The sequence below is a fragment of the Lynx rufus genome, unplaced genomic scaffold, assembly GCF_022079265.1.
Source record: "Lynx rufus isolate CCGP_SWC_20201006 ecotype Redwood Valley unplaced genomic scaffold, mLynRuf1.p SCAF_3, whole genome shotgun sequence".
NCBI lineage: Eukaryota > Metazoa > Chordata > Mammalia > Carnivora > Felidae > Lynx > Lynx rufus.
The window spans coordinates 137689695-137761783 of NW_025814845.1; positions in this window are offsets into that span (position 1 = coordinate 137689695).

A 72089-nucleotide genomic window follows, 5' to 3' on the forward strand; every position below is an offset into this window, starting at 1 on the left:
TAAAGATTTTCCCTTAAAGAATAGCTCTTGTTACGTAGAATGCTCTCAGTGTTTTTCACAACGAATCGTCTTTCCTTCCCCTTTCAGAGCCAGGAGATTTTCCTCAGCTCTTCATCATGAGAACTGTTTTGAAAAAAATCTTAGACATTATTTCTTCAAATATTGCTGTTGTCCTGTTGTCTGTCTCCTCTCTGTCTCCAACTTTACACATGATAGACCATTTTACTATGTCACGTGTTTTTTGCACTTTTTAATGTATTTTCTATGTTTTTGTCTGTCATACTTCAGTTTGGACATTGTTTTCCTTACTTATAGTTCTGATTTATTTATTCTCTTTTGATTCTGTTATGTCTAGAGATTTTTCTTTTAATGTCAGACATTATTTGTGAAAAATTATAGGTAACTTGGATCTTTAGATGATATTTTCCGACAGAGAAAATTTACTCTTCTTTTACTAAGGTGCCAGAAATTTCAGGTCACCTTCATATAGTCAGAAATTGAAATGATTCTAATTTGAGCCTTATTTCTGGTTCACCCTTGATTCCTAGGATGGAGGCCTCCAGGGTCCTGCATAAAACCTGTAACATTTACAAGGCTTTCTCTTTCCTCCTAGTCCCTAAAGCCCAGGTTTTTAGGGGTTTTCTTGTTTTGTTTTGTTTTGTTTTGTTTTTTCTCACTGGAACTTCATGAGTCTGTCAAACCCTTTGCTTGGTTTTGCAGCCTCAGCAGTTACTCTGGAATTGACAGATCTTGGACTCACTTCTCTGAACTTCCATTCTCTCTGGGATCTTGTGCTCTCACAAATCTTTGCTATTTTGGCAGCTTTCCTATGCCTTCAAATAGATTTTATTTTGTTTTATTTTATTTTTGTCCAGAACTTCTAGTTCTTAGTTAGGATGAGAAAAACAGAAAATATTTTTTTTCTCACTAGGACCATAGAGAATAAAAACATTTATTTTGTCTCTGTATCTTGGTAATCTGAAATTTCAGTTCCATAACAAAGTTTTAAAAAGGTCTGGTCCAGAAATGGTAAATGTGCTTATTTCTTTGGCAGAATACTCAGATATAAAACAGCTATCTTTTATAACATATTCTTTAAAGTTTCACCAGAAATACCTAGTCAATGTAGTATGCACAAAGCTTCTTTTTGTAGTTTTCCTTGTAACACCAGTTCTGGCTAAGGCAACAAAATTTTATGGCACATACCAACTGCAAACTAGCCTGTGGAGTTAAATACAGCTTTCTGGGAATTCTGTGGTTAAGCAAGCTTTGTAGGTGACGATTTTCTCTTAAAAACTCTGTAGCTAGTTTGTTCCATTTGATGATTACACAGACTTTAATAATAGCCTTAATGATTTGACATATTTTAGCAGTCATCCAAAAGGGAAAAAAATCAAGCTTTCCAAAGTTGCCTTACATAGATTTTTAAACTCCTAAAAAGGATGTCTCCCCCACCATAGCTAGTTCCTTTCATACTTCCTGGACCATGTAAATGCCCAATAATTATTTGCTACATGTACGAGTGAATGAATGAATGAATGAATGAAAACAGAGGGAATCCTGTAGATTTTTCTATGTTCTCCTAAAAATGAGAAACCTCAAACTGAGCACAATATTCTATCTGTATTCTTCTCCCCAACATCAAGTGGGGAAAGGAATTACCTCTGAAATTCTGGGAAAGTTTAATTGGAAGGAGACATTAAAAATAATAATATTAAGAATACAAGTAATATAGTAACAGGTTAAAAAACAACTAGATTGGCTGAGGTTCAGGTAATTATTTGCTTTTAAGATTTAAAATGGCTTCCAAATTAAGTATATAATATTTTCATAATAATTTATTCTTTCTCTGAAGTAATGACAAGTTATTGCTGTTATTACCTTCATATACTGAGTATATGGGAAAACGCAATGATGCACTAAATATGCCTACAATGGGAAAAATTAAAATTTGGGAAGTATTTAATGACTTCTAACCATTTTTCTTCAACATGGTAAAGATATTCTTTAATTAGCATGGTATTATTTCTATACCAGTATGTTTTCTTTTCATTTATTGCATCCTTTGTGCTCTTCAAAGCTTTCTTAAAAGTAATGAAAATAATAATGGATAATTGATAATGTGCATCTTTGATAAATGATATTTAGAGTAGCTGATGGTTTCTGTTTATTTAAACTCTGTTGAGTTTATTTTAAAGCAGTTTTTCTTACTTTATTATATTCAGTAGCAATGAACTGTTGAACTAGCCCAGAAAAATGGGAAGTATTATAAATAGTTTTCTTTTTATTACAACAGATGATGGTTCTATCCCCAGAAAAGAAATCATCTAATTAGATATTCCCTGAACATACAGCACTTAATGTAAACAGTTACAGTTTTGCTTGAAAAGTATCATTAAAAGCACTGTATTTGGCATTGTTTATGTGAGTTCTTTTGGTGTCCTTTCCAGCCATTTTATATGTAGAAAAGAAACTTGTGTGAAATCAGTCTAATACATTTACAATTTAAAAACCTTGTTACTTTCTTAAGCATTTAAGTTTGCCTCATAATGTTACTATTCACTTGTAAGACTAGTCAATTTTAGTAACTACTTTTAAGAGATATTGGAATAATATTTAGAACTGCTTAAATAGTCAAACACCTTCAATGTTTCAAGTTGCATTTATAACTTTAAAACTTTAATGTCCTTTATTTTCTTCTCAAGAACTTTAATTGTCTTCAAATAGATCCTGTCTGATTATTTCAATAACTCTTATAAGTGTAATAAATAGCTAAATAAGATAAACCTAATGTTCTGTCAGATGTCCTAATATTATCCATACAAGTAGTAATATTTCAGCTTAAAAATTATCCTTCTAAATAAGTGATCAAATTTCACATAATCAATTGAAGTAATAAGACTTTCATTTAATAACCCAAATTCTTATTAAAATTACTAATATATAAGGCTTTAATGTTTACTTTCCTTCCAAACATAAAAAATATTAGTTACAGCACTCTACTTCTCCCAAATCTTTAAATTCTGAACGCATCAGATTCCTATGGTTAACATATGCATACCTATAAGAAAATAAAATCTAACCTAATTCACTCACTCATTCATTTATTCAACAGTTATTTGCTTCACACCTACCATGTGCCAGGCTCTGCTCTAGGGACTAGATACACCACTGTAAAAAAACTAAGAAAAAAAGCAAGTCTGCATTCTTGAAGCTTAACTTGTTAAGGTAAAGGAAAAATAATAAATAATATAAATTTATCCTATAACTTGTAGCATGTTGAAAGGTGATACAACACTCACTATGATGGTTGCCATTAAAAAAAACAACAGGGGCTCTTGGGCGGCTCAGTCAGTTAAGCTTCTGACTTCAGCTCAGGTCATGGTCTCAAGGTTTGGGAGTTCGAGCCCCTCACTGAGCTCTGGGCTGACCGCACGGGAGCCTGCTTCAGATCCTGTCTCACCCCCGTCCACCACCCCCACCTCAAAAATAAATAAACATTGAAAATAAAATTTAAAACTAAATAGAGGCATGTATTTGTGTGGCAGGAAGAATATTACCTTTCAGAGGCATTCCTCCCACCCCCTATTCCAAGATGTAAATTGCTCAAAGTTGCCAGAAGATAGAAGTTGCTGGTCCTGGAAAACCTTTTCCTAAGACTGGAGACAGGACAAAGGAATGTGTGTTTTGTGAATAACTCAAACAGGGAGGTGATGGGGCCTTGTGAGGAAATAGCTGTCTGGTGCTCTATCACATCGGTGCCCTCTGTCTTTCTCGAATGTGTCAGCCATGCTCCAGTCTAAAGGGCTGTGCCCTCACTCTGTCTGGAAAGTGCTTCCCTTGGTTTTTCAAATGTCGTGTCAATTTTTGTTCAAATGCAATGTTTTCAGTGCAACTTTTTGTGGCAGATTGTATTTTTTCCAAAATGACACAGCAATATTTCCAGTCCCACATGCTTTTCCAGAACTTTGTCACTTTCCAGCGAAGAGGCGGAATCTATTTCCCGCCGCCTTGAAACTGGGCATGCCTTTGTAACTATCTCAATAAATAGAAAGAATCAAAATTGGCACTGTGTGACTCTGAGACTGGGCTACAAAGGGTTTCTGCTTGGCTCTCTCTCTCTCTCTTTTGGGATTCAAGTCCTTGGAACCCAGCTACTATTTTATGAGGCAGCCCAAGCCATGAGGAGAGGCCTTATTATGTGTAAGAGTTTCAGCATCAACTGCCAGATATTTGAATGAACAAGTCTTTAGATGATTCTAGCCCTCAGCCTTCAAGTCTTCCAACTAAGCCTCAGACAGAGGCAAGCTATTCCTGTCATGCCCTATACAAATTTTTATGTTTAATTTTTTTTTTTTTTGAGAGAGAGAGAGAGAGAGAGAGAGCAGGGGAGGGAATGAGAGAGAAAAGGACAAGAGGATCCGAAGTGGCCTATTCGCTGATAGAATAGCCCCTAATGCGGGGCTCAAACTCACCAACCATGAGATCATGACCTGAGCCAAAGTTGGACCCTTAAAGGATTAAGCCACCCAGGCGCCCATCAAGGAGATTCAAAGTATGAGGATCTCCAGGCACTCCAGGCAGGAGCTCTGCTTGTCACTCTCTAAATGCAATATTGATAATCAAAACACCATCCCTAACCTTCCTTATTTAGAATTTCTCTCTCTACTCTTAGTCCTTCTTCTTTTTCTGGCTTTATTTTTCTACATAGCACTTAAAACCATTTGATACACAAGATATTCATCTTTTTTGAAAAAGTTTAATGTCTGTTTACCCCTTCTAACATGTGAGCTCCAAGAAAGTAGTCATTTTGCTTGTTTGTTTGTTCATCCTTGTCTCCCAGTCATGCCTGGAGCATGCATGGTACATATACAATAATAGCAGGTAGTGATACCTGTCAGAAAGAGAATAAGAAGGAGTAAGGGCATAGAGAAAAATTGGGATAGAGGGTTACTTTATATAGGGTGGTCAGGAAAGTTCTCTCTGATGATATGACTTTTGAGGAGAAGGCTGAGTGAAAAGAAGCAGAGACCTAAAGATGTTGGGGGAAGAGCATTCCAGGCAGAGGGAGTAAAACTGTAAAGACCCTGAATGGGAATGTTCTTGAGGTTTTTGAGGAATAGGTGAAGGTGTCTCTGATTAGAGAAATGGGGGACAGTGGAAGGGAATGAGGTTGTGAGATCATCATGATTCAGAAAATAAAGAGCTTTTAAAGCCAGTCTAAGAAATTTATATTTTAAAGTGATTGAGGGTGCCTGGGTGGTTCAGTTGGTTAAGTATCTGACTCTGGATTTTGGCTCAGGTCATGATCTCTCGGTTTGTGGGATCAAGCCCCATGATGGGCTCTGTGTTGACATTATAGAACCTGCTTGGGATTCTCTCTCTCCCTCTCTCTCTGCCCCTCCCCTGTTCACTCTCTTTCTCTCTCTTTCACAATAAATAAATAAACAAACATTAAAAAAAATAAACATTAAAAAAAATGAAGTGATTATAAGTCATTGGAGGGCTCTGAGCAAAAGGTAACATGATCAACGAAAAGTGAGAGAGCAGGCAATGAGAAGATGGGCCCATCTAGAAGTAAGAGGACTTTTTAGGGAGGATATAATGGAAGCACTAAATGTAGGCAAAACAGTTCAATTTAGGAATGGTTGGGCAAAAAAATCATTCAACAAGCATTTATCAATTACAGGGCATTTACTTACAGTAGGCTGGGCATTAGAGATATAAAAGATAATAAAACACAATCAGAGAATGCACATCCAGTGGAAGAAGAACAAAAATTAAATAATCATAAGACCTTGCAGTCTTGTAATAGTCATCACACATGATTGTAATTTCTTTGGCTATTTTTCCTACTGGACCCAGAGGAACCCTAGGTGAAGGACCTTGCTTACTTCATCTTTCTTTCTTGTCTTTCTTTCTTGTTATCTCCACCCCTGAGTACAATGACTATGACATAATAGACACTATATAAGTACTTTATAAATGAATGAATAGGGGCGCCTGGGTGGCTCAGTTGGTTAAGCGACTGACTTTGGCTTAGGTCATGATCTCCCAGTCTGTGGGTTCAAGCCCCACATCAGGTTCTGTGCTGGCAGCTCGGAGCCTGGAGCCTGCTTCCGTTCTGTGTTTCCCTCTCTCTCTCTGCCCCTCCCCTGCTTGCTCTCTCTCTGTCTCTCTCTCTCTCTCTCTCTCAAAAATAATAAACATTAAAAAAATTATAAATGAAGGAATAAATATAAAAGCAATGATGACGTTTTATGTATGAGTATATGAGAACCCAAGGGGAAGGGATGTCAGGTAGGATTTACTACAGATGGTGCTGAGCGAATAGGAAATAGATTTGCTATTCCAGGAAAATAGGGCTGCTTAGCAAATTCTGAGAACAAATAACTTGAGATATGGAGACCTAAATGAATAGGGTTTAAGAAATAAGCATTTGTCATATCAAGGATGCTTTTGTGAGCCACCTTAAGATTTATTCTATAGACAATGAGGAGACTGTTTTCAGAAAAAGAGTGGTATGCTTAGGCTGATATGGTATGACACTGATTTGGAGGAAGGATTTGATGTAGATCGCACCAGTTCTAAGGAAATCAGTCATTGTTTGCTTTGACAGAGAAGTGGTAAAATGTTCTGTTGTCTATTAATATGGAGTTTTGGAGTGGAGGCAAACTAGAAAGCTGACATAGTGACCTCTCTTTTTGCCTGCTCCTCCTTTTCCTTGTATACTTGTATTGGAGCCATTTGACTCCTACCTGCAGTCTTGCCCTTGCCCTGGGACTGGAGACAAAATCTGTCTACAGTCAGAGGTAATTAAGAAGGGAGATCCAAGAGCTCCAGGGCCTAAAATTCAGGTCAACCCTGCTGTTCCCCTCATTCTGATTTCAAGCCTTAAATTTAGTAATCTGGCTATTGCATTGTTTTAAAATCAAGATCAAAGATCTCCCATATGTCCACCAGGACTGGCACCATGTCTTGTTACTAACTGCCTTGATTGCAGAGCTCCCACCAGTCTGTGTAATGTTTCTGTATGAATTAGAAAAAGACATCTTCTCTGGGACAAAATAGCTAGAGCTTAAGACTTACAGGATGGGAAGCTAGTCTTATTGATCGCCTTGTAGGACACCTTTGTGCTGTTCACAAATTGCACAACTATACATGTTGGTCTCGCCTAAATCTTGTGTTTTATCGCTGAACCTCAGTCTCATGACCTGCATCTTGCTACCAAGCCTCTAAAACTATATTGACCACTTGCCTGGATTATTACCTATCATCTTCTCCCTAAAACCCAGATAAATAACTTCTGTCTGCTAAGACAATTTAGGATCTGAGGGGTACAAAATGGTTTTAATTCAGGTTTCATTTTGGAGGAATATTTTTAGTTTTTTTCAAGGCTTAGAAAGTATATATTAAGAGTTCAAATTACCATCTTTCTTTTGTAAAAAAGATAATTTCTTTTGTAAATTATTCACTCATGTTATTCAAAAATTAATATTTGTTTTTATCATATAGTTAATTTTCTTATCTATGATCAGACTGAATGTCTACTATTATATCTTATTTCTCAAGACTGCTGTCTATATTCTAAATGAGTATTTTTTTAAGGTTTATTTATTTTTAAGAGACATAGAGTTAGTGAGGGAGGGGCAGAGAGAGGGGGACAGAGGATCTGATGCAGGCTCTGTGCTGATAGCACAGAGGGGCTCAAACTCACGAACTGCAAGATCATGACTAGAGCCAATGTCAAATGGGTAACCAACTGAGCCATCCAGGCACTCTTATAAATCAGTATTCTTATGTGGTATGGATCTCTATTCTGTTCCATTGTCTATATGTGTATTGTATAGCAATACAACTTGTGTTAATTATTCTAGCTTTATAAGCTAGCTTTATAAGAATATACATATAATCATGTATATGTATATATATATATTTATTTATTATATTATTCTTTATTTGTGCTAATTTTTTTTTGCTGGAAAGTCCACGAGTTTGATTTTACTATAGCTACAAAATATTTCATTTAGTTAATTTTTACAAGGTACATTTTTTAATCCCTTTTTCCTTGATTTTTCAGTATCCATATATTTTATGTAAATCTCTTTTAGGTAGCATATAATTAGTTTTGTTATTGTCCAATATAATAATCTGTGTCTTTTAATTGGAGAAATTAGTTCATTTTTATTTACATTAATAATTGGTAATTTGGATTTAAGTCTATCACTTTGCTATTTGTTAAGACTTTATCTTGTTTACTTTGCATTCCCTTTGGTCTCATTTAGATTACTCAGTTGCTCAAAATATATATGACTTAAGTTACCTCAGTGAGATCCCTTCAGTAAGATACAAATATCCTCAGAAATAGAGAGTTTTTAACAAATATAAAGTCATACCCTGAATGAGGCAGGATATAAAATGAACAGTCAGGAGTCTGAGGAGGTCAGAATTGGACAAACAATGGGTGGGCAACTTTTATAGAGACATAGTAAGTCTATTGAATCCCAGTATTGGAGGGGCCTAAGTTATATAGAAAAGTGTCTAAGGATTAAGGGTGTGGTGAGTTGTTTCTGATTAATTCCTATAGTCATCAGGTGCCTGTATTAGTCACTCTTCACACATAAAACAATTTCACTGTTGCTATATCATATACCAATAAGTATTTATTCTCACATACGAGACCATATGGATCAGCTTCTATGACTCTGTTTCAGAGTCATTCAGTGGGAGTTCTTTCTGGGGCCCAGGAAGTAGGAGTAGTGGCTACTTTGGAGAGGTCAGAATTACTCACTGAATATGTGTAAATAGACAATGCCATTTAAGATCCAAATATGAACTTGTACATTCTCACTTCCACCCAATTCCATTGACCAAAACAAGCCACATGAAGAAGGCCAATATCAAAAGTACAGGGGAGTATCCTTCTAAGGAGGAAGGAGGAATGAGGTTAAGGAATAAATATTTGCTGAACCAAAGTTTAGTTGATCTTAGTGCCTAGCTAGAAAATGCTTTTAAACACCCATCATTCTTTTCTGTACTTTCTGCTCACGTAGCAAAAAATGTCATCCTTGGGGTGCCTGGGTAGCTGAGTTGATTGAGCATCTGACTTTGACTCAGGTCATGATCTCATGGTTCATTAGTTCAAGGCCCACATCGGGCTTGTTGCTGTCAGCCTGTTAGCACAGACCCCACTTCAGATCCTCTGTCCCCCTCTCTCTCTCCCTCCCCAGCTTGTGCTCTCCTCCCAAAAGTAAATATTAAAAAGAATGTCATCCTTGGGTTTCTTATTTTGGTCTTCATGAATTTTTAAATGATATCTGGAAAGCAATGAGGCCCTTTTTAAAATAAAATCAGCTTGCAGTAGCCTACCATATATTTTAGAACTTGAAAAACATTCATATAAGATATTTAACTTCTCTCCTCCTCCCACAACAGGGACTTCTGTAGTGCTCTTCAGAAGCAATAAACATCTATTTCAGTAGGCAGCTTCAGTTGGTTCCATCAAATATAGTAATCTGTTCTTGGGCGTTAGCATATTTGCAATTACAGTCTGAAATCATACTATTTTGAAATTGGTTCATATCTTAGTCACTAGCATAGTGGAAATACATAACAGATGTAAGAATAATACTTTAATCATTTTATTATTTTTAATATTAGATAAAAAAATAACAAATTCCCAATGTCCTAGAAATATTATATGGAGAATAAGATGAAGGCACTTCCAAGATTGCACTCACATAAATATGATGCCAAGTATAAATCTCACAAATATAAATTCTTCACCTACAAGAAATACCTAAATTAAAAGTTAATAACAGCAAGATGCATATCCAAAAAAGCATAAATGAGACAAATACCTCTAATCCATTGAATATATGTGGAAAAACCAAAAGTATAGGATAAGATGGCAGAATATGGAGCAGCTATTATTGGTGGTGGAAGTTTCATCATTACCTAATATTCAGATATTCTGAAGTTATTTGGATGAAGGGAATTCTTAGTAGACACTTCAAAAGAGATAAAAGAACTGCCAAAAGGGATTAATGACAATACTGAAAATGGCATTTAGAAGTTGTGAAAAGACAAAACAGTCTCAATGAGAGTTTTAATGGGTTTGGTTGACACAGAATGGCAAAGCAACATTGGTGTTGAAAAGTCATAAGCAGAAAAGACAGAGCACAATTGAACCACCTGGAAGATACAGTAAAAAAGAAACTGGGAGCCTGAGAAAAATAAAGAAGGAAAGAAAGAAAAAAGAAGGGATGGGAATAAGGAAGGAAGGAAGAAGGAAGGAAAAGGGAAGGGAAGGGAAGGGAAGGGAAGGGAAGGGAAGGGAAGGGAAGGGAAGGGAAGGGAAGGGAAGGGAAGGGAAGGGAAGGAAAGGAAAGGAAAGGAAAGGAAAGGAAAGGAAAGGAAAGGAAAGAAGAGAGAGAAAATCATTAAGGGCAATTGCCAGTTTTACTTATTTTTGTTTTTTGTTTTTTTAAGCTTTTACTTATTTATTTTAAGAGAGAGAGTGTGCAGAAGGGACAGAAAGAGAGAATCCCAAGCAGGTTCTGCACTGTTGGCACAGAGCCTAACGGAGGGCTTGAACTCATGACCTGAGCCAAAAAACAAGAGTTGGACACTTAACTGACTGAGCCACCCAGGTACCCTAGGGAAATTGCCAGCTTTAACTCTCAAGTGCTCCTATGCTTTGCTATTGTTTTTATTCTAAAGGAATTTTTCTTTTCTGCTTTAAAAAAATGCCCTAAAATATATATCTAAAACTTGTATGTGCTGTATTGGGAAGATTTCTCTGAACACTTAAACTCTTTATTGCCAGAAATAAGAGTCTCTCCTTAGGAAAATCTTTACCAAGTCTTAGGTAGAAATGAGGCTCTTACATTACCATACAGTTTCCCAAATCTTCCTGTTATTGCTGTTCTGAGTTGCTCAGTGTCTGTAAATCAAAGTCTTGTCTTTCAAGATAATTTACATACATAAATTTGTAAAATATAATGTATCACAAAACATTCCAGAAATTGCTTTTCTGTTCTCTGCTTCTATAGCAGCATCCATTTTTTGAATGTGTAAGATGCAATCCACAAGCAGCCTGGACCATGGGGATGGATGATCTACAGGGGGAAAAATACAACAGATTTGAGGAAGAAAGTTATTTCCTTATGATCCAAATTTTATCCCTCCTGTTTACTTTTGAATCCCAAATTTATGAAGGACAAACACTAAAAGTACAAAGCGTAGATCATTCTCACTGGCACCTTACCATCAGGATATGGGGGTCAGTGAGCTTTCTTCTCCCTGCTACCATCCTTCTTCAAAAACCATACTTCTTTGAAGCTTATCCATGTTGATATATCACCTGCCAACTTTCTTCATTTCTGTCATGCGCCATTTTTCTGGGTCATTCTCCAATTACAAGGAATTGAAATCTTCATCTTTCATATTGAACATTCTCAGGGTAAATGGATTGGCCTCTCAGTTCTTTGCTCTCATCCTTGATTTTCTTCCTACACCCTGATCTTTGCCAGTCATCCCATCATTCCGCCCCACCCTGTGCCTATCCTGACAAGTAGCTACCTGCACCATCACAGAAATTTCTATTTCAAGTATGCCACGCTCTGACCAGTTCCCCTAGTTCCGGTAGCTTTTACTAGTTCAATTACTTCAAAAATCTAATCTGCCCCAATTCTTTGCTCTTGGCCAATGTACCTTTTCAATATCACTACCCCCTCCTTTCTTCAAAAATTTCTTCTTTACTTATTGTCAAAGGTCATCATGCCACTTTCATGCAAACACCCCAAATCATTTGTATTCCCTCTGTTATGTACACCAGGGGAAAAAAAATCCCTTGTTGAATCCAGCTATCTACCTTCACTCATTACAGAAGAAAAAAATATTTACTCACGTACCTTGTGATTGAATATGCTCCAAAGATAAAGAATGAAGCCCTCAAACTAGCATTCAAAAGTGCCCAGATATCCTATTATGTTTGGCTAGAAAAGTTCACTTTCACCTTTTCTGCAATGACTACTTTATGCTTTTTCTCTTCAAATTTCTTATGCCTCTTTCTTCACTCCCTTTAGTGATGCTCCCATGTTTTACTTATTGTTAAAATAATCAAAATGAAACACAATCAATACATCAATAAAACCACATCCATCCATATTGATACTGTCTGTATCTTCCTTCTTGTCACAAAAAAAGAAGTGTTTCTTTTCCCCCAAAAAAGTCATTATGGTATGGTCAGCCCTACCGTAATGTTGTGTCCTTTCTCCTCTTCCTTCCCCTTTTTCTATTAAAGCAATTTCTTCCTACATATTAGATCCTTTGTATTCTCTCCAGCACATTTATGCTGCCTCAGGTTTACTTTCCCTGACTCTCCATCCTTTTGTTGCCTTCCATCCTGTCTCTTTTCCCCCTTAATTTTGTATTTTTATTTCCTTCCTTCCCATTTATTCACAAGCTTACTCAAATCAAGCATCTGTTCCCATCAAATTTACTGATATGTTTTTGCAAAGGTCTCAGTTTTCAAGTGACTAAATTCAATAGACTATTCATTAGTCTTATCTTGATTGGGCTCTCAGCAGTATTGGAAATCATTGATAACTGTTTGCTCCTTGAAATAATTTATTCCCTGCTTCTAGGAAAAAACTATTTTTTTGTTTTCTACTTTACAGACAGTCTCAAGATCCTATGCAGATTTCAACTTCTCTAACTAACTTGTCCTATTGGAATATTCAAAGCTGGACCTTGATCCTAGTTCTCATCTCTAAATACCCTCTCCTTAAGTGATATCTAGCTACATATCTTTAAAAACATATTAACATACAATATTAACCTCTACATTTATATCTGCTTATATCTGTTCTTTGAACCTCTCCTCTGAACTCTAGACTCATTTCTAACTGCCTACTTGGAATCTCCACCTATGTAATGCATTAGTTGTTATAACACTAGCTGCTTTAACTTATGAACTTTTCATATTTTTGTGGCTTAATACACTAACACAAAATTATTTCTCATTCACATAAACAGTGAAGTTTGGAGGATTCCAAAAGCATCCTTCCTTCTGGTAATGAGGTAGGTGCCAGACTGCTTCCTTCTTATGTTTTTCCCCTCATCTAAGGTTTGATGATATTCCACATGCAGTTGAAAGCATATGCAAATCGACCCAAATATTATCTGCCCAGACTGACACACAAACCATCCTCTCATGGATGCAGGTATGAGCTAGCAAATATCTGCAGCTGAAACACTGCTCACAGGCAATGATAGCATTGTGCTAAGAGGAGTATGAATCTTCAATATATAGTTAGCTATCTCCTCCACACTTTGCCTTTCCTGACACTATATTAATATCCGAACCCTTTTTTTCCTACAAAAAATACAATTGACCCTTGAACAACAGGGGTTTGAACTGCACAGGTCAATTTATATGTGGATTTTTTTCAATCAATACAGGACGGCACTGTAAATGTATTTTTTCTTCATAATGATTTTCTTAATATTCTCTTTTCTCCAGCTTACTTTATTATAAGAATGAATATACAATACATATCACATACAAAGTATGTGTTAATCGACCATTAATGTTATCGGTCAGGCTTTCAGTTGATAGCAGGCTCTTACCAGTTCAGTTTTTTGGTGAACTAAAAGTTATATGTGCATTTTCAACTTAGGGAATCAGTGCCCCTAACCCCTGTGTTGCCCAAGGGTCAACTGTATAAACATCTCCTCTTTGAAGGATGAAACCAAAAGTTTCAACCAGCTACCACATCCAGCTAAGAGTTCAAAATGCTCTCCAGCAGGGGTAGACATGGTTACTGGTACCCTGGCAACACGTGAACTCTCTTGTCTATTCAGTCTTCCAGACTGACAACTTCCAATACCCAGTGGTAGAGCAGGGACCAAAAAAAAAAATACAATAAAACCTCATATTCTGAAAACAGAAGTGTCTGGGAAAACTTCTCTACACCAGCTAAAGCAAAAATGTGTTTCCCTTTATTATGTACACGACTTCACTTCTGACCACCAAATGTGTGGGTATTTTTTCCCATACTGACCAATTCTCTGACACCAGCTGGGGGTCCTACAATTCAATTCAGTTCACTATCTATCTGCAGCTAGTGTTAGATCACACAGATTAAGGACCCAGTCCCACAAGACTGCCCCCACTTTAGATGCCAGTTGCAAGTTCTAGGTTGCTACCTGTGTTTCTGACCAACAATAAATTAGGATTCCCATGACCACTTCCTCTGGTTCAATAATTTGTTAGGATGGATTACAGAGTTCAGGCAAATACTTACTTATATTCACCAGTTTATTATATAATAAAGGATATGGTAGATGATACAGATGAATAGCCAAATGAAGAGATACATAAGGTAAGGTCCAGATGTTAAGCATCTTATACCCCTTGGAGTTGGGAGTACACCCATCTCCTGGCCCATGGATGTGTTCATCAACCCAGAATCTCTCTAAACCCTGTACTTTAGAGATTTTTATGGGGACTTTACCAAACAAGCATGATCAATTATTAACTTAATCTCTAGCTCCTCCACCCTCCCTGGAAGATAGGAGATGGGGCTGAAAGCTAGAAGATTCTAATCAAGCTTGATTTTTGTGGTGATCAGCTCCCCATCCAGAAGCCCATCAAAAGTCATCTCATTAGAACAAAAGACAATTCAATCACCCATGAAATTTCAAAAGACTTAGGAGTGCAGTGTAAGATGTTCTGGTCATCCCCCATCACTCAGGAAATTACAAGTGTTTTAGGAGCTCTGGCCAGGTCTCAGAGATGAAGACCAAAATATAAATTTCTTATTATATCACAACATCACAGTAAGTATTGCAGACATAACAGTTACTGGTTCTTAGAACTAATGAAAACCTATAGGTAGGCACCATGAGTTCCTTTGCCTAGGTAAGAGAAGTTTAATTACACCCAATTTCCACTTTCTGGAAGGAACTCATTTGTTCATTGCTCTTCATGGTCCCTGTAACCATGTCCCAGAATTATCATCTGAGATGTTCTATTTTGTCCATTATCTGGATGGCCTCATCTGCAGTGAATTTTGGTGTATGTTCCTTTCTTGGTTGTGTTGTGTTGTGTTTTGTTTACAACTGTCTTCATATCATTGTAAATTTGGGAACCCAGTGGTTGTTTGAAGCCTCAGTGAGTCAAAGGTAGGCTGCTGGTTTCTTTAGCAATACATTTTCAAAATTTTGTAAGCTTCTGATCTATTTTGTCTCCAGCTTCATGTGCCATAACAATATAAAATTTTCTTTCTTACACATTAGTTCTTAGGCCTGCTTTATTTTTTTTTCTCCCCAGTGATTCTCTTTTAACTTGATAGTGACTATGTTGAAGCAATCTGAGTATTCTTGTATGGCAAATTCATATTTTTAATGGACCTCCATTGCTCAAGCTTTTTTCAGTCATAAGACTAGTGTCACAGTAATTTTTTTCCCAATCCTGAAAGGTTCTAAATTTCAAGAATGTTCACTCTCAGTTTTGCTTGCAAATTGGACCATTCTCATCTGAGCTAATACCTTTCTTTTAATACCATGCCAAACACAACAATTACAAGCAACCGACATTACTAACATACCTTCCTAATTATTTTCTACTAAAACAGAGATTCTTAATCTTTTTTTTTTTTTGCCATGGATCTCTTCGGAAATCTATGGAATCCTATTGACTTCTTCTCAGAATGATGTTTTTAAATATATAAAGGAAAATAATGAAGATCAAAAGAAGAAAATAAACAATATAGAAATACAGTTACTAAAATATTGAAAAAAGTTATGGTACTATATGTCACTTTAATAACACATCTAATAAGACAATACATTTAAAATAAAAATAAAAGTTCATTTTAAAAGACATACCAGTGTTAGGGACTCCTGGGTGGCTCAGTCAGTTAAATGTCTGACTCTTGATTTCAGGTCAGGTCATGGTCTCATGGTTCATGAGTCCATTGGGCTCTGTGCTGACAGTGCAGAACCTGCTTGGGATCCAATCTCTCTCTCTCTCTCTCTCTCTCTCTCTCTGTCTGTCTCTCTGCCTCACCATGCTTCTCTTTCTCTCTCTCTCAAAATAAATAAATAAACTTAAAAAATTTTTTTAAAGTATCAGTGTAAGTTGTTTAAGGCTTACATAAAAGCATTACACAGCAGGCTGGCTTCTGATTAATCTCCTTCTCCATTTAGGAAACAATTAATGGGTCACTGGAGACTACACACTGCATATATATAAAATAATGTTCCAGGTTATCTGCTTCTGGCTTTTCACTGTCTTTGAGTTATTTGATAATTCTTAAGTTGTAGTAAATGATAAGCCTGCACATTCTGTCTTCTCTGGTGAAGATTTAACTGGCTATTCCAGCATCTCTCCTCTCCCTAAACAAATAGTTCTGCTTCTATTTACAATGTACTTCAGCATTTCTTTTACTTCATATACATCTGTACTTTTTAAAAATGTTTCCTTTGAGCTGGTTACAACATCTGAGAGAATGGTTCTCTCATTCAATGAGTAGCGTAAAATCTTTTTCTTTTACATTTTATTTATTTATTTATTTATTTATTTATTTATTTATGTATGTATTTAGGACAAGCAGGGGAGGGGCAGAAAGAGAGAGAGAGAGAGAGAGAGAATGAGAGTGACAAAGAATCTCAAACAGGCTCCACACTCAGCACAGAGCCCAACCGGGGCTCAATCCTGTGACCCTGGGATTATGACATGAGCCGAAATCATGAGTTGGATGGTCAACTACCTGAGCCACCCAGGCGCCCCTGTGTAGAATAAAGTCTTTAACAAGGTCTCATTTTTATATCTGTATAAGTCATAATTTTACTTTTTTTCTGGAAATTATCTTTAATATACATAATGATCGACAAATAATTTTAGAAAGGAAGCCCTAGAAAGCAACATGAATGTCTGTGTCACAAATAATTACACACAATTTAAGATAAAGAGTTGCCTGATGGCCACATGGGGGTGCATAGAAAGAAAGACCCTGTCTTCTTGGCCTAAAAGTGACACATAGCATCATATCTCATATTCTATTGGTCAGAACTAATGACATGGCCTCATCTAGATGAAGAGGAGCTAAGAAATAAATCCTGACTGGATAGCTGTTTACTTAAAAAGAACTCACATTATAGAATGAGAGCAAGAGTACTTTATGAACAATTAATGTCTTGAACAGAAATATATAGTAGATAATAGTGGGTTTTGCCACATGTCATTAGTAGACCCCTCACACTTAAATATTCCACAGGAGAATTCATCATATCTACATTCAGTAAAACAAATGTTGCTTCAAGGTTAGCAAGTATTTTTCTCATAAAGGGTCTCCTCATTTTTTACCTTTTTTTGAAAAGTAACTTTGTCCAGCTTTAATCACTACTGAAGTGTAAAGAACTTTCTATTACTTTTAAATTTAAAGAGATTAGAGAGGGAAAGGTATGTCAAATTCTTAATAAATTTGTAAGTGCTGGCTTTAATTATAAAGTAACTTATGATAACATAGCCAACTGTGAAATATACATAATCTTTGAAGCTTTATTTTTAGATAAATCTTCCAAACTATGAGAGTGGGTGAAGGCAAGTTGCATATCCTTATTCAGAACCATAACTGAGAATCATGTAAGGAAAGTTTTCCTATCCCTATTTTTTTAATATAGTAAGTAGCTCTGTTTTCCTATTTGCATATGCTTGTCATGGAATATACTATTTTCACTAGTTTAAAGTTGCTCTAAATGCTAGCCCTAACCCAGAATATTGAGTTTAAATAAAATTGTATGTAATTGTGACTATTTTTTCTAACTTGAAGTTTGGAATTTTACTTTGGAGGTTATTTACCATAAATTGTAATATAAAGAAGTACATTTGTGTGTCTGTGTAGATAACAAAAAAATATCATAGTTTATAATCTTTTCCATAAATTCTCTTTAACTGACTATGTTATGAATTTTTCTTTCTAACTATGTATGCTAAAAAAGAAACAATGGGCCCCAAACAGAATCATTTGTGCTAAGCCCTGTATCAGCAAACCAAGACTTAATGCCTAACCTAATTACAATTTCAGCCTTTCCCAGGAATGTAACCTTTAACCACTGAAGCTAGAATTACCTCAGCCCTAGTGAGGTAATCAGCTAGCTAGACCCATCCTTTCCCCAAAGGAAAGTGACTTTGCCTGAAACAATCCACTCATTTTTAGAACCTTCCTTTATCTGCCCCCTTCTGCCTATAAAACCCTTCCATTTCATACAGTTCCTCACAGCTCATTTCTGTCTGCTAAAATGGGCTGCTACTTGAGTCATCTTCAAATTTACTCAGTTGAATTTTGTTTTCTAACATGTATAATTTGAGACTACCTAAAATCAGGACTTCCCAAGTATATTCAATGGACATTAGTTTTTCAAAGTGTTCATAGGTACAGTGTTTTTTAAAAAAAGTTTTTGCAGTAAATTTGGACATCAGAGGCTTACAGTCAAGTATGTTTCTTTGCTAAAAACTTCTTAGAGCTTTGGGGTACCTGGGTAGCTCAGTCAGTTGAGCCTCTGACTCTTGATTTTGGCTCAGGTCATGATCTCATGGTTCATGAGTTCGAGATCCACATCAGGCTCCATGCTGACAGTGTGGAGTCTGCTTGGGATTCTCTCCCTCTCTTTCTGTCCCTCCCCTCCTCTCTCTCTCTCTCTCTCTCTCTCACAATAAACAAACAAACAAACAAACAAACAAACAAAAAACTTCTTAGAGGTTTAATATATAAACATCTATTGGGAAGCATCAAGAGGATATATGGTGTTCTCCAAACTTATTTAATTGTAGATCTTTTATTTGTCATGGCTCAACCAGCATCATTAGTGATCTGGAGAACATTTTAGGGAAATACTTTCTGTTTGGTCGGCTTATTCCTGGGTGCATCATGACCACCATTCAAATGTGTTTAGAAATGAATCCCAAACCATCCAGATTCCAGATAGTATGGCTGCAGGAGGGGTCCTGTGTTTATGCTTTACTAATCAGATTATATAAATTACAACAGAATGTTATTTCCCTTCTCTTCCTGTCATGTGGAAAAAAAAAAGGGCTGCCACTGAAATAACGTTATCATTGTTCATTGCAGTACAGTCATGTTTGTTTCCTCCAAAAGAAAGGATCTGCATTAGCCACTTAAGGCTGTCACTGACAGCCCTAATGTTCTGAATTTCACTAGCTTTTAGATGATAGGGAATTTTCTCTCTTTTTTTTAAATATAAATTTCTTATGAAGTCAAATCACAAAAATATCTTTAAAAAATAGCTAACATTACTCTGGACTAATCACAGTTTAAATATATTCACTACTTTCAATATATTAATTTATTTAATCCTCACAACTACCTTATAAGAAAGCACTTATATATTTCCCATTTATAAGTGACAAAGATAAGGCACAGAGAGATTTTTGAACTTTTTCTTAAATCATGCCACACTCCAGTAAGGGACAGAATTTGGATCCAGGATCCAGATAATTTTTAATCAATGCTGAACAATGCTCACATGAAGATATCACTTCCAAGATCCATTTGCACCCCATCCAAAATAACTAAGTCCAGACGGATCTTGTTATTTGGTTGAAACCTTAGAAATTATCATTATTAATATGTAAAAATAGTTGAAGAGTGACAATTTCACATGTTTGACTTTGTGACAAAGAAAAGTAGTGAGATGCCAATGTAGTTGAGTATTTATCGAGTACACATAACATGTCGGGTTTCTTACTGGAAGTTGCAGATATAAAGGTGAGCCAGACAGACCTGGATCTTAATTTAAAAGTTAAATTATCCAAAAAGCTGAATACATAATTACAAAATGGGTTAAGTGATAAAAAGGAAGAAAATCTTGTTCTGAGAATGTGCAACAAAGGGACTTGATTTATTTTGGGGGTGGAATTAGGAAAACTTGCCTTAGGGAGATAAATTGAAATCTAAAGGTTGAATAGGAATGAATAAAGCTTTCAGGGTTGGGGATGGAGAAGAATGGGAAGAAAAGAAAGAAAGGGATGGAAAGTGAAAGGAAGATAAAAAATAAAAGGGAGCATTGAAGGTGGTGGAGAAAGGCTTTCTGGGTAAACCTAACACAGGAGCAAAGATTTGAAGTTCAGGAATATACATGTTGTGTTTGAGAAATTGAAGAAAAACCAGTATTTCTGGAGTGTGGGAAACTTCCAGAAGAGGAAGCATGGGTCCGGTTAGGGATGTGGGGTTTTACCAGAAAAGTTATGAGAAATTACTAAAATGATTTAGTAATAGGATTAAATGTATGTTGTTAGCAAATTATCGGTGGATCCTATAAAACACACTCTGCCATCTATTGGAATAGTAACATAAAGTTCCGTTTCATTCCTGATGAAGAACTCAAAATAAATTTAAAAAATGAATCTTGAAGTTGGAATACTTAGAAATCTTTGAATCCACTTAGAGTAAATTGTTCTAGCTTCTGTATGTAGGCATATATATTATGCACAATAATCAAAGTATTATTAAGTTATGTTTAAGAATACATTTTTAAAGGTAAAATCATGACTCATATGAATATAAAATGAACACATGTCGAAGATGTTATTTAACTCAACTGATGATGAAATCAATAAGATGTTACAACCAATTTCAAAACAAAACTTAAAGAACCTTACATGCATGTGTAATTTAAGAAACAAAAGAGCAAAGTGGAATAAAAAGAGAGGAGGCAAACCAAGAAACAGACTCTGAGCTATAGAGAACAAACTGATGGCTACCGGAGGGGAAGTGGGTGGGGGGATAGGTTAAACAGGTGGCGAAGATTGAGAAGGGCACTTGTGATGAGCACTGGGTGTTGCATGGAGGTGTTGAATCACTATATTGTACACCTGAAACTAATATTACACAGAATGTTAACTGACTGGAATTTGAATAAAAACTTAAAAAAAAAAGAACCATACATACATAGGCAATTAAGGAATGATGAAAGAAGTTTACAAATACATGTACAATAGGTCTATCCACGAATAATAATCAATTTCGTACCTAACATGATGAATTTGTACTTCTATGTGAGAGAATCTTTGCACTGTTCAGTTAAAACTTGTAGGGTTATAAAATAGTGCAAAGTCAATGAAAGAGTGAGAAAATCTGGAAGGGTATAACACTTTTTTTTTTTTTTTTTAATTTTAGAGAGTGAGAGAGCACCAGTGGGGGGAAGGGGCAGAGGGAGAGAATCTTAAGCAGGCTCCATGCTCAGCACAGAGCCTGATGTGGGGCTTGATCCCACGACTCTGGAACCATCAAGTGAGCCAAAATGAAGAGGGGGACACTCACCCACCTGAGCCACCCAGGTGCCCCAGAGCCCATTTTTGATCAATTTCAAAGCCTTTCAGAATTTTTCCTACACATATATAAATATAAATTATATAGCCTATAAAAAGGCTGCTCTAATATTGGGCTAAAAAATACTGCTGTAGCATATAATAGATTTGACCTAAAATCAATGCCGTTATTGCTGGCAAAGCTCCGCGGCTCCCAGAGCACTTCTTTATTCTCAATGTAGGTCAACTTCAGAACCTATTAATCCAGACAGATTTCAGTCATATGAAACCCTGAAGAGAGAATCCAGCCACATGACACAGGACTCTTAACCCATGGAAACTGCGAGATAGTAAATTTGTGTTATTTGAAGTCACTAAGTTTGTGTTAAATTTTTACACAGAATACAAAACTAATGTAAATATATACCTTATGATTCAATTTATATAGAGTTCAAAACTAGACAAAACATGTTAAGATAGGAGCTACCTCTAGGAAGTGAGGATGAGGTAATAATTGAGTGGGAGGATGAGAGGCTTCTGGAATCTGACAGTGATCTATTTCTTGATCTGGGCACATGTACTCATTTTGTGGAAATTCCTTAAACTGTATACTTGGGATTTGTATACTTTTCTGTATGTATAGTTCGGTTAAACATTATTAAAGAAAAATACGATTTTGCCTTCTTTGGAGTTTATAGTTCTGATTCCACTGAAAAAAATCCTGATAATGTTAGCATATCACCTTCAATGTGATACATATAGTTCTAAGAGCTTTAAATGAAATAATATGTTTTTATATCTCAATTTTGGTTTTGGAATTTTCTTTAATACAGAAATTTGTTAATTTGGTATAGTCAAAAGTGAAAGTACTTGTTCTTTGGAATATACTTGAATCTTGTTTAACATCTTTCCCTACCCTGTAATGCTTTTAGACTTAAATCAGAACAGAACTGATTAAACTGCTTTTAGGAACAATTAAAGTGTTTCCTACATATAATTAATCTAACATATTTTATTTTTTTTAAATACAAGTATGAAGTCTATAGTGTGTATGAAAGGCAGTTTCTTCCCCTACATAGGCACCTGTAATTAAAGAACATTTCATTAATTATATTGAACCTATTTTTTCCATTCATTTTTGATAAGCAACATCACCTCTCAGTCCTAACATGGAAGGATTCTATTATAAGACTAATCTTGGTCACAAAAAAGATGCGACATTTTTTTATTGGAATGTTTCTTCTAGATCAGACAGAAAGATGTCATTTGTAGTTTTCTAGCAAGCCTTAAGTATAAAGTCATGGTTGCTTAAGCTAATCACTCTTGTTGTGTGGCTTACAGTTTTTACCATTCTTAAATAAAAAAAACTGACTCATCCTTCAAAAATCATTAAGTAGGGGCACCTGGGTGGCTCAGTCAGTTAAGCATCCAGCTTCAGCTCAGGTCATGGTCTCACAGTTTATGAGTTAGAGCCCCAAGTTGGGCTCTGTGCTGACAGCTCAGAGCCTGGAGCCTGCTTGGGATTCTGTGGCTCCCTCTTTCTGCCCCTCCCCCACTTGCACTCTGTCTCTCCAAAAATAAATAAACATTTAAAAAAATTAAAACAAATCATTGAGTAATAGCATCCTGAAATTATCTTCAAACAGCCACTTTTGGGTGCACAGTTGATACCAGAGAGAACATAAAATGGTGGTTTCTTTTTCTTTTATTTTTTTTAATTTTTTAAAAAAAATGTATGTTTATTTATTTTTGAGAGAAAGAGAAACAGAGCACAATGGGGGGAGAGGCAGAGAGAGGGAGACACAGAATCCAAAGCAGGCTCTAGACCCTGAGCTGTCAGCATTAGAGCCTGATGTGGGGCTCGAACCCACAAACCATATCATGACCTGAGCCGAATAACTGACTGAGCCACCCAGGTGCCCCAAAGTAGTGATTTTGGACTCTGACACTGGACTCTACAATAACTTATTCCTTATTCATAGATACCTTAAAAATCATGTCATTTATAATCATATGGTGCAGAAGGAATGTAAATGCTTCAGGAAAAAATTCTTATACATGGGCGCCTTTGTCAACTTTTACTGGTTAAATATGATGTTCACTTAAATATAATAATAAATTATTTAAACATAGTAAATAGAGATATATGACATTTCCCAAGATGTTTATTACATGAAAATATGCAGACTATCCCTGTTGTGAGACAAATAGGAAAAAAATAAAACCTAGAAACATAAAAGGAAGACATTTTTGTTTTGTTTATTACATTTTCCACAGAAATATGGTAAGTTTTTATTTTTCCCTGAGATCATTGTCTGTAACCACTGAAAGTTTTTTTTTTTTTGCATGAATGATAAAATAATTTTTCTTAGTGATCATTTTCTTGTTATCATTTTTTCATTACAGCCTTAGTATATATTTTCTCAATAGTTTGGTATTCCAAACAATTTTAATTATATTTATTAATATTTTGAATAAATAATATATTCTTTTGATTCAAAATTCAAAAAATACAGAAGTGAATACATAGAAAAATCACTCTCCTGCTTTTGATTCCAAGACCCCAATTCTTCTCCCCCGAAGCAATATATGGTATCATTTTCTTGTGTATCTTTGCAGAAATAATTTATGCATGTACAAAACAAACATGAACAAATTATATACATATATACACGTATATATATATACACATACATACATATATATTTCCTGTTACTCAGAAACGATGAAGCTGTTTTTAACACTTACAGATGATAAACTCCTTAAGATGAGAGTCTGTTTCTGATTCATCTGTGTGATCTCTCTAGCATATTGAGATGTATATATTCCCCCCCTTTCCATTCTGCACTATGTTTTATTTTGTTTTTTGAGATAACAATATGTTTTTCCAGTTTTATTGAGAAATCATTGACAGATGCCACAGCATAAGTTTAAGGAGCTTTATAGCTTGATGGTTTGATTTATATGTACTGTGAAATGATTACCACAATAACTTCAGCTAACATCCATTGTCTCATATGAGACACAATAAGAAGAAAAGAAGAAAGGAAACAAATTTTCTCTTTGTGATGAGAACTCTTAGGATTTACTGTCTTAACAATTATATATCATACAGCACTCACAGTTAGCTATATACATATATATATACACATACATATATATACAGTTAGCTATAGCCTTCATGTTGTACATTGCATTCCTAGTATCTATCTTATAACTGAAAGTTTGTATTTTCTGACCACTTTCCTCTAATTCCCCCTCCCTCTCCCACCTCTGATAACCATAAGTTGAACCCCTTTTTCTATGACTTTAGATTTTTGGGTTTGGTTTTTTAGATTCCACATATAAATAAAATCACACAGTATTTGTCTCTTACTGCCTGATTTGTGTTACTTATATAATGTCTTCAAGTTCTACCCACATTCTTGCAAACGGTAGCATTGTCTCATTTTTTTATGACTGAATATATATATATATATATATATATATATATATATATATCACAACTTCTTTATCCATTCATCCATCAGTGGACACTTAGGTTGCTTCTGAGTCTCAGCTATTGGAAATAATGCTGCTATGAACTTGGAGATGCAGTTATCTTTTCGAGTTAGTATTTTTGTTATTTTTGGATATATTACCAGAAGTGGAATTGCTGGATCATAGGTAGTTCCATTTTTAATTTTTTCAGCATCCTCCATACTGTTTTCCATAGTGGAAGAGCATTTCTTGTAGTGAATTCCATATCAGTACCTAAAGTACCTTCGTTTCGCTTTTCATGATAGTATAATGTTCCATTATGTAATATTCCACGTATATATAATTTTTTTTCACCCAATAGCCTCTATATGCATATTTAGGTTTTTCCCAACAACTTGCTATTACAATGTTCATACAGTCTTAAAAAATAGCTAACTTCAAGTGAGCACTTAGTATGGTTTGGGCACCATGCAAAATGCTTTACATTCAACTTTGTTTTTATTTATTTATTTAAAAAGTTTTTTAATGTTTATTCATTTTTGAGAGAGACAGAGAGAGAGAGCACAAATGGGGCAGGGGGCAGAGAGAGATGGAGACACAGAATCCGAAACAGGCTCCAGTCTCTGAGCTGTCAGCACAGAGCCCAACGTGGGGCTCAAACCCACAAACTGTGAGATCATGACCTGAGCTGAAGTTGGACGCTCAACCGACTAAGCCACCCAGGCGCCCCACATTTGATTTTCAAGATAACTGTATGTGGGCAGTACTTTTTTTATTCCTACTTCACAGATGAAGAAAATGAGAGGTTGACTAATTTTGTCTAAAGTGACAAATGAGTAAGTGGAAGATTCAGAATCTGATTGCTGCTGTGTATCTTCAACTCTTATAACAGAAAACAATGACGTAGATATTTACTAACACTCTCCGCTGAGGAGGGAGTTCACACAGATGCATCAGACACAGATTGTTAACTTGAGGAGCTTATTGTCTATAAGTGTTAAAAACAGCTTGATCTTTTCTGAGCAATAGTAAGTCAATTAATTCTAGTAGATTTCAGTCAAGTGACAGATCAGTAACAAAAAGGTTTTGTGTACACAGAAATTATAGTTAAAAATCACACTCTCAATTTCAAGTTTTATAATTTAACTAAAGAGTACCAAAGTTAAAGGGAAGTAATTACAACATTCAATAAAATTACAAATCTGCTTCTGATGGAATTACAATAGGGTATAAGCTTAATACCTACATTTCAAAGATGACCAATCTTTAGAAGCCAACCAGAAAACATCTCTAAATCATTAATCATAGAACTAGAAAAAAATCTTCCAACAGAGGAGAATTTGAAGCAAATATTAAGAAAATGAATGGCTTGAAAAGAATTCTGAAAATGGCTTGCCTGTTTCTAGGACAGAGTTTAAACTTAATTCAATTATTGGATTTTGGAACTTTCTGTTTTATTCTTTTCATTGCCAATTTCCCTCAGGGACAAAGATTAGAAGTGTCAAAAATGACACATTAACAGACATTTCTTCCAAATGTTGAGGTTTATGTAGGAATGGAAAATGCTATGAAGAAACTGTCTTTCAAATTTCCAGACCAGTTTGGAATGTTAAAAAAAGAAAAAGAAAAAACGGTTGTAGTAAGAAAAGAAAACATTGTTTGTAGAGAAATACTTACATTTGAAATGTACTCTTGCCAATTAAATGACTCTTCTCACTCCAGTTCTGCAGCTGCCTTTGAATGTACCGCTCAAACTCCAAGGTTTGCCCATCATATTCCTTATCTAGTGACTCCTATAATTTGCCTAATGAATATAAAAAATTACGATAGAACACAGTCAAATTTTTAATTTTTGGCCTTTGAACTGGCAACTGAATCAAGAGATAGGACTATAAAAATGCATATTCTTTGGTCCCAATCCTCACTTTATATACATATTTTTTATTTGTTTGTTTTTAGGGAAAAAAGAAAGAGAGAGAGTGAGTTGGGGAGGGACAGAGAAGAGGGGGAGAGAGAATCTTAAGCAGGCTTCATGCTCAGCGTGGAGCCCACCACGGGGCTTGATCCCCCAACCCTGGGACCATGACCTGAGTCAAAATCAAGAGTGGGACCCTCAACCAACTGAGCCCACCAAGAGCCCCCCAATCCTGACTTTTTAAAACAAAACATTCAGGAGTCTGCATGTTGGTAATTTTCATACACTCAAGTCCTTGAACTGCTGCACTGACAGCAAAGGAATTATAGGGAATACCTATGACTTTCTCTTCCCTCGTGCATTTAGAAACAAACCAATGAATAGAAATTGCACCAATTTAAGAGACTAGGGAAGTGTGCTCTCTATATGGCTCTGCTGCTTCCTAGCTCACTGACCTTGCGTGGATCACTTGAACATCTATGAACCTAGGTCCTCCTGCTCCTCTGAGTTATTGTGGGATAAGATAACAAACATACGTGCAGGCTCTTGATCTCCTGCCATAAAAAGGCATGATATTAATAATATTATTCCTATAGTCTCAGGATAGGTTAAAGAATAATATATTTTAAAATACATGTTTATTTCCAAAAAAAGAAAAGGCTAAAACCCAAGGAAGAAAACAAAATGTATTAGAGATTTGTAAATTTATGGCAGTATTATTTTTATAATCGTTATCATTTTTAAGTAATTTTTAAATTATAATGACTCTTAATTTAATAGGTACTAATTGTTTTTCACATTTAAATGAAAAGCACATTTACTTCCACTGATTAAGATGAACAAGTTTCACAGTATAAAACATTGCCTGCTTTTTTATACAATTGAGTTTCCAAGTCTCTGAAAATCTTTTTTGTTGTTGTTGAAGGATGTATGCCTTGGGGATTACAGTATCTCTTGCTTTTTACTTCAGAAAAGAAGCATGACTTGGTCTGACATGTGTGACTAATATGATCACAACCCTTGGGAAATTAGATGGTTTTCTGGAGATACTACTAAAGAATACTGACTGAAACTATTCCTGTCTGATGTATGAGTTGCTCTATACACCAAGGCTACAAACTGTCAGAATGAACCAATACCAAGATGAGTATCTTTAGCTAGTTGCTCAAACTAGTCAAAATCACTGATGACTCAGACACATCTGCCAAATGCATAAGCTTATTACCATTTTGGAGCCTCAAGAGTCTCCTGAAAAATGGAAAAAACAAGAACAGATAATGAAGGCATCATCCAGGATTAGGTTTCTGTGATGTATCCGATATCAATATGACGTGGAAATAGGGGTGCTTCAGCCTACAAAAGGGTTGAGAAGAAAAATAGAAAGGAAAAGTCCAAAACTATAAAGAAATGAAACAAAATTGGAAAGCTCAATTGCTGTATATTGCTGAAACTGAAGAGACAGAGGGAAGAGGAAAACGCAGCGGCAGGTTTGGTTGAAAGACAGAATGGCTAGAATAGCCTTGTGGAGTGGCGTGGTCTCAGAGCCAGGCTGCCTCCATTGGAATCACAGCTTTGCATTTCTAGCCGTGTGGCCTTGGGCAAGTGACTTGCCTCTTCGTGCTTCAGTTTCATTATCTGTAAAATAAGAATAGTGGTAGACAGTGCCTGCCACAAAGGAACACTTTAATATTCATTTTATCAGTATTATTAGATGGGCCATACAGTTAATATTCAAAGTTTTCTACAAATAGTATCTGACATACAGGCATTTGAGAAATGATTATTGACTTAATTAGTGAGAGACTGAACTATTCTTTTTGAAGTATCAAGCTCTCCTAAGCTTTGCCCTAGAAGTTAGTCTACTACAGAATTTGCAAATAGATTTACATTTAATTTTTTAATATACCTGGAATAGGAAGAAAAATAAGATCTTTTCCCTTATTCGTCTGCTTTATTCTTACTCAGAATTAAATTACTTATATATTTCAATATAAATCTGATTAATTTTATTCTATGATTGCATAAATAAAACTTAAAAGAGTTTTTAAAAATTCTGATAGGGTAGTTAATTTTATTATTCCATTTAGTTTAGCTTTTTAAGTCTAAACTCAATTCAAATATCTCTGGGTAGATATATGACATTTTTCTTTTTAAGTTTTATTTGTTTTGAGAGAAAGGGCACAAGTAAGCAAGGGGCAGAGGGAGAGAGAGGTTCCCAGGAGGGGCAGAGGAAGAGAGAGGGATGGAGGGAGGGAGAGAGAGAGAGAGAGAAAGAGAGAGAGGGACACGGGGCTCATCTGAAGAGGGGCTCATGTTTTTTACCCGAAGTGGGGCTTGAACTCACCCAGAGCAGGACTTGAGCTCACCTGATGTGTGGCTTGAGCTCACTCGATGGGGGACTTGAACTCATGAACTGTGAGATCATGACCTGAGCCAAAGTCAGATGCTTAAACAACTGAGTCACCCAGGCGCCGATATATGACATTTTAAAAGTAGCTAATTAAATTAACCAATGTGAGAAATGTAGACTCGTGATTACCCCAACAGGTTTCTTTAAAAAATAAATGAGACTATATTGTGAGTCCTACATTGTTATTTTACAGCTGAAATATTTCATCAATCTGATTCATTTGGGGAATTCTTAATGGAACCCTGGGAGAGGAGGAGGATACAACTACTTTGCTGCTTGTGGCTCAATTATATCGATATGATGCTCAATTGAGAACAGAACAAGGAAAACTAGGGCTTGCTGCCATCTGCTACACAGTTTTCCTGTTCTGGCCATGGTTTCCCGAACACTGCAGTAACTCTACTCTTATATGTCACAGTATTATTTAATGACTATGAGTTGAATTCATCCATATTGAGGGATGAGACTGACAGGGCTTCAAAACACGATCTATTTGGCACTAAGAGAATACCAAAGGAACATTGGCATGGCACCTGCTACTCCTTTCCAAGGACATAATCAAAAGATAGTTGGACAACCCACACCACCCACAGTTCCCAGGTGGCTTACAAATAAATGGATCATTACCGGATAGGCTAGCAGAGTTTCATGATATTTGAAACAAACTGTCCATGACTATTTTTCAAGTTTAGAAACATCTAGGAGCTCATTCTTTGACATTAAAAAAAAAAGAGAGAGAGAGAGAGACTTTCGTTATTTTCAAAGGAAGAAAGTAACTGAACTTGAGCTGCGGGTAAAACAATTTCTATTGTTTTTTGTTGTTGCTGTTGTTTTTCTCTTACTCTTGGCAAAGCAAAAGGTTTCTGTTGAAATTTAGAATGATGGTATTCCACTTTACATGAATTAAGTAATTTGGTTAATATACTTCTAAATTTAACAGGATTGTGGTTCCAGTACTTTTTGGTGAAGTCAACGTATTTCAATCTGCTTACACATGTATTTTGGTGATGGTTTGACAAGTTTGACAGGCACGACTAGTTTTGAAACAACAGAATTAAAGAGTGGATTAAATTACTTATTTTAAAATTACTTAGACAAACAGGGGTTGGAATAATCTTCAATGGATAAACATATGGCAGCTTACAAAAAAAGAAAAAAAATTAAGTTTATTTATTTTGAGAGAGACAGAGACAGTGTAAGCAGGGGAGGGGCAATGAGAGAGGGAGAGAGAAAGCATCCCAACCAGGCTCCGTGCTACCAGCAGAATCAGACGTGGGGCTCAAACTCATGAAACTGTGAGATCATGACCTGAGCTGAAGCCAAGAGTTGGACACTTAGCTGACTGAGCCACCCAGGAGCCTCAAGAAATTTTATTTTTAATATAGATATAAAAGTTCTTTCTCTTTGGGTCTATTCTACATTCTACAGTTGAATTGTTTTTTAAATAACAACTTTATTGTAGCAGGTATTGTATCTTTTTTTATTGCCAAATGATTCCTTTATTGACAAATAATATTCCATACATGGATACTGTGTTTATCATTCTTCAGCTGATGGACATTGAGATTGTTTCCACCATTTGGTCATTATGAATAATGCTACCATGAACATTGTTTATAAATTTTTGTGTGGCCATATGTTTCCATTCTCTTGGCATATACGTAGAAGTTGATCTTGCTGGATCTTATGGTAACTATGTTTAACATTTTGAGGAACCTTTATTTTTCAAAGTGGCCACACTCTTCGTATTTCGGCCAGCAATATATGAGAGTTTCATTTTTCCACATCCTTGCCAACACTTGTTATTGTTTATCTTTTTTATTTTAGCCATCCTAAGAATGTGGAATGGTGTCTCACTGTGGTTTTGATTTGCATTTCCCTAATGATTAATGGTGAATGTATTTCTTATGTGCTTATGGAACATTTGTACATCTTGTTTTTGTAAAAATTCCTGTTTGGTCCCTTTGCCAATATTTAGTTGATTTGTCTTTTTTTATTATTATTATTAATTGACTTCTTTAAAAAGGACACTTTTAGGTTCACAGCAAAATTGAGGAGAATGTACGGAGATCTTCCACATATCCCCTGCCCCCTACACATGCATTGCTTCCCACATTGTCAACATCTCCCAGCAGGGTGGTACGTTAGTCAAAATTGATGAATCTACATTGACACATCATAATCATCCAAAGCCTATAGTTCATAATAGGGTTCACTCTTGGTGGTGTTCATTCTATGAGTTTGGATAAGTATGTGATAACATGTGTCCATTATTATGGTAACATACAGAGTATTTTCACAACCATAAAAATCCTCTGTGCTCCACCTATCCAGCTGTCCTCCCCCACAACCACTGGCAACCACTTATCTTTTTCCCTGTCTCTGTGGTTTTGCCTTTTCCAGAATGTCAAAGTTGGAATCATAAAGTATATAGCCTTTCATATTGTCTTCTTTCACTTAGTAATACACATTTAAGTTTCTCCCATGATTTTTTTTAAAGCTTGATTGTTTATTTCTTTTCAGCACTGAGTTATATTCCATTGTCTGGATGTACCACAATTTGTTTATCCATTCACCTACTGAAGGATATCTCAGTTGTTTGCAAGTTTTGGCAATTATGAATAAAGCTTCTATAAACATCTGTGTGCACACTTATCCACTTCTCCAAACTCTTATCCATCACACTTATCCAAACTCATAGAATGAACACCACCACCAAAAAAATTTATATTTTGTTTAGAAATAAATTTTCAATTATTTGTCTTTTTGTTTTTGAGTTGTAAATGTACTTTATATATTTCAGATATGAGTTCCTTATCCAATACATGATTAGTAAATATTTTTTCTCTAATTCCGCAGGTGTCTTTTCACTTTCTTATTGTTATCCTTTAAAAAGCTTTAGAACTTGATGAAGTCCAATTTGCCCATGTTTTGTTTTGTTGTTTGTGATTTTGGTGTTGTATCTAAGAAGCATTGTCTAATCCAAGTTCACAAAAATTTACTTCTATGTTTTCTTCCAGGAGTTTCATTGCTTCAGCTCTTATATTCAGATCTATCTATCCCAGACCTATCCCAGCATAATTTATTGCAGAGACTCTTTCTCTATTGAATTATCTCGACAGCTTTGTAAAAAAAATTAATTGACAATAAGGGTTTATTTCAAGATGTTCATTTCTATTCCATTGATCTAGGTCTGGACATATGCCAATACCACACTGCCATGTTTACTGTTGCTTTGAATTAAACTTGAAATCTGGAACCGTGAGTCCTCATTTTTGTTTCCTTTTCAAAAATTTTTTTGGTTATTCTGGGTCCCTTGACTGGTTTCCATATGTATTTTAGGATCAGTTTTTCAATTCTGCAAAAGTGCATCAGGATTTGACAGAGATTGTGTTAAATTTGTGTATCAGTTTAGGGGCACCTGGGTGGCTCAGTTGATTGAGCCTCTGACTTCCACTCAGGTCATGATCTCACGATCTGTGAGTTTGAGCCCTGCGTCCGTGTCTGTGCTGTCAGCTCAGAGCCTGGAGCCTGCTTCAGATTCTGTGTCTCCCTCACTCTCTGCCCCTCTCCTGCTCACATTCTCTCTCTCTCAAAAATAAATATGGGTTAAAAAAAATTTTTTTAATCTGTATATCAGTTTCAGAAATATTGCCATCTTAACAATATTAAGTCTTCTGTTCCATGACCATGGGATATCTTTCCTTTTGTGTAGGCCTTCTTTTAATTTATTTCAACAATGTTTTATAGATTTCAGTGTTTGCACTTAGTTTGTACTTCTTTTGTTTATTTTTTTCTAAGTACTTTATTCTTTGTTGCTATTATTAATGGAATTATTTACTTAATTTCAGTTTTGGATTGCCCCTTGCTAGTGTGCCCCAACTTATTTTTCTACATTAATTCCTTATCTAAACTTGCTGAACCATTTATTAGCTCTAATACTTTTTTAGCGGATACCTTAGGATTTTTTATATAAAGGTAATGTCATCTGCAAATAGAGTTTTACTTTTTCCTTTCTAATCAGCTGTTTTTACTGCATTTTCTTCCCTAACTGACCTCCAATGCAATGTTGAATTAGAAGAAGTGAGAGTAGACATCCTTGTCTTGTTCTCAAACTTAGGGTGAATGGATTCAGTTTTTCACTATAGAGTATGATGTTAGCTGTGAGTTTCTCATAGATGCCTTTTATAAGGTTGGGGGCATTCCTTTCTACTCCTAGTTTATTATGAAAGATTGTTGGATTTTGTCAAGTGCTTTTTTTCTGCATGTCTTGAAGTAATCATGAGGTGTTTGTCGTTTATTCTATTACTTGGTGTATTACATTGACTGATTTTTGTATATTAACAAAACTTGCACTCCTGAGGTAAATCCCACTTAATCATGTATTAATTATTTTTATATGTTGCTGACTTGGTTTACTCATATTTGTTAAGTGTGCTTACATCTATGTTCATAAGGGGTATTGGTATATAGGTTTCTTTTCTTACAATGCCTTTTTCTAGCTTTGATATCAGGATACAATTGGCTTCAAAGAATGAGATTTTAAGTGATCCCTCCTCAGAGTGCCTGGGTGGCTCAGTCAGTTAAGGATCTGACTTCTGCTCAGGTCATGATCTCATGATTCGTGGGTTTGAACCCCACTTCAGATTCTGTGTCTCCCTCTGTCTCTGCCCCCCCCCCCAATTCATACTCTGTCTCTGTCTCTCAAAAATGAATAAATGTTAAAAAAGAATTTGAAGTGATCCCTCCTTTTTTTCTTCTTTTTAATTTAGGAAAGGGTTGGTGTTAATTATTCTTTAAATGTTTAGTAGAATTCACCTGTGAAGCCATCTGGTCCTGGGCTTTTCTCTGAAGAAAAAATTTTTACTGCTAATATATTCTTTTGTTATAAGTTACTTAAAGGACCAGATTAAAATTTTAACCTTTAAATATCCGAGGCAATATGACAATGGAAATGAAGAATATGTGACCATGTAGAGAAATAATATATTCAAAATTTAAAAAGTTAAAATGGATATTTGGTCATTTTATCTACCTGGCATCCAACCTCTTTCCTATTTAAGAGAAATCCTATAGATGGGAGTCACAATCTTAATTCCAATACTGAAGTGTAAGGAGACCACAGACCTGAGCTTTGTCGATTCAATGTTTCTGCCTGGGGCTCTGAATCTGGAGGTTTAAGGCAAAGGCAAAGGCATGAAAGCTAACAGGTGACTACCTTCGGACTGGTTAGATATGGAAGAAGTGGTGAAAGCGGTTACATGTTGCTTCTAGACACTTGGGGTACTGGGAAAAGTTGGGTAAGTACAAAGTGTGATAGGGAAGCACTAACTTTTGTGTGTGTCACAGCTTAGGAGTTTGGTCCAAATTATCCCTGTTATAAGCTTTATAAGATTTTCATGAAACACATTTTCTTTCATGAAAGAAATAAGAGTTCAAGTCTTGCAGGTTGTAAAGGAGTTTGAGTTAATCAATATCCCATAAGAACTTTGCAAGAACAAATAGAAGTGATTTGGAATACAGTGCCAATCACAATAGGCTAGTTTTAGTATCTTTCCCCAAATTATCAGGCTAATTCCTTATATCTTAATCAACTTACACTGTTTCCATGATTTCTTCTAACACTTTCTTGGATTGATCTGATCAATAACAAAATTATAGACCAAAGTCTAATTTTTGGTTCAATACAATGAATCTTTAAGGAATTTCTAGCTATTGCAGATACACGATCAGCAGCAACAGAATCCCTAACATTAAATAATTTGTTATCTTTTAGGTAGAGACATGCCTGATTATAAATATAACATTAGGCAGAAAATTACTACTTCTGTAAATGAAGTATGGATGTATAGTGGAGAAGAAACAAATTTACAGCTTTGGGTACTCAAAAATAAATCTTGGAAAAGGTACTATTTGAGCAGACCTTGATGGATAATGAGATGTTTTTAAATTAGATTTGCAGAACGAGGCAAACATGATGAAGGTAACTGCATGATCAGAGAAGGAGGTTGTGAGTATGGCCAAAATTTGGGTTGGTTTAAACTTATGACACATGAGTAAGAATACAAATAATTAATTTTGTTGATGATATGTTATTTATCAGACACAGTTACATTATTTAAACATATTAGATGACTAACTGATTTAATCTTCACAAATCTATGTGGTACTATTATTATCTTCATTAATCTCTCCATTTTATATACTGGGGAAAAAAGATACACAGTTAAGTTAAGTGACTTATTTTGGTAGACAGACTCTTAGATGGCTTCCTGTTGCCCCCACCTCCTGTTATAAGAATGGTTGGAACTGTGACTTGTTTCTTACCAATAGAGTATGGAAAAAGTGTTGAGATATAACCTCTGTGATTAGGTTACATATGATTATAACTTTTATCTTGCTATCAGACTCTATTGATTCTTGCACTGGCCTTGATGAAGTAAGCTGCCATAAGAGAAGACCATGTGGCAAGGCACTGAGGTTGCCTTCCAGCTAACAGCTAGCAAGAAGTTGATGTCCTCAGTCATCATCAACCTATAAGGAACAGAATACTGCTAATAGCAAAGTGAGCTTTGAAGTGCATCCTTTCCCAGTCTAGTGTCACATGGGTTTCCAGTCCTGGCTGACACCTTGAGTTTCACCCTGAAACAGAGAACCCAGTTAAATCATGCCCAGATTTCTTACCCATAGAAATTATGAGATTATTTATGGTTATTTGTTACACAGCAATAGATAACTAACACACTTGCCCAAGGCCATACAAGTCATAAGCTGATGAGTAAGGATATGAAACAGGGCAGTCTGGCTCTGATGTGGGAAGTTTATGCTGACAGGTGTGATTTTAGAAGCATTTCACATAAGAATATTTTTCTTTTTCACATCAGTGGTCACTCCTCTAATAGGAGTTAAAATTATAAATTTCTCATCATAAAAGCCAAAATTAACGGGTTAGATCTGAAAGTCAAATGCTTCTATCTAATGGAGTTATTGGATATCTATTTGCATCTGTAAATAAGTAGATATTTTTAAGATTGTCCTGCATAGGGACAAGACTTGGACTTTACCTGTTACTGGTATTTACACAAACACAAGTATAACAGAGGCCCTTGCAATAGTCATTGTGAATGAGAGATTATGGAGTTTCCAATATTGATTTGCTATGAGAGAATATTATCTAGCACAATCATCCATACTTTAAACATGGCTCCAGAGTTGAAGTAAAGGATAGTTCAGAGCACAGTTCAGTCAGTTCTAATGGCATCCGTGTGCTGTGTGAAAAGAGCACTGTGTGGGGCTTGAAAGAGCTGTTTCTCTTGATGGCAAGACCCTGGCATTTATGCAGACATGCTATGGGACCAAACTAAATGTACGAGGATTTTTCTCCCTTGGCAAGTATGGCAAGAGTTCCAGCTCATCGGAGCCAGAGCTCAGATAATTCTGCCCTCAGTGCAATCCTCACTGGCCAGCAGAACCAGAAATCCTGCTCCAGGTGGAGTGTCTGTGGATCTGTCTGTGCTTGAGGCGGGGAAGCCCCATCTAGTAAGTTGTGGAAAGAACCAGAAAGCAGTACCCATTAATACTTGAGTTGGGGTGAAGATGTGAGCCTTTGTGGTCAAGCAGATGACAGTTGTTAAAAACAAAAACAAAAACAAAAAACAAAAAACTACAGGCACTAAATGGAGTCACTTATGTTGGGTGAAAACACCAAACTGGGGCTTAATATCTAACCGAATTGCAGTTTCAACCCCCCCAGAAGTGCAGTCTTATCCAATCCATCAGGAATTTCCTGGTCAGCACCAATAAGGTAATCTGATGGCCCTTTCCATCCCCTAAAGGAAGAAGAAGAACTCCATCTAATAAGACCCTTTTGTCCCCAAAAGAAGGTGACCTCACCCAAAATAATCTTTTTTTCTGTTTATGACTTCCTTGTCCTGCCTTTGAAAACTTTTTCCTTTCCTTTTTCTTTTATTTAAGTTTATTTATTTTTGGAGAGAGAGAGAGAGAGAGAGAGAGAGAGAGAGAGAGAGAGCAAGCAGGGGAGGGGCAGAGAGACCCAGGATCTGAAGCTTGGCTCCTTGCTGACAACACATAGACCCACACACGAGCCCTGTGTGGGCTCGATGCAGGGCTGGAACTCACAAACCATGAGATTATGACCTGAGCCAAAGTCATAACTGAAAGGGCGGGCCTACGCCGGCCGGCCGACTCCATCTTGTTCTGTGTCCTTCACCTTGACCACACCTCTTCCCCTTGAGTAACCCCCCCCCCCCCCCCCCCCCCCCCCCCCCCCCCCCCCCCGCCTCACCTGCCTAACAGGACTCGGACCTTTCCCCAGGACCCTTCCCCAGCCAATCGGCTGAGGCCATAGCCATTACCTCACCAACTGCCCCTAGGCCCCAATAAAACCTTTGTCCTTTTGAAACTCGCTCTCTCTCCCTGGTATCTCACCGCTGTGTCGGTGCAGGTAGGGGATTGAGCTCGAGCTAGCTCGAATAAAGGCTCTTTTGCTTTTGCATCGGACTCGGCTCCCTAGTGGTCTTTGGGGATCACGAATTCTGGGCATAACAATAACCAACTGAGCCAACTGAGCCACCCAGGTGCCCCAAAACCTTTCCGTTTCTAATAGCCCTCTATCTGCTGCGATGCTGCCTGATTCATGACTCGTTTAAAAAACCAATTCAATCTTCAAAATTTGTTCAGCTGAATTTTTGTCATTTAACAGAGTTTAGGGATTGGAGTGTTAATGTAGGTGTAAGGACATTTTCTATGTAGGCTGATAAAGCTGGGACATTTAGATTATACAAAGATGAAAGAAAATAAATAAGCTACGAAATGCCACAGCACACTAACTCACTTGTCTGTCCCAATCTCTCCTGTGTACAACTGGTGATCACTTTCTGAAGAAACTTGTTCCTGAATATTTTATGCTGCCATGGAGTTGTCTGAAAATACTGAATAAAACCATGTAAATTAATTTTGCAAATGAATGTGTTTGTTATGTCAATCTATACTCACTACTGATCAGGTTCCATTTTGGGAGAAGAAAGAGAGAGAGACTATTGAAGACTGAGCAGATATGCAAATATCTCCATTAAGAAGTTTTAAGTTCACTGAACTAGACTGAAACTGATGATTTGATCATGATATTTGTCGAATTAATGTCTAAAGACTATAGTCTGTGAAAGATAGTACAGTTATGCAAATTTATGCATAAAAATAAGAATCCCATATGTGCCTAGAGGGAAAGGTTTCCAGCCAAAATGCTAATGATATGAGATAACAATATTTAGCATTTCTACAGATTTTAATTCAAAGAACTCAAAATGTCTTACAAATTTATTATCTGCTAAGTGAAAGCAGGCAATAGTATTTTCCTGTTGTAAATTTCAAAAGTGAAATTTGAATTGAATGAAAAATATACACATAAAAATGAGATCTTTGAAAGGGAAAACACCAGAAAACACCTTAAATAAACTATATGATTTAAAACATCTCACTGACCCAAATGCATTCAATGCATGGTTAAAGTTTGAACATTACAAGCATTTTTTAAATTATTCTATTCTACAGCATTTACATTTTTACTGTATAAGCTAACAGTAAAACAATTTTAAACAGTGTGAATTCTAGGTTATGTTAACAAAATAGGGCTGCTGCCTTAAGAAGTTTACAAACTAATGGGGAAAATAAAACTAGTGAATGGCTCTAAGATTAACCAGATATTACATAGTAAAACGCTCTAGAGGAGACACTTTGAGGAAACAGAATAAGACATAATTACCTGTGATTGGCACTGGGAAGGTCAGTTAAACCAGATTTTGAAGCCTGTGTAGGATTTCCCAAGTCTATATTGGAGGAAGTAAGTTTCTGGGGTAATAAAATAATGTTAATGAACTGTCAGAATGTGAAGTGTAATAAGTAGAATAGTAGGGGTTAATCTGAAAAGGTAGGTCAAGGTCAGACTAAAGCAGGATTGTTTTCTCCAGTGATGATGTGAGACTAAGGCAGAATTTTCTTCAGGTCAAGGTCAGATTAAATTGGGATTGTTTTCATCAGGTAAGAAGAAATAACCAAAGCACTTTGAACATGACAGTGACAATATTATGTTTGATTTTTGAATCTGTCCTTACAAAACCAATGTTATAAATCTGAAATAAGAAAGGAATAGAAGCAGTTTGTAGGAGAAGATGGCAATTTTTGTTTTGGACATAGGATAAAAAACGGTTAGTATGAAGTCTTAGAAGTGATTTCCTTCACCCCAACCCCTACCTCCCCTACCCAGTTTTCTATTTTTGTTTTCTTTTTTTTTTTTTTTTTAATTTTTTTTTTCAACGTTTATTTATTTTTGGGACAGAGAGAGACAGAGCATGAACGGGGGAGGGGCAGAGAGAGAGGGAGACACAGAATCGGAAACAGGCTCCAGGCTCTGAGCCATCAGCCCAGAGCCAGATGCGGGGCTCGAACTCACGGACCGCGAGATCGTGACCTGGCTGAAGTCGGACGCTTAACCGACTGCGCCACCCAGGCGCCCCTATTTTTGTTTTCTTAACTGCAGATACTGAGAACCCCAGAGAAAACCTATTTACTTGCCATTTGTATGTCCAAATCCACACAATGAATCAGTAGTGTTTTGAGATACTGATGGGATATTCCAGTAGAGACTTCTAGCAGGAGGCTGGCAATGTGAATACAGACATCATACTAGAGTTGAGAATTAAACTTACAGATTTGGGACTCTTTCTCATAGAATTTAAAAGAACACTCATGGGGTGGGGGAGGGAAAGATAAACAAGAATAAGGGTTGAGGATAAAAAGATAAATTCTTCAATGAAATGTAGCCACACAAGGTAAGTAAGAAGGCATGATTTTAGTCAATTGAAAACAACTTTGGCACAGAAGCCCTGAGGTTAGATTTGGAGAATCTGAATTTGAACCCAGATGCTTCATTCTTCCTGTAGTTTGCTACCTGGGATCTTAGAGGCAAATGACTCCTTATTGAGAGTTTTTCGAAGAACGTTACGGTACATGCATTTTCTCTTGAATTCTCACAAAGATTCTATGAGGAGGCACTTTTATTTTTCTCATTTTATAGATGAGGAATTGAGAGATAAGCGACTTGAGGAGCTTGCCTAAAATCACACAGTTTGTGACTGGAATAGCTGGGATTGTGGCTCATTCACTCTGATCCTTGGAACCCATGCTGTTAAACACCAAGTTCCCCTTCCCGTACGTGCCTCTGTTCTTTCATTTTCTCCTGGTAGCTACTATATTTATGCTTATCCCAAGAGATAGGAACTTTATGCATATGAAAGACATGAAAGGGAAAATCACCAGTGTCACTTAACAAAACTTATTTTGTGTTCTTTTCCTTATGGAGAAATACATAACATTCAGTTTGTTTTTTTAAGTATAAATGACATAAAACTTTGATTATGTTAAAAAGATTAATAATATGTTTTGTGGGCAGACAAATAAACAGGAATAAAATGTGGAAGAATGAGAGAAGTGAAAAAAGAAAAACAATTAGAAAACCAACTGAAAGAGAAGAAAACAGACTTAAGGGGAAATTGGGAAACTAAAATGTATTAAACTCCTACCATGTATCAATGCATTGTGTATGGTGACAGCATCTATTGGTTTCCCACTCAGCTAGCCCGCACTTTCCCTGCTGTTACAGCTCACCCCCTATGATAGTGACTAAAATCTCCAGATACTAACATTTCCAAGGGCCCTGAGAGCTGTGACATGGATATGTGGCGCAATCTCAGCTAGAGGGTTAAGACATAAAGGGGTCTATGAGGAGAACCCAAACTTCCCGCTTAGTTGTGATTGTGTGGGGAGATCATGCCTCATGTTTTGGCAGCCATCTTGCAACCGTGAAGGTTCAAATCTAAGGATGAAAACCAAGGGAAATAGGGAAAGCCTCAGTTCTTCATGATATCATGCAACCACTAAATTAACCAACTTGGTGGTTATCTCACCCCCACACTCCTTTTTTAATAGGATAATGCATATATTCATTGCTTTAGCCTCTTTTAATTAAGTATTCTGTTAGTTGCAGCTGAAAGGATCTTAATCTCACTAGCATTCACTGAATTTACATTCACTGAATATGAAAACACCTGTTGATAGCAAGTCTACAAAGATTCCACCAAGTACTGGGATTATTGCCTCCTCTGAATTGCCCATAGGCAGGGAGGAATATGGTTAGCACTGAGGTCATTCATTTAAGTCTCTCTTATTAATCCTTTGTTCAGTTGTGGTGGATACAGCAGGAGTCACTGCCCAGGAGGGGTAAAGACCCCTCAGGGATGAGAATCTGTGTCACAACAGGTGGCTTGCTACTGAGATGAGCAGAGGTGAGAGCTTTGGGTAAGGGAATCTTGAATAACTTGGTCAGAAGGGAGACAAGAAATGTTGTCCTAGAACAGCAGGGACTGAGGCTTGTTCATTGACTTTCCTCTTATGAATTTACTTCAGGAAAAAAGGCACTAGAATTTCCATTAATAAGTGGACATGATTGGTGCAAGGGTGGACTGCAGTGGGTACTTTGGTGTGCTGCCCAAATCCCTCTTCAGATCTTAAAGGCTCATTTCCCTGGGTTGTTTCAATAGATGCTGAGACACAGCCCCCAGCTCTCGGCCTTCTCAGCAAATTGACTCCACTAACGACAGTTGCCAAACCCAAGGTCATGCCCCTTCCCAGCACAGCCTGCAGGCCAGGACTAGCCATTTTGGAGGTAAAAAGGGTCAAGTGGGACCTTTCCTGAAATAACATTGCAGCCCGATGTTTCCTTTTGCCCAATCCCATTTCTTTCTGTAGATGTTTATCCCAAGAGTGCTTTATAATAAACTACTTACACACTAATTGCAGTCCCAGGGTCTGCTTCCCAGGGAGCCCAGCCTGCAACATCTGGCCCGAAAACAGAGAAGTCTTTTCTGAGGAAGCAACCTTAAATTTTGCAGAGTAAATGAGAATAAACCAAAAGAGGGCCCAGAGCATTTAAGTCTAAGGAGTGATTTTCACATCACCCCTTGTCCCCACGGGGCATTTGGCAATGGTTGTTAAAAAATAGATGCTACTGGCATCTATTGAGTAGAGGCCAGGAACACTGGTACACATCTTATGTTACACAGAAAAGCCCTCCACAACAAAGAACTATCCAGTCCTAAATGTCCATAGTGTTGTGGTTGAGACACCTCAGCCTAAGGGAGTGATAAACGGAGAGGCTCTGAAGAGGGAGGGAGCATGGGACATTGTATCTGGAACACAGTGACTGGGAGAAAAGAGGAGGGAAGCTGCAAAGTAGACAATGTAAAGAACGTAGATTTTTTGTTTTTTTATATTAGTGCAAATCCATTGAAAGTTTCTATGCTAAGGACTAAAATGATCAGATTTATGTTCTTAAGGAATCATGCAATATGGTCATAGGTGATGAACTGGGGGAAAAGGAAGTTGTTTGAAGGTCATGTGAAGCATGAAAGTGGTGTAGGGGCCAAAGGAAGGCCATCCCAAGATGGGCCATCTTGGCATGAGCATCGTTTTGAGCTCAAAGCAATCCACACCCAGAAGATTCAGAAAAATCTCAGTACCTCTATCTCAGTTGCATGCTTTACCAAGAAGAGAACTATTAACAGTGATTCCTCTTTACCTAAGAAACTTATCTGCATAAGAAGGCAACCTTTGTTTTCTAAATATCTGCTTTCACCTTGGTGCTAATGGTCTTTCTCCCTTCTGTATTCTCAGACACCTACCCCTCTCATCTCTTGCAAGCTTCATTTCCATGTCTCTGTGGATTCATCATAAATATGCTATTAAATTTGATTTTCTCTTGTTAATCTGTCTCATGTCAATTTGATTCTTAGTCTAGCTAGAAAGACCTTGAAAGACAGAGGGAAATTCTTCCTCCCCAACAGTGGCTTCGATTATCATGATGCAGGGAGAAAGAGAAAGTACTTGGGAAGTATCTATGAGGAGGAAGTAACAAAACTTAATCACAGTTAGAGAGGAAACATGATGTCATATTTACATACACAGACTCTGGAGCCAGAGGACATGGGTTCAAATTCCAACCTTGCCATTTACTAGTTTGGCAATCTTGAACAGTTTATATTTAATGTCTTTATCCTTCGGTTTTTGGTTAACCTGATGTTATGCCTATGAAATGAGTTAATTTTTGTACAGTGCATAGGAGTGCCTGACACATGATAAATGCTATATAAATCTTAAATGAATAAAATAAATACGAAGATACATGGAGTCTCCAAGGGTTCTGGCTTTTGTGATTTGTGTAGCTGGTGGACGATTATGCCATTCTCTGAACTGAAGAATTGAGATGAGAGTCGTTTGGTTTTGTTTTTTTCTTGAGGATTGAGGGGTGGGCAGGGACACAGATGGAAAATTGATCAAAACTGCTGAGAAATCAAAACTCTATTTCTAAGGAGAAATAGAAGACTATTTTAAAAAGTACATCCTGCATATATTCTAAATAACAATAATAATAATAATAATAATAAATAAAGTCCACATTAAACAAATCACTTTGCTGTAAATCAGGAATATCAAGTAAATATTGCCCCCCCAACCTTGCATTGCAGCAAATAAGATATTCAAGGCTTGATTCCCTTCTTCCCAAGAAACAATTAAACAGTGAACCAATACTGATTCAATTATCTTTTACTGCTTTGTGACATTAACAACTACTAGTTTAAGTTATCAAGCAAAGTAAAGAAATTCTACCAATAACATATCAAGAATTCCATGAACTCTAAAGATAGTTTTAAGTCTCCAAGTTAATAATGATCTTATTCTCATTAAAAAAACAATTGTTTTCCCTTTCCTTCAGATGTATAACTGTTACCAAACAGTGATCCTGGTCTGGATCACCTGGTGGAAGAACCAAGCGGCACTTGGAGATCATGGAAGGCAGAAGGTTTATTTCACACAGCCGGGCTCAGAGGAGATCACTCTCCAGAGGTCTGAGTCCTGAGCGCAAGCATGGAGGATAATTTATGGTCTGTTACTTCTGCATTCCACATTAGTAGTGATTTGGCACACAGAGAAAGCAGGGTAGGAAGAAGAACTCAGAAGGGGAGTCTTTAGGCGGGGAAGGACTATTATAAATCAGCCTGAAATTTCTTTGCACGAAAATGTTGGGAATCTTTGTTTTTTCCAATTGTTTTCTTAGAGCACAGTGTTTCAAAACAAGTAGAAAGATTTGCAAGAGTATTTTGTCTGGCAACATTTCTATTTCTCTACTTTTACAAACTAATTTGGTTAGTTGCGTGAACTATTAACATGAATTTTTTTTAAAAATAAATTAATTGAGGGCTTGGGGAGTTTGTTTTATGTACCGCAACCTTAAAATAGAAAAAAAAAGAAAGCCCAGTGGTCAATTTGACGTGTTAATTGCTTAGAGGAAAAGAGAAATTGTTTTACTTGTATAAAGAGTCTAATTCTAGAATTTTGTGAATTTATGCAAGGTAAGGGGAAAAAATATTTCCTTTCTAGATTCCTTTAAGCATAAAGTAGATCATAATTACATAGTCCACTTACTTATATCCTTATAGTTTGCATGTATTTTGAAGTTTAACAAGTGTTTTTATAAGTATTATCTTACTTGATCCTCAGAAGAACCCAACAATGCATTATATAATAAGGCATAATGGCTATTTTACTGATATGGTAACCAAGAAATAGATGTGAAGGCCACATAGTGAATACTAGGTGTAACATACATCTGAACTTAAGTCTTCTGACTCCAAGACCAGAGTTATTTATTTCATTCTACTGTGATTTCCATTATGTATGTTTTCTTCATTTGATTCCAGAAACTTGAGTCATCTAAAAGAAGCCCAAGGACCTGATGAGATCACCAACAACAGCTGTTCTTATATTTTTAGAAGTATTTCAGAACTAAACGTAGAGGTCCAGGGCCAGTTCAAGTCCACGTCTTCATTCTATTTTCTGATAATCTTTGTTTTCAAAGTAGCAAAGGTTTTATTTACATTTTAATTCATCTTCCAGATAAAGGAACTTACACTGTACATGGATACATTTAGCCTGTCATACAGTTCATGGTAGGAAAAATTGCTTTACTAACTACATGAGTTGAAACACCTATGCCTCAGGTGTAGACAGGTTACAGACCTGTCACTTGCAGCCCAAAGTCCTGAGGGTAAGATAGTGATTATGCAGGACTGAAGTCATCCTTATATTCAGAGTCATTTGAAAACCTGTCTATTGAGGGCAGGGGCCATACTCAATACTGCATACCCAACTGAGTGCAGTGTCTGTCTGGGACATAATATGTACTTAGTAAATATTTGTTGAACAAATGAATAAATGGCTTTAATCATTCTCAGCCAGCCTCCAACATGACTATACGGCCTTTAACTTCCAGTTCTGCATTATCTATTCAGTCAGTCAAAAGGTATTGAGTACTTTTAACATACCAGACTGTTTTAGGTGCTGCAGACACATAAGGGAAAAAATTCATTGAATTCATATTCTAGTGGCAAGAGGCAGAAATAAACAAGACAAAAAGTTAAAATGGAAGATGGTGATAAGAGCCAGGGAAAAAATAAGTCAAGAGCTGGAGATAGGGAGTATTGGATTGATTTACATATTATGGGCAAAGTAACCAAGAACCACTTTAATTGATGAAACTATTGTTATCTCCATTTCATATTTTCAGCCACTAAACTGGGATCTTGAATTTAATATTCTTTTTTATTATGCAGGCTTATAATCAAGTGTTTTTTACTAGATACTGAGTACATGTATAAATGCTGTAGAATTTGTCATCTAAGAACTTTAATAGTTTTTTTTTATTATTATTATTTGAGAGAGAGAGTGTGTGTGCAAGTGGAAGACATGGGCAGAGGGAGGGAGAGAATCTTAATGCTCAGCATGGGGCCAGACAAAGGGCTCAATCCTACGACCCTGGGGTCATAACCTGAGCTGAAATCAAGAGTTAGACGCTCAACCCACTGAGCCACCCAGCCACCCTTAAGAACTTTAATTTTAAATGCTGCCCCCTAATAATGGTGAAGGTTTTGTAGGGCACACCCGGTACACATTAGATGGATTCCTGATATTGGGATGGTGTTCAGATTCAAGCTTTTGAAGCTCACAGTCCCAAACAGATAAACAAGATTCCCTTTCCTTCCTTCCTTCCTTCCTTCCTTCCTTCCTTCCTTCCTTCCTTCCTCTTGCTTTCCCAGTGGGTTTTACCAAGGAGAGAAGTTAAGTCTCCAGACCCTCAGGGACAGATCTTGTGCCTAAGAAGGAGCTCTTCCAGTAAAAAGATATGACAGGCTGTCAATTCAACTCTCCAGATTTCAATGACGTTACTTACCTAAGAACACATTTGACAGTTCATTTTCCTCTTGTTTAACCAATGCGTCTAGAAATGGATTTGGTACAATGTTATGACATTTAAATGTATGTTGTCAATTATTGTTTGTTAAGTGCTATGTAATTATTAGTGATGTAGTTTGATTTTAAAGAAAATCTTCTCTTATAAATTTATTATTTCTAAGAAAAAAATTCTTCTTTCTGATTTTACTTCCCTCAGATTAAATGCCTTTTAGAGTATTTATGACATAATAAAATGAGCATTTTGAATGTTTTAAATCCCTAATAAGTAATACTTTAGAGGTCCCTTGCTATTTCACTGTTATTCTTAGGCTGATCCACTGATTTGCAAATGTAACATATCATTATTATTCATTTTTCATTCCTTCTGAGACTTTCTAATACTATTTGTGCCTCCTCTAAAATGAAAACTCTAAAATACTGTTCAGTTCTACACTAGGGAAAATTTTTTATTTTCTTAACTAATGGCTCCATAAGCCCAATTTATTTTGATGAAGTCCTATGATAGGAGTTTTGGTATTTAACAGATTTTCTTTATACCTTGTTGTCATATCTTGTAAGACACTTTTGTAATACCTGGCTTTCTGCAGACTAATTTTTTCATTTTGCTGATATTGTAAAAATTACATATTATAAAACAAGTGTTTAGTAAGAGATAAAAATATCACCTGGCATTAAAGAGTTCAGTTTACTAAAATCCATTTAAAAATATTACCTTCCAAAGGGAACAGAGGGGTGAAATAGATAAAAGGAATTAAGAGTGCGCTTACCTTGATGAGCACCAAGTAATAAATAGAATTGTTGAATCACTATACTGTACATCTGAAACTAATATCACACTGTATGTTAATTATACTTCATTTTAAAAAAAGAAAAAATATGTTGCTTGCCAAAATGTACATTCCGTGAGGGCAGGGATCTTTACTTTGTTCACCTATGTAACCCAAATACTTAAAAGAGTGTTTAGCACATAAAAGATGCTCAATAATGGGCTGCCTGGGTGGCTCAGTTGGTTAAGTGTCTGACTTTGGCTCAGGTCATGATCTAGTGGTTTGTGAGTTTGAGCCTGCATAGGGCTCTGTGCTGACAGCTCAGAGATTGTAGCCTGCTTCAGATTCTGTGTCTCCCTCTCTCTCTGCCCCTCCCCTGCTCTCTCTCTCTCTCTCAAAATAAATAAACATAAAACAAACTAACTAAAAGAGATGCTCAATAAATATTGGTTGGGTAAATTTTTGTATGTATTGTTTCCAAAAGTAATATGTTCAAAAATTGCTTTCTTCTTGCTATGGACTGAATAGGTTTCCCACAAAACTCATATATTGAAGCCCTAATCCCCAGTATCACTGTATTTGGAAATAGGATTTTTAGGATATAATTAAGGCTAAATGAGGTTCATAAGGGTAGGGTCCTAATCTAATAGGACTGGAGACCTTATAAAATAGGAAGAGAGATGTCTTACCCCTTTCTTCTTAGCTCAGAGGGCATATAAACCTCAGTTGCCTGGCGGGAAGCCTCATGTGTTTCGAGTTCCTGTACATACAAATTAATTTTTTTCTCTTGTTAACCTATTTTATGTCAATTTAATTATTAGACCAGCCAAAAAACCTATAAAGAAGGAAAAAATGTTCCTCTCCTACAATTCTTATATGCTTACAAAGAACTGCTCTAGGTTCTCAGTTCTAAAACCAATAGAGCTGATTCACAAACACTGGAAATACTTGGATGATTGATGGGGTTTAATTACACCATTAGAGCAAAAAGACAACTTGAAGCAATAGTAGCTGATGGCTGGTAGGCAACAGCTAGTCAGCGCATGCAGCGGTCTGGGACATGCTGATTTAACAGGGTAGAAACCAGCAGGCACACTATATGCAGGGAGACAGGCACCGCTCCAAAGAGCAAAAACACTCTGGAAAGATGGCGTCAGAATCTGTGCTGTAAGGATGAAAAGTTGCTGGGCATCCAAGAGGCCCTTGTTCCCACATGGCAGAAATTTCAAGCAGCAGGGTTATTTTTAGATTAAAAAAAAAAAAAAGAAAAAAAGCCTGAAAGGCATAAATTGCATACACATTTATTTTTATTTGCTGCCTAGTTAATGATAAAAAGTTTTTTCTTGAGACAATGAAAGTTGAGGGTTTTGTTTATTTGTTTTTAAAGAAAGTGGGGAAAGTGAGCAATGTTTGACTAGGTGGACTGCTGAGTAGAACCGTGATCTTCTACCCTCATCACTTGTAGACTCACACTTTATGATCTTTATCAACTTAACCTCATTATAACCTCTGCTACTCTCTGTAAAGTTACAAATAGACCTGACAATTGGCTTTAAAAATATTGCAGGTCACTCTAAGGCAATTTGTCCTACAAACTAAAAGTTAGGATTTAACAAAATAGAATAATATTGGCAAAACATGGCCCCCCAAATAAAATTTCTGAACTTCACTCCTTCTCTTCTCTGTTCTTCCATATTTTCATATTCCTATTTAAATAATGAACTGACAGGTGCTTGGGTGGCTCAGTCGGTTGGGCGTCTGACTTCGGCTCAGGTCATGATTTCAGAATTTGTGAGTTTAAGTCCTGCGTCGGGCTCTGCGGAGCCTGCTTTGGATTCTGTGTCTCCCTCTCTCTCTGCCACCCCCCCCGCTCCTCTCTCTCTCAAAAATAAACATTAAAAAAATGTTTTTTAAATAACGAACTGAAATGGTTCTTACTCCTTGTAATCTTCCTTAATTGCCCAAGTCAGCATTTTCCCTCTCTTGTCAGTGTTCCTATGACACTCAGCTTACATTTCTATTATATTTATTTAATTCTGTCCTAACTCTACCATATTATAAAAAATACACTCTTATAAAAGTAACAAATAACTTGTTAATGGCAATACCCAAGGCCATCTTCAAGCTTATTTAACTCAAGGATAAATTTTTTCAGGACTTGATCCTATTTATCACTTTGCTCTATATTTTTTATTGTAGTTTTCTTTGCTCTCTGCCTAATTTACCTGATTATAGTATCCCACAAATGAGTATTTGTTATAAATGGTTCTGGGCACCATTATCTATGCATATATAGATATGCATAGAATTCAAAATTCAAAGTTAGGAGTCTTGAGGTGTAAAATTGCCCCTCGCTAAAAGAGGAATATATAAAATAAAGCACTGAATGCCTACTAGAATTTCACAGTCTCCTAAAAGTGTAGCAACCATAAAATCAACATCAGATTCTATAGGCACTGAATTGTAAAGAAATAATACTGGTCAGCAAACAGTTATCCGATCTGTAAGAGCAAAAGAAGAAAAACAAAGGCTTTGAAGGAAGTCAGCACTTGTAAATACTTCTCATCTGTGTGTAATGTTAGTGAAACCATAGAAGCTGCTTTTTCATATTGTAAGCAACAGTCTCTAACCCTGAGAGGCACATTGACCCAAAAAGATGAAAAAAAGAAAGAAGACCTAGAACATTATTCCAATTGGCATAGATTTTGACTAAAGGGAATCTTGAAATATGTTCTTATTCTATCACTATGAATATCATAGGTGGTGGTTTATATTTTGACACCAATGGTATCATCTGGAAATGTTGGTGCTCCATGGCTGAATAGTCTGTATGTGGTTACATCTCAGTTTGCAGAAGTAGTATGGTGACAGCTAACACAACGCTATGCGCTTTGCTATTCTTTCATCAAACCTTTATGGTTTCTGTTCAAGGGGAAATTTTCCTCTGCCCTTCTGAGTTTCTTTGGGCTGGTCTAATAATTCAATTAACATAAAACAGATTGACAGGAAAAAATCAAATTTAATTTTGTACCTTTCAGAACCCCACCTATATGAGACGTTCAAAGACAGAGAGGTAAAGTGAGGTATGTGTGCCATCCTGAGGTAAGCACTGGGATAGGAGCCTGGGGCTTCAACGAGGGGAGGGGAGGGCAGTCCACAGGCAATAAGAAAAAGATCTGATATTTGGTAATTAGATGTTTGCCCTGCCATGCAGGTGGGGCACTCAGATAAAATGTATCTCTGATAATAGCTCTTGTTCTGGGAAAGACACCCAGTTTAGATTCTTCTAGGTAGTTAAGGGAGGAACAAGTTTCTCTTGAGCCTACAGAGTCTCAGCTGCCTCCAGCTCAAAGTAGTCCATATGCCAAAATAGCACTTTGGAGAGACTTTTTCTGAACATTTCCGTTTCCTTTACATTTATAAGTGTACCAGTTGCACAAGATGCAAACAAACCGATAAATACACATGCTCCTAGAAGGAGTAATAGAAGTGATTGTGCTTCTAGGAATAAAGGAAAGGCTTAGAAAAGGAGCGGCCTGACCTAGTTTTAGGAATGATTAGTTTGCTAAATAGGTGGGGATGGGTGGGGAAAGAGAGGTTTTCCAGACAGAGGGAATGAGTACGAAGGCCCCGAGGTGTGAACAGATAGGTATGGTCAGAGAGATCTGAGTAGAGAGATTTTGCTGACGCACAAAGTTCACAGGAGAGAATTTCATTTAGGAGAACTTTGAAGATGTAGGCAGGAGTCAAACATTTCTTGTTTGGAAGCCAAGAAATTGGACTTTATCCTGCTGGCTAGTGGCTCTCTTTAGTGTGTATAAGAATCACCTGGGGAGTTTGTTAAACCATCCCACCCCTGATTCAGGAAGTCAAGGTGAGATCCAGAAAAAAAGTTTTAGCAAAAATCCTCAGTGACATTTTTTTTTTTTAATTTTTTTTTTCAACACTTATTTATTTTTGGGACAGAGAGAGAGACAGAGCATGAACGGGGGAGAGGCAGAGAGAGGGAGACACAGAATCGGAAACAGGCTCCAGGCTCCGAGCCATCAGCCCAGAGCCTGACGCGGGGCTCGAACTCACGGACCGCGAGATCTTGACCTGGCTGAAGTCGGACGCTTAACCGACTGCGCCACCCAGGCGCCCCCTCAGTGACATTTTTGAAGGTAGTTTTTGTTCATACCTTTAGAAAACAGCTATAGTAATTGAAAGATGTTCGGGCATTCTAACAAGGAGCACAACTTTCCTCAGGATAGCTTGGGATGAGAAAAAGAAGGAAATTGGATGCCCTTGATTTGATCTGACAGCACATTTTTTTTGGTAAAACTCTTGGTCTGGGATTAGGAGATCTAGAACCCTAGTTCAGCTCCCTTACTATGTTTTCTCCGAGTAGTTAATCTAATTTATCTGATTCTCATTTGCATCTTTTGATAAAGGGTAATATGGTGAATCTTCCAAGTAAATACAAAATAAAGCTAAAAATGCTTTTAAAATGTTTATGTTTTATGTAACTCTGATCAAAGTTTTATGGTTATAAACTATGCAAATGTTACAGACCAATGAAATCAAGGATATGACTCAAATTAGCAGTATTAATGGATACCAGCTAACACTCAAGTTTATGTTTTTGAAAACATTATGTCTTTCCTTTTACTCTTAAATATCAATGTAGACTTTGAGAAAAGGAATGCATAATTGCTTGTTCTAGTTAAAAATCTAGGTAAGCTTTTCTCCTCATTAATCTCATTATCTGTGTTTATTTATAAAAGATTTATTTTAATTATTTATGATCTTTTTAAATGCTCCAATAGTTTCAGTGAAACAGCTCTTAATGATTTATCAATAATGCACTGGCATACTAAGAATGTCTTCACGCCATTATCAATATTGCCTACTCTTTCTGAACCTTAGATTCATTTTATAGATTGCCCAGTAGTTTGTAGAACAAAGTTTGATTTCCAGCCTTGTGAATACCTATGAAAATGTGAAGAGACTGCTCTTTCATGTCTGAATAAAAAGCTAAAAATACAGACTTTTCATTTTGCATTCCTCTTAATACACTGATGTAGCAAAATTAATGAATGGGCTATTTATTTATTTATTTAACTTAGAATAAGTGATTTAAACTCTCAGGACCTCAGTTTCTTTTTTTCACTTATTTTCAATTAAGTAAACTTCCAGAATTTTTTTTGTAAACTGCTTACTTAGTTATTTGAACACCACATTAATTGGACTGAAGTCACAGTTTCTTACTTCCTATGAAAGGTATTTTTGTCTTTTTTTTCCTCTTTGTTTCAAGACCATAGATTATAACTGGTTAGCCATCTTGAAAATACACCTATTGTAATCAGAAGAATTAAAAAGCAAAAACAATTATCTTTTCTTTTCCCTTGCTTTCCTTCCCCTGCCTTTGTATAATATGACAGGACTGGACTAGGAAGCCTCCAATATTTTGAGCTCTAAAATTTTATGATTCTATAATTAGGAATAGAAAGTGTTGCTCATCCCTTGAGTTAAACATGAATAATAGATCATCCCAGGTCTCTGAAAAATATGCCTTTAATCTCATGTAACACCTCAAGCTCATGGTATCTCGGAAGAGCTATACCAATCACATTTAGCTGCTTCGCTTATATAGTTTATGGCCAGAATTGGTTTGCTTTAGATAACACACTCTTGTGCTGTGCCACTGTTGCTAAGATACGGTTTTGTAAATAAAAGTTATTTTAAATATACATCTACATCCTGGTTCAGGGAAGGAAAAAACATTGAAAGTGGTTGGCTAAAAATTTAAACTATCTTTTGAGAGGACCAAGACAATATTTTCAATAAATATTTAAAAGCCTTAAATAAAAATCTTTTAAGTGCACCTTAAAATTATTTTTGCTTTCCAATGAAACGGAGTGAAGAGAGCGTGAGGACCCACAGGGACAGCGAGCAAGTTTGAGGTCAATAGCAATGATGAGTTATTTTGCAGCTCAGTGATTTGGCCAGTTTGAAAAGACACTGATATTGTTGCTATATGGCTCTGTGAGGATATTTTGTTCTTGATATTTACTTTCTGAGTTTTCATCCCCCCCCAAAAAAGGAGAGAATTTGATTATTATCATTTATCAAAAAGATTTAAAAAAAAAGGCCGTATCTTAGGAATTGCTGCTGAAGGCTGAAAAGATTCCAACTGGACAGCCTGTCCCCAAAAGCAGCTTGCACTCGGGCTACCTGATAGAGGTGATAGAGCAAGGCATCCCTTACATGTTGGGCATTAACAGGTGGAAAATCCTGTGGCCTCCAGACAATGCCTCCACCACAAACTGAAACCTCACCATTAGAGATCCATGTCTTAAAGCCCCAGTGACTTCCACTCTTCAGGAGCCCCTTGGAAATGTGAAGGAGTGAGGCATAATCACTTTTTGGTTCATGCTTTAGGGGGGATTTCTGTGCAACTAGCTGTCAACAGGGTAAAAGGATGGTGAGAGACAAGGGGTCTAGAAGGCACCTTGTTTGCCAGGCAAGGAAGAAAAGGAGCAGGAAGCATACTGTAGGGTTTCTTTTTTTATTTTTTATTTTTTTCAATATATGAAATTTATTGTCAAATTGGTTTCCATACAACACCCAGTGCTCATCCCAAAAGGTGCCCTCCTCAATACCCATCACCCACCCTCCCCTCCCTCCCACCCCCCATCAACCCTCAGTTTGTTCTCAGTTTTTAACAGTCTCTTATGCTTTGGCTCTCTCCCACTCTAACCTCTTTTTTTTTTCCTTCCCTTCCCCCATGGGTTTCTGTTAAGTTTCTCAGGATCTACATAAGAGTGAAACGGGAACCCTCTTGCACTGTTGGTGGGAATGCAAATTGGTGCAGCCACTCTGGAAAACAGTGTGGAGGTTCCTCAAAAAATTAAAAATAGACCTACCCTATGACCCAGCAGTAGCACTGCTAGGAATTTACCCAAGGGATACAGGAGGACTGATGCATAGGGGCACTTGTAGCCCAATGTTTATAGCAGCACTCTCAACAATAGCCAAATTATGGAAAGAGCCTAAATGTCCATCAACTGATGAATGGATAAAGAAATTGTGGTTTATATACACAATGGAGTACTACGTGGCAATACTATAGGGTTTCAAAGTCAGATTTTGCCTTCTTCAACCATTTCACCCAGGGCCAGCCCAGCTCCTCTAGCTTATATTTGGCTTTGTAAATGACACTTGTCCCATTAGCCCATTTCATTTACTTTTATGATTCTCAACAAAATTCTTATTAGCCACATTCAAATTATCAGGCTTTGCTTAATATGCCTCCTTCCTTCATTCCTCATCTCAGCAGACTTGTCCTGTCTCTCAGCCTGTGTGTATTCAAGAAGTGTAATTTGATTTATGTTTATGAATCAAAAGTCCTTTCACAATCTGATAAGCTTCTGAGAATAGACTTAAAGCATCACCTGCTAGGAAGCCTTGTTAAGTCTTTGTAACATTGACTGATTCAGAAGGGCCACACTAAGAAAGAGCTCTCTCACCCACTCACAGGGTGTCAGTCCCCCAGAGCCAGCAGACCAATCAGGAACTGTTTTATAAGCAGGTCAGCACCAACAGCTCTTTTCTTCCACTCCTTCTATCGCCATTAGCATTATTACTATTATCATTATTTCATGTCCAGCATCTTCACCAGACTCTTCACCAGACCAGGAGTCAGTCGGTCCTCACAAACCTGGATATTATACGTCTTAGCCCTCCCACAACCCCCAGCAGCAGCGTCAGGCTCAGCACTTAGCACAGGCTTAGCTTTTAGTTACTATTTCTTAAGTAAATGAAAATGATAAGAGCAGGAGATCATTTCCCCATTTATTTTGAAATAATATCTGAAGGCAATGGACATTCTTAGTATTTCTCTCAGTTTCTTGGAGGGTAAAATAGGGCTGAAAATTTCAACCTGATTTGGTTGTTTTTGTATGTGCTGCTCTGAACAGTGAGGAGCATAGATCCTGCTCACGGGAATTGGGGCTCCAAAATGGTAGGTGATGAGTATTATTCGAATCCGTAGGGTTTTACTGACCTTTGCTACCCTGGTCTGTGCTTTTTCTTCTTTCTCTTTCATCTGACTCAGGATCACTTTCTTTCTGTGTATCTCCCTTGTCCAGGTTGTAAAGATAAATGAATAAAAGTGTAAAGAAATTATAGCCTGCTAGTAAATAAAAGGTTAACTTGGAAATCTCTAATGTCTGATTGGTTGGCTAACATAAAGTCCCAAATCATATATTTCTCCTGGATGTGCCCCTGGGAAAATCCTGGAGGAAAGTGTTGGACCAGGCAATTCAGACTGTTTCACAGGAACGGAACTAAAAACAAAACAAGTGGCTTTCAGTGCCAAAGAAAAATGAGGAATGTAAAGCTTGCCAAAAAGGGACACCAAACAAGTAGGCAACCATAATAATAACAAACTCAGGAGTTCAAATGTACTGTGTTCAAATAATTCTACGATTCTAAAGATTTGGAGATGTTATATATAGCCATTTCCTAGAATTGGCAATAAGCCACACTTTCTGGGTATTTGCAGTCAGCCACAGCCATGGCTGTGATGTTGCTCCACAACTTACTAGTGTTGTCACCTGGGGTTTCTTTTTTTAAAAAAAAATTTTTTTTTCAACGTTTATTTATTTTTGGGACAGAGAGAGACAGAGCATGAACGGGGGAGGGGCAGAGAGAGAGGGAGACACAGAATCGGAAGCAGGCTCCAGGCTCTGAGCCATCAGCACAGAGCCCGATGTGGGGCTCGAACTCACGGACCGCGAGATCGTGACCTGGCTGAAGTCGGACGCCTAACCGACTGTGCCACCCAGGCGCCCCCTCACCTGGGGTTTCTGAGCTCTCTAGCATCTAATGAACATGAAATAATAGGTGATTTTTAAAATGTGCATAGAATTAAATGCTCACTGAGCCCGACATGTGCCAGGCACCATCTTCTCACTACATGCATATTGTCACATTTAATGCGCTCATAACCTTATGAGGTGGGGACCACCATTTGCACATGTTTTAGATGACATAACTGAGCTACGTGAAAGTTAAGTCATCTGCTCAAGGTTACACAGATGGTAAGTGGGAGAATTGGGATTCAAGCCCAGGCTAAGGGCTTGAGAACCCGCACTCTTAACTACTATCCTTCAAATCAACATGTTTGCAAAATCTTAGAAATGGAAGACACTTTAGAAAGAGTTTAATACAACCCATTGTTTACATCTGAGGAACCTGGGCTTCCTAATCAGATTTGGCCGGGGTCAGCAACTGACAGATTCAGGAGGGGGAGCCAGTCTCCTGGTTTTGCATCTGCACCTCAAACCTCGCTCTGCACTGGGCTAGCTGAACATTTTCAAGAAAGGAAACACAAGAATATTTATTTTGAGAAAAGTCTTTTATGTGGTTTAGATAATTTATATAAATTAATAAAATAAATTCAACCTGTCCTGCAGGGATTTCATTTCATATGCAGCATCAGAAAAAAAGAGTTGATAGAGCAGAAGGAAATAGGGAAAAGCAGAAATGAACAGAAATTAAAGCTTTTTTTATTTAAAAATTTTTTAATGTTTACTTATTTTTGAGAGAGACAGAGAGACAGAGTATGAGTGGGGGAGGGGCAGAGAGAGAGGGAGACACAGAATCCGAAGCAGGCTCCAGACTCCGAGCTGTCAGCAGAACCCAACATGGGGCTTGAGCCCATGATCACAAGATCATGACCTGAGCTGAAGTCAGCCGCTTAGTCGACTGAGCCACCCAGGGGCCCCAAATCTGGTTTTGATTAGTTGCTGTATATCCAAATATGAGGTGGTATTGCTATTGGATTTCTCATGCTTGATCCATTCGCTTACTAGGATTTTATCTACATAAGACAAAAAAAGAGAGGCTATAGAAACCTTTAAATTTTTAAACTCTTTTTGACTATGTGCAGTTTGGGGGATGGGTGTTCACTTTCCCTTAGTTATCACTGGTGTCCTACTGGGTGTGTGGTGACACCACTAAGGTCTCATACTAGAGCAGCTCAGTACCATTCACATTGTGTAATTTCTTCCTCACAACCGTCCTGGGAGAGATGCAGTGGAGACTCAGTTGTTTCCTGTTGTCAAAGAAGAAAGTGTGACTCAGAAAGGGTAAGTGATATACATACCAGGTCCCTGCCTTGACCTTTTCAGCTCATGGTCTCTTGGGGGAATAGTTTCATTGACCACAATCTCTTTTTCTTATTCCAAGTGTGGTGGCATGTGGCCCAGGAAAGTATTGTAATTTATGTCTATATCTATCTCTGTATATCACTTTTTAATGTATGTTTTCATCCCACTAATGATAGAGGTGGAAAAATAATAAGAGATGAGATCACTCCCTCGAAACACAGACTTTTGAAGTTGTGCAATTGGAACACATAGCTGTTGTGGACTTTGTCACAACAAGGGCTATCAGTGTGTATATCTGTGTGTGTGTCTGCGTCTGTGTCTGTGTGTGTGTCTGTGTCTGTGTGTGTATACCCTCAGACTCAAAGGCAAATTCAGAGGCAAGTGGTTAATTATTTAATGACTGTAGAAATATGGACCAGCCCAGATATAAAGGTTAACAGGAACATTTTCAATTGGAAGTTTATTAGGTAGGAATACATCATAAACTAGACTTAACTCAAACCTAATCTAACCTCAGACCATTGAGCAGCAAGTTGTAGGGAAAAGGAAAGAAGATATGGATATGAATGACATCAGTGCAGAAAATCAGACAAATGCCCAGGATATAACATGAGAAGCTCAAATTTCAGACCAGCCCCCATTTTCCAACAGAGATCTGAACAGCTTTGACAGAATTGCCCCAGTCTGGTGGTTGCTTATAGATTATAGGTAAATAGTTCTATCTGACATAGCTAATTAGCATTTAAGATTTTGTTGGTTACTTAAAGTGGTCTTGTTTTTGTTTAACACACTATTTAAATAATTTTTAAAATTATTTAAACTTATTTAAATAATCTTTGATCTGACATTTGTATTACTTAGAGTGTAGGCTAAGTGACTTTAATAGGGATACCACAAAATACTTAGAGCACTTGATTACACTCACAGATACTCTGAGTTAGGAATTGGGAGAGGACAGAGCCGAGATGGTTTGCTTTGTTCTAAGATGTCCGGGACCCCAGACAGGAAGATGTGAAGGTCTGAGGGTCATCCAAATGACTGGAGGCTTCTTTACTGATGTGTTTGTACCTTGGCTGGGAGGACTTGAAGGCTGAACTTAGCTGGGGCTATGACCCTATACATGACCTCTCCATGGGACTCGGGCCTAACACAGCAAGGCAGCTGGGTTCCAATAGGCATCCTGAGACTGAGAGTCTGAGAAAGAGCAAGTGGAAGTCACATGGCCTCTTCTGGCCAAGCCTTGAAAGTCACATAGTATCACTTTTGCCATAATTCATTGGTTGCAGAAGTCACAAGTCTTTCAAACGGAGGAGACATAGACTCCACCCCTTTGTGTCAGGTTTTAAAAACTATCACAAGTTGATTAAATAAATGAACACTCCAAAGGTGAGCATTCCAGGGCTGGTGATGGCTCTTGTCTTCACCTACATTTCCAAGATTTCTCCAAGTGTCATGATTTTCTAGGCAACAGAAAGGGAAGGGTGCAAAGTAAGCATCCAAAAAGAGATAAGCTGGAAATGATACACCTCAGAATCTTTCATACCTCATTGGCCTGAACTTAGTCAAATTGCCTTACATTGGCAAGAGAGCCTGGGAGAATAGTGTGTAGCTTGCAGATGTGAAGGGATGCATGTGCCCAGGTGAAGGCTGGGGAATCTATTGCTAGTGTAAGAAGGAGAGAAGAGATACTGGGATTCAGAGGACCTCAGCCTGCCCCTCTTTATTCCCTCCTCCTCCAAATTCCCCCCCACCCTCTTCTTTCTATTAATACAACTCTTCCTCCTCTGCAAAAAAAGACAACTCAAAATTTCTTCTGTTTTTTCCATGCAGCAGAAAGTTAGGATTTCTGGGTGATATTCTGTCTTCTCCATCAGATCTGGCCGTGGCTTCTCCTGGTCTGGCAGACATCAAATAAGAACCAAAAAAAATGTGTCAATGCACAACTTTCCAGCTGTCTCTGGACAAATAACCTGTGGTTATTACAGGATAGAGAAATAAACTATCCTTTTTTTAAATCCACTGTATGTTTTGTTTGTTTCTGTCAAATGAATGCAGCACATATCACAAAATCACTTGAATTTCCTATACTTATTTCAGTTTTATATTTAAAGATAACTTCTTAAACAACAAAACTATGCATTTTAGCAATTTAGGATTCAATGAAGTAGAGTCTATTTTGCTTATTTCCAGTTATCTTGCTCAATGCTCTCAACAACGTACAATATGGAGCACAAAGAGAAGAGCAGATGGTCTGGAAAAAGAATCAAAGCAAATTTGGCACTCATTGTTACTGTCATTGCCACTTCTTTTGCTTTCAAATGAGAAAAATCATTATGGTTCATTTGGGGAAATTTTCCTACAGACTCAGTGAAACGCTGGGATGTTCTGTGGTAGGATTAGAAGGAAATCCTCTCCGTCTTACCCACTCCTTGTCCAGACAACTGATGAGGCGACCTGAATATTGCTTGTGGAACGATTAGGTGAGGACTTTGTATTCACCAATTGACTTGTGAGCTCCCACTTAACCCTTAACTATTTGGGGATGATTCAGACAGTGGCAACATGTAGTAGGTGTTGAAATAAATTTCTAGGCCAAAGACAGAGCCACTCCTGCCCTGGGGGGGTCGCATGAGCAAATTGCGGCTTAGATAACTTTTCGCTCCCCTGTAAATGAGTGGACTCAGCCAGAAATGCAGTGTGTCCAGTCAGCCAATCCCCAAACACCAAGCCAACTGTGGGCTCTATACTTATTTCCTTGTTGCTTATTCATTTCCTACTTTTCTCTTCCCTGTTCCTTTATCTCTCTCTCTCTCTTTATTTTAGAGAGAGAGAGAGAGAGAACATGAATGGGGGAGAGAGGCAGAGGAAGAGACAGAATCTTAAGCAGTCTCCACCTCAGTGCAGAGCCAGACGCGTGGCTTCATCTCGTGACCCTAGGATCATGACCTGAGCCGAACCAAGTGTCAGATGCTCAGCTGACTGAGCCATCCAGTCACCCCTCCTTTCTCTTCATCCTATAAAAGCTCCATGCTTTCAGCCCCATTTTGGGGTTCTCCAAACCCTTGGGAATAGATGCTGCCTGCTTCATGGAGTGTTAAATAAGTTTTGTTTGTATCACCCAAATTGTATTCTTTAATCATTTTAAACACAAGTTACATTTATTTTTTGGAAGTGTCTGTGATCCTTGATTCTTTTCAAAGTCCTCAAATGTCTATTTTATAATTAATTCTAAGATCAAAATGATACAGTAACACCTCAATCAGATGGCTAGGGTAAGGTAAAGTCCTGCCAACTAGAGTTTAAGGGAAATAAACATTATTTTCATTTCAAAAATTATGACTGAAAAATTATTAACAAGTTATTAGTGAATCAGGGTTCCTGTACAGAACCTAGTTCTAATGACCCTTGCTTTAAACCTACCTGGAGTGTTGGTAGTGGGCAGGGGGCAGGGTTCTATCCAGAGTCTACTTACAGAAAGTATCAACATTCCTCACCATAAGCAACGTATCCCAAGAGGAAAAGACCATTTAGAGCAAAGGCCAAAGTCTGAAAAGAAAAGTGTTTCTGAATATAGTTCTGAGAGTGTCCTTAAGTTCAGTCTCCATGAACTCAACCAAGTCCCAGAGCAAGGGATTTGCAATAAAAATAGGCCAAAAAGGAAAAAACTGTCTGGGAAATGTCAAGTACATGTTTGAGCTTCAAATATGAGATGGGGCTGGCAGTACAGATGTAAGCACCTTCGCACCGGGCGTCTGCAGTTGCCGCTGGCCAGCAGTGGACATTAGCAGCAATGAGGACTGCCATAGATGTTTAGAGAACTGATGTTTCATGAACTCAGACAAGGAAAATGAAAAGAAAAAGCAGATTTGGGTTTGTATGCAAGGTGGAGGCTGGTGGCAGCAGTCACAGAAGGTAGCTTTGCAAAATTTGTGAGAGATCCATGCGGAGATAGCAAAGAGGCATTTGGAAATGAGGATTTAAAGAGAAGTCTAGGATGGAGAGAGAGAGATTATACAGTTGAAACTTGAACAATGCAGGGGTTAGGAGTGTTGACCTCCCATGAAGTTGAAAATCTGTGTGTGACATTTGACTCTCCAAAACTTAACTATTAATAGCCTACTATGGGAAACCTTAGTTTTGATAACAAAAACAGTAGATTAACACATGTTTTGTATGTTGCATTATTATATGCTGTATTCTTACAATAAAGTAAACTAGAAAAAAATTAAGAAAATCATAAAGAAGAGAAAATACATATTCACTACCGTACCGTAAAAAATCCAATTATAAATGAACCTGCGTTGTTCAAGGGTCACCTGTAATTTAATTGATATTGTTGCATCTCACATAGATCATCTCCTATACTATATTTAATCATCTGTTATCAAAATGTAACATCTCCCTTCTCCTTGTTCTATTGAATAGAAAACACCTTATCATCATTTTATAATTTAATAAGTGGGATCATTTTATAATATGAGTGAGATCGCAGTAAGAGTCATTTTAGAAATAAAAAATGCAGGGGCACCTGGGTGGCTCAGTCAGTTAAGCGTCCGACTTCAGCTCAGGTCACGATCTCGCAGTCCGTGAGTTCGAGCCCCGCATCAGGCTCTGGGCTGATGGCTCAGAGCCTGGAGCCTGTTTCCGATTCTGTGTCTCCCTCTCTCTCTGCCCCTCCCCCGTTCATGCTCTGTCTCTCTCTGTCTCAAAAATAAGCAAACGTTAAAAAAAAAATTTAAAAAGAAATAAAAAATGCAAAGGCAGTTACTGAGAATGAATCCTCTGCCAGCCATATTTAAGCATAATACTTCATTAAAAAAGACACTTTCAATTATTGTATACATTTCTTATGTTGCCGAAAGGCAGCGTGGGATAAAGTTTAAGGGCGTATTTTCTGGATAGACTGCAGGCTTTGTTCCCAGCCCTGCCTCCCCTGAGCTGTGTGGTCTTGAACAACTCGACTTAAGTTCTCTGTGCTTCAGCGATCTCATGTGAAATGAGGATAGCTTGGGGATAACATATTGCACAGGACTCTTATAAGAATTAAATGAGATGTTACAGGTTAAGCATTTACAAGAAAGCCTGGCATACATAAAGTGTTCCACACACAGTATCTATTATTTTCTTAAATGAGCTAGTTTTTGTTATTCTTCTGACATAAGTTTACTCAGAATGGGGAAGACTGGTATCAAATTTCCGTTTATATTTATATCAAGTGAACCCAATACTGCTACATGACATATGTAGAAATTGTGCTCACTTCAAAAGGATTTCAATACAAGGTGAATATGTACATTTAGTTATAGGGAAATGGAGATGTTTTCCAGCACTAAGGAAAATAAAAGCACATTCAATATTTTTTTTCAATATTTAAAAAATATATTTAGTTTGGGAGAAATTTAGCTGTTTGGTATTGTTTCCAGTAATCAACCAGCTAATAGTTTCAGTTTTTCCTAGTAATAAAAATGCAATCCAAGTCTTAGTAAACCAACTGTGTGAAGGACAAAAGGGAGAGCTTATAAAAACTGGAAATGGAAACAAACGCAATTAATAAGCCTTAATTGCAAAAAAAAAAAAAAACTGAGGGCAATATTTGTTCTTGGGCTTTGCTGTGATGCATTCTGAAGCACAGCAAATTAGCTTGGAGAGTGCATTGCCCACGTAGACAAGAAAATGTGGGCAGAATCCTGCAGCATCAAAGAGGGAAAGGAAATTGCAGGGAAAGAGAGGTTTAAAAAATAAAGGATGCCACGTGAAAAGTTTCAAATCAAAAACAAGAGAACCCTGACCCCTTCCCTGAACAAGAACCTCTCTGTGTGTATCTTGTGTTCAAGGAAAGAAGAGCCGTGAGGAGATAATTTAGGAGCAGAATCACCCTGCTTCATGATGCTCAATTCACCTTCTGGGCTATAAAAATGACCTAATTCTTTCTTTTAACTTTCTAGATACTTATATGCTTTCCTCTGAATAGTCAATGGTTCTTTTTTTAAAGCTTTGTTTCTGTCTTACAGTTTTCTCAAAATAAGCACTGTGTTGAAAATTATGTATATTAAAATGCAACAAAGCAGCCTCACACCATTTTCTTTTCTGCATACATATGTAGTATGCATTTGATAGAACATTCCTGGTTGAAGTTGTACTAAAAAATATGAAAGGTAAAAATGAAAAAATACAATGTGGAGGATACGGAAGGGTAAGAACATGAGGACACTAAAGCATATGTCAGTCTATCTAACATAGCTTCCTATACAATGCACAACAATTAGACACATCTTTTGGAGAAACCAGCACAAAAACAAAGGAAAAACCTACCATGTAGTACGTTTTGCTTCCAGGAAACCGCCTACACTATCGATATGGAAATCTATATCCTTAAGGTAGCTTTGCCAAAAATAATTTTTTTCTTCTCCGTGTTCACATGTTCAGATATCTTTTTATTTTTTCCCCTCTACTTTAGAGGAAAATTTGTACTACGAGACATACCCCTGGCTTAGCCTGTGTTCTAATGCATTTTTCCATCAGTAAAATACAAACTTAGTATTCATTATCTTTGGCCTCACAGAAAATTGGTCTAAATGGATTCCAGGAGTGGTGGCTAAAGATGACTTCCACGCAGTGACTATCCCTGGCTGCCAGGTTGCTGTGCCCTCTGGGGGACTAACATGCTCTGATTCAGATTCCAAATACTTGGGAAAGAAAACAGATTAGGAAGAGCTAAGGTCACGTATCCATCTCTGGTCCATCTATCTATGGTCAGGCTTGGGAAGAATAGGGTCACATAAAAACATGGCAGGTATCAAGGAAGTGTGGCAATGGGCTGAGAGCAAACCACCAAAATTATCTACTATAGGGTCTATCTAGGGTTTATTCACCAACAGGATTAAAAGCAATCAGGGAAAGAAATGGGTTGGAAGAGCTAGACTTTGGATGTGACTTTAAAAAAAAAAAGGAAAAGAGTTGCCAAATTGTTCTCCAGGGTGGAGGACACAGCAGTGTCTCTAGCACTGTGGCAGGGACAAAACAGGAAGCCCAGTGGTATCTTGTCTCAGCTACAGGCTGGAGAGCTTGTTCTTTATCCAAGGTCAAAGAAAAGCAAGATACTTCAGATGACACAATTCCCCTCCCAAGGCCACTGAAACAGAAAAGGACAGTTGCAGATAACCATGTATGGCACATGTGGCCAAAGCAAGTTTCCATGGTTAGTCTTTTCCGTTTCCAATTTTTCTCGGACAAGTGGCACTGTATACATATGACGTTACCAAAATTTTACATAGCCCTGAATGTTTTATTTTCAATAGCAGAGCTGTAGTAATAATCGCACAAGTTTTGTTTTTAATAAAGGTAATTACTATATTTAGTTGCAATAATCTTCTATTCGATAATATAAACTATAAGAAAGAAGAAAGGCAATATTTTTTGCTTAACCATTACTTTTAAATAAACATGCTCAGCAAGTAAAAAAAAAAAAGGATATTGACTGAAACCTCATACTTTATACAATGGCCAATTCAAAATAGACCACAGACATGGGGCACCTGGGTGGCTCAGTCAGTTAAGCTTAATCGACTTTGGCTCAGGTCATGATCTCACAGTTTATGAGTTCGAGCCTCGCGTCAGGCTCTGTGCTGACAGCTCAGAGCCTGGAACCTGCTTTGGATTCCGTGTCTCTCTTTCTGCCACTCACACTCTGTCTCTCTCAAAAATAAATAAATGTTAAAAAAATTTAAAAAAAAATAGACCACAGACATAAATTTAAAACATAAAACTACAAATTTTTTATCTAGTAATAGGAGAAAATCTTCAAATGCTAGGAAAAAAAATCTTAGACTTGACATCAAAAGCACAATCCATAAAAGGAAAGATTGGGCCTTATCAAAATTGACACCTGTTACTCTGCAAAAGACCTTTTTAAGAGGATGAAAAGACAAGCTACAGACTGGGAAAAAATATTCGTGGACCGCATACCTGAAAAAGGACTAATATCCAAAATGCGTAAAGAACTCTGAAAAATGAATAATAAAAAACCAAATGATTTAATTACAAAACAGGCAAAGACATGAAAAGACATTTCCCAGTTAAGGATATACAAGTGACAAGCATATGAAAAGACATTCAAGTTCTGGAGCTATTAGGGAAATGCTAATTACTACACGAGTAACAGGATGGCTAAAATAAAAAATAGTGACAACACCAAATGCAGGCAAGGATGCAGAGAGACTAGATCATTCGTACAACACTGGTGTGGATGTAACACGGTACAGGCAATCTGCAAAATAGTTGGCAGTGTCTCCTAAAACTAAACATGTAATTATCATGCAAACTACCAACCTCACTCTTGGGCATTTACTCCAAAGAAATAGAAATTTCTGTTTGCACAGAAAACCTATACATGAATGCTTACAACAACTTTATTTGTAATAACCAAAAAATAGGAAACAACTCATTCTAAAATAGTTCACCTATAGAAAACACCACTCTATATTAAAAAGGAATGAACTATTGACGAATCTCCAGGAAATTATGCTGAGTGAAAAAACCCATTCCCAAGTGGTTACATACTGTGTGCTTCCTTTTATGCAATATTCTTGAAATGAAAAAAAAGTATAGAAATGGAGAACAGATTGTGGCTGCCAGGGGGTAGGGGTGGGATAAGGAAGAGTGGGAGCAAGTCAGTGAGGTTATTCAAGAGCCACACAAGGTATTGTGTGATGGAACAATTCTGTGTCTTGACTGTGGTGGTGGTCACACGAATCTACACACGTGATAAAATGATATATAAAGCTAAACACGCACACACACAAATGAATGCATGTAAAACTTGTGAACTCTAAATAAGGTTGATGGGTTCTTTCGAAGCCAATTACTTGATTATGCTACTGGACGATAATTATGACAGATGTTACAATAGGGGAGATATTGAGTGAAGGTAATGGGGGGCATCTCTGTATTATTTTTTATAGCTGCATGTGAATTCAGCATTTCAAAAAGTGTAAAAAAAAAAGAAGATAAAACCTATTTCCTCAGAGGGGATATCTATAGCAATGTTCTAGCAGAAGAACACAGAAATGCTTAATTTGCAGATATGTGACTTAAGGCACATTTACATGAAACTCAGTTATAAATTTATGAACTGGGTCTCATACCTAAAATAAAAGATAATTGTAACTTTAGAGATACTTACATTTTATTTTAATTCAGTAATCTTCCTGACCAAACACTGAATTCTATCTATTTCTACCACTCATTATCACTTGTTCTTTCCACAGTAAAGGGACAGGAATTTTGGATACTAGTCATCATTCGCAGAGTTTCAGAACCTCACACAGGATAGGAGAATTGGCAATAGAATTGTTTGTTCATGAATGGGTCTGCTCCTTTACATGCCTGGGTGCGAACTGGGTATAGACCAGGTGGTTTGTGATTTTTTGTTTGTTCTTTTAAGTCCTGAAGTATTTCACTAAAAATCTCCTAAATTGGTGAAGCTCTCAAAACTTCTTCTTAATTATTAGAAAATTATTCTATTCTAGATTGGGGGGGATTTGGGATCTTGTCTTCAAATCTTCAATCTCTTGGGGCACCTGGGTGGCTGAGTTGGTTGAGTGTCCAAGTCTTGATTTTGCCTGAGGACATGATCTCACAGTAGTAAGATCAAGCTCTACATCAGGCTGAAGATGGGCATGGAGCCTGCTTAAGATTCTCTCTCTCCCTCTCTGTCTGCCTCTCCTCTGCTCATGCGTGGGTGTGTATGGGCATAGGTGCCTGAGAGTTCTCTCTTTCTCTCAAAACAAAATCTCTAATATCTTGGTTCAAAAGTGAACCAAGAAAAAGAAATAGAAATTTCAAGTTTCAAAGTAGAGATTCATCCATTTCATTATTCTGCATTAGAAACTGAGGGAACTGTGAAAGAGCACCCAACGTATTGTGTCTGAGAAATGGGCACAGATGTCTAGTCACAGGAGTGAGGTAGCAAGTTTACATAGAGCATGAATTTACACTAGAACAGGAGAGATTTTACTGGAAGTCTTTGGTGGGACCTTTGACACTTTTAGATACTGGTTTTGAAGAGCTCAGTCTGCCTGAAGCTTAGATAATGAATGAAAGAAATCCAAGAGTAGATGTGGAGGCTTTTGCAGGAGCCCTAGGAGAGAAATGAAGAGACAGAGATAAAGTGAGCTGGGCTTCTGTTTTTAAGTTTTTAAGAATTTGGAGATAATAAAACTTAACAACTCTATTTGCAAATCCAACTCTTTGTGGCTAAGACTCAAATAGAAACAAATCCTTAATTTTGCTTCTTTCAAGATTTTTGCAGACTTACATTTACTCCTGCTTTTTATAAAATTGTACTTACATGGTACATTTGGCTTAATTTTAAGGACGTTTAAAATAGTCCTTTAGAAGATCATTCCTAAAAGTAGTATTTATGAAATATTCTTGAAGCATGTGCATTTTTTTAAAGTTTATTTATTTATTTTGAGAGACAATGCACGTGTGCACACAGGGGAAGGGCAGAGAGAGAGGGAGAAAGAAAATCCCAAGCAGGCTCCACACTCAGTGCGAAACTGACTCGGGACTTGATCTCAGGACTGTGAGATCATGACCTGAGCCAAAATCAAGAGTTGGACACTCAACCAACTGAGCCACCCAGGTGCCCCAAAGCATGTGATTTTATTGATTACTCTAGATAATCTTTATTCTTGCACAGAGTAACAAAGAGACATGCCTGAACCACAAGATTAAAAGCATTTGTGAAACTGCCCTTGTTTGTGTGTGCTTTTGCATTATGCCAATGAGAAACACTGCGGGAAACAATCTTATGAAGCTCATTGTTAAACTTATTGTAAGGATGCTGTTGCAATTGTTGTTTCTTATGATATGCAATGTCCTGTCTACAGCCATACTATCCTGAATCTGCCCAATCTCGTCTAAAATGCAATGGCCTTTTAAAGAGCACTTTAGGGCGCCTGGGTGGCGCAGTCGGTTAAAGCGTCCGACTTCAGCCAGGTCACGATCTCGCGGTCCGTGAGTTCGAGCCCCGCATCAGGCTCTGGGCTGATGGCTCAGAGCCTGGAGCCTGTTTCCGATTCTGTGTCTCCCTCTCTCTGTGCCCCTCCCCCGTTCATGCTCTGTCTCTCTCTGTCCCAAAAATAAATAAAAAACGTGGAAAAAAAACAAACAAACAAATAAAGAGCACTTTAAAGGAAATTTCCCACTGGTCTCTGTATAATAAATGAGGTTCTCCTAAAAACTGATTGCTTTTATTTTATGGACACTTAATCACAATCCAACTATTTTTACTAATAGAGACTTTCATTCCACTTCTATCAGAAGTACAGAAACTTATGGAATAGTTATGTAATTATATTACTTTCTACTAAGGAAGCAAACTTAAATCTGGGCAGGGATTCCAAGGTCCTGAGTACACAGAGAGTCATACAGAAAGAAGGGCATGGACTCCACGTTGGCATGTTCTTTGGCCTGTGGACTCCTTGCATTATGGGTAGGGCATGGCTGAAAGAGTTCTCTTTAGTGGGAGCAAAATCTGTAAACAGTCAGCTCCTAGCAGCTAAAGGGAATGAGTGCTTAAATCCTGCAGGATAGATCATCTGACTGGCATTCAAGATCAGGTCAATATCAACATTTCTAAAATATGTCTTCAGTCATTGAGAAAACATGTTTCATGGCTAATATCCACACCTAGGAAAACCATGGCAAGATACCATTACTAATTCAATCCCCTTAGTAGAAAATAAACAATTGTTTATCTTAGACAATCTCTAAGAGTTAAGAGTTTCAGAATAGAAACTCAAAGCATTTCACTTCGTTGTAAATCTATTTGGATCCATTGATCTAGGTATTAGAAAAATAACCTTGGTATATGGCTGGAGTATTTGGATATCCCCTATAGGAGGTGATTTGTGTTAGAGGTATGGAACAAATTTACAAAGTTCGATAAGGTTAGATGGAGGCTAAAGGGTGAGTGTATATATTTAATCCACTTAATGTGAATGTTTACCCTTAGATTAAAAAACTAAGATCAGTGAGAGGAGAGACATACTCCCTTCTGAATGGAAAAGAATTAATATAATTGAGGTACACTAGAAGTGTGTTCATTGAGTTTTTTTTAACTCTAACAAATTTTAGTTGAGTGTCTTACTCTATTAAATAATTCAGACAAAGCAGGAAAGATTAAAGCCATGGATAAGCATTTCCGAGTAGCCCCTGAAAAGAATACAAAGGTCAAGTAAGCCAGTCTCTTCAAAATTTTGAGAATAGAGACTGTATGAGATTTCTGATAAAATTTAAGGTCTCTCTCTCTAACACTAAAATATTTTCATATAATGTGCTGGGAGCGTCTACATCCCTGGAGATACTTCCATGGACTCTACCATTTCGAAAAGGCCAGATTGGAACCTCTGGTCTTCTATTATTTTCCATTTCCAGTATCACCATCCTAATCCAGGCAATTTAATAACCTTATTGCTCTATGTTTTTCTCTCCCAATCTCTACTGTTGAGTTAACACTTCCTGTTTAATGTCACTATCAAGTTTAAAATTTTAAATAGTCTTCCCTCTACTACTGAATGAAGTACAAATCCCTCAACCCACTATTCAAATCTCTCAATGATTCAATCAGTTTATCTTTTCTCCCTATAAATTCAACTGTCCTTCCTGCTTTATTTCTTAGACATACCTAATAGAAGTTTTCTATCCCCTTCCAAGTTGTTTTTCCTTTTAATGCCTTCCTTCTTGTCTCTACTGTCAAGTTGAAGGTTCAACTCAAGCATCAAATACTCTTTAATGTGGCCCTTGTGTCTTTCCATACTCTATATGTCCCCACAAAATTTAGTTTGTCTTTTATATGGTATTTGGTATATATTTATTTATACTATAATCATTTGCATACATGATTTATCTCCTTTTAAGACAGTTAATGCTTTGGGTTTAGGATATGTCTTATATGCCTTTTTTTAACCCACATTTATGTATTTAATAAATTTTTATTGATACTAATCATGTGCTTTTACGCAGTGTAAAATCATTAGTAAAGCATACATGCTTCTTGCTATTATGGAACATACAGATTGGCAGAAAAACACTAACAATAAACTGGCAAAGAAACAAATAATCATAAAATGTAAAATTCTATGAAATAAATAAATAGTTTAGTCAAAAAGTAACAGAAAGGAAACCTACTTAGGATGATCGGGAAAGGCGTCCCCAAGTAGGAGACATTGAACTGAGAACTGCAGAAAGCTGCTGTAAGAACAGCCTAGGGAAGAACATTCCAGATCAAAGGAAAAGCAGGAGCAAAAGCCTTAAGATGACAATAACAACAACTACAACAACAACAACAACAAAAACTTTAGAATGTTCCAGAAATAGAATGAAGGTTGATGTGACTGAAGCATAGTGAGTGAGAGGAGGAATTGCATCAGATGTGGTTGTAGAGAAAAGCAGGGACCGGATTATTTATGGCTTTATAGTTCATAATAAGAATCTTAAATTTTATGCTACATGTAGGGAACAGAGGGGAGGCATAAGTCATTTTGTGTGTAAAATTCCTTGTAGGCTCTTGTGTGGAGAATGAACTGAAGGTACAGGAACAGCAAAGAATCTGGAAAACTAGTTAGAAAGCTAACTCTGTAATGAAGTAGTAGAGAGAGATGATGGAAGCAAGGGAGAGAAGAGTTATGAAGGTAAAATTAATAGACCTTAGCAATGGATTTGAAATGGAGATGAGAGAAAGAGAACAAAGGATTATTTCTAAGCAATTGGATGATTAACAATTAATTCTAGTCTTTTGGAGTAGAAATGGATTTGAACAATTAATAATTTAGTTTTTGACTTCATCAATAATCACTAGAAGGTTCTAGGAAGATGATGGCTTGAAGATGACCCTGTTGACCTCCTCCTAACTCTGGTCTAAATACTAACATAAAACCCAAAAAGAAGCAGCTGGGGCCTAACTATAGGTCAGAAAGTGAGAGCCAAATCCAGGACATCGTAGGTCCTACTCGTAGAGCCCATCCCTTCTAGGCTGAGCAAGAACCTTGAGAATGGAAGTTCTTGAAAAAGACCAAAATGCTGAAGAAAATTTATAAATGGTCTCCAAAACAAGGGGAAGATTGTTTCTGAGAAGACCTGTGGGTCTACCTGACCTCAACAGAGAGAATCAGTGTTGGCCAGTGTCCTCCTTACCTTCCAGGCTGGGTGGAGAGGAGTGGATGTTAGAAACAGAAACAACAGTGTCTGCTATAGTAATGAATCGTGCAACCCATATATTCCATTTTGAATTAATAATGTGTCATATGCTAAATAATGACTTTTAAATAGAAAAGAATATCTAGAATTACAAGTTCAAAGTCACCTCAGTGAAGACCTAATATATCTAGAATTAAAAGTATTAAGCCACTTCGGAAAGACTTCAACAATTGCACTGTTAGTATCCTCATGTTACAGATACAGAAACTAGGCACACAGAGAGTGAATCACTTGACCAATGTCACATAGGTACAAAGCGGTGGAGGTGATTTTTAAATTCAGGCAACCAAAATCTGTCTACAAGTGGTTTATGGTGATAAAGATGCTCCAGGTTTTGCAGTAATAACTGGTGGCCATAGAAAGCAAATCATTTTAT